This window comes from Nicotiana tabacum, chromosome 19 (genome assembly GCF_000715075.1).
Source record: "Nicotiana tabacum cultivar K326 chromosome 19, ASM71507v2, whole genome shotgun sequence".
Taxonomy (NCBI): Eukaryota; Viridiplantae; Streptophyta; class Magnoliopsida; order Solanales; family Solanaceae; genus Nicotiana; species Nicotiana tabacum.
In genome coordinates, this window is record NC_134098.1 from 142406337 (window position 1) to 142467284 (window position 60948).

Sequence of the window (60948 nt, forward strand, 5' to 3'; positions counted from 1 at the left end):
TAAAAATTAGTTTTGAGAAAAACTTAGCTTTTATAGTGAATGAATGTTATATATAGATCTGTTATAGAGAGGTTTGATAGAAAAAACGACATTTATGAAGTGATTTATCTTTCAACTAAGTAATCTCGTTAAATAAAAGGTCACGTAAGAGAAAGTACATTTACAAGTCGTCGTCCAGCAGCTTTTTTTTTCTTCTTCTTTGAGAATATTGCAATTGTCAAACACGAAGAAACCTAAATTCCTCACAATTATACCAACACTTGCAGATTAATCAAGCTATGACGAATAAACTTTGCTTTAGCTATGGAGTTTATCACATCTATCTTCCTTTTCCTTGTCCTATTTTCTGAAGAAGCTAATAAGACGATGGCTCCGTGTAACGACCTGACTTGTCGTTTTAAAAATTTACGCCCCGTTCAATGACTTAAGGTCTCGAGCAGTTTCGCAATATGTATTATGACCTACGGGTGTGGTCGAGTTTGATTTACTAAAGATTCAGAATTAAATTAAACGAACAATCCTTAATTTGAAGCTTAAATAGAAAGAGTTGACCGGAGAGTTGACTTTTGAGAAAACGACTCCGGAATAGAATTTTGATGATGTCAATAGCTCTGTAGGTTATTTTGGACTTAGCGACGTGTCGGAAATATTATTTGGAGGTCTGTAGTGGAATTAAGCTTGAAATGCCGAAAGTTAAATTTTTGGGAAGTTTGACCGGGGGTTGACTTTTTGATATCGAGGTCGGAATCCGATTCTGGAAATTTGAATAGGTCTGTTATGTCATTTATGACTTGTGTGCAAAAATTGAAGTCATTCCGGATTGATTTGATATGTTTCGGCACAAGATATAGAATTTGAAAGTTCAAAGTTCATAAATTTTGATTTGAGGTGCGATTCGTCGTTTTGATATTGTTTGATATGATTTGAGGCCTCGAGTAGGTCCATGTTATGTTATGAAATTTTTTGGTATGTTTGGACGGGGTCCTGAGGGCCTCGGGTGAGGTTCGGATGCTTAACGGATCGAATTTGGATTTGGAGGAGGAGCTGAAGCAGCTGGGTTGCTGGTGTGATCGCACCTGCACGAAAAAGGACTCGCGGATGCGAGAAATGAGTCGCGAAAGCGGAAAATTCATGGGCTGGCCAGGCACCGCGGGTGCAAAAAATTTGCCGCGGGTGCGAAACCTTTACCGCAAGTGCGAAGCCGCAGGTGCGAAGAAATCACCGCGGATGCGAAAACCCCTAGGCAATACAAAATCAGAGAGGTTCCGAGTTTTTGCCATTTTTGGGCATTTCAAGCTCGGGTTGGGTGATTTTTGAGCAAGGTCTTCACGGGAAAACTTGAGGTAAGTCCCTTGTGATCATTTCTACTCCATAATATTGAATTATCATCGAATAATCCGATTAGATTACATGTTTTTGAGGTGTAAATCGGGGGTTTGAACTTAGGGATTTGAAAACAAAAAATTTAGATTTGGAGGTCGAGTTGTTATTGGAATTCGATAAAATTGGTATGGTTGAACTCGTATCGGAATGGGTATTCGGATTTCATGAAAGTTTTGTCAGGTTCCGAGGGGCGGGCCCCCGCGTTGACTTTTGTTGACTTTTTAGAATAAAATTTTATGTCTACTCATTATTATCCGAAATTGTTTCCGATGAATTTTAATGAAGTTATACAAATAATTTGGATAGATTTGAGCTGTCCGGAGGTCAATTCAAGCAAGAAGGCTATTTTGGAATATCGTCCTAACTTCAAAAAGGTAAGTGTCTTGCTTAACCTCGAGTGGGAGAATTACCCCTTAGACATTGAGTCTTATGTGCCATTTGTGAAATGTGAAAAGCTGTGTACGCGAGGTGACGAGTACGTACTCGGGATTATACGTGCAAAAATTCATTGAATTAAAGTCTTAGGCATTTTTGTGTAGTAAATTGGGAAATTATGGAAAATTATTAAATCGTATGTTTGTCATGCCTAAATCCTTATTGTTGAATTTGTTTTTATATGATAATTTGATGTGATTGTTACTTGAAATATTTATGAAATTTCGTGAGTATTGTTGGTTTAATATTTCTTGGAAATTAATTCCAATATGAATTTTCCTCTGCAAATAATTAATTAAATGAGCTTAAGAAGAGATGTTTATATAATTATTGAAAATTTGAATTTAATGAAGAATTTGTTTTATGTTGAGTAATTTCTATCTCCATTGATCGTTTTTGGGTGTTATATACATTGTGTGGAGCCTTGGATTATTTGTTGTGAAATTAATTGATTTTGTCATATCTTTGGAATTTGGTTGTGGCCATTGGGCAAATTGTGATATGAATTGATTTTATTATGTTGTTGTGATAATTTTCCATGTAAATTGTTGTGTTGTGTGAGTTGTTATTTTGGGGAGATAAGGGTGGCATTTCACCGTTGATATTATGTGATTATAAGGGTGGCATTTTGCTGTTGTGTTTGTTAGAATATTGTCTGGGCGGAGCGATAAGGGTGGCTATAGAAGCGTTAAGGGTGGCAATAATAGCGATAAGGGTGGCTATTGGTATTGTCTGGGCGGAGAGATAAGGGTGGCTATAGGAGCGATAAGGGTGGAAATAGGAGCGATAAGGGTGACTATTGTCAGGGACGATATGTGATGATGTAGGGTTGTGGTGTTGACAATTTTCATATGATGTTGTGATTTTCTTGTATTTATTTTTATACCTTGTGCAACTTGTCTTGTTGTTAGTAAATTAATAATAATCTGATTTATGTTGAAATTGGGAGTCTGTGGCTATTTTCAGGCGGTTTATAAAATAAAATGTGGGCACAAGGTGCCGTGAATTGTGATATGAAATGGGGATATTGGCACGTGAATTGTTCCTTACCGTTTTGATATAAAACGTCGGCACGAGGTGCTATGATAAAATGATAATGATATTTGGCACTGAATTGTCTGTGCAGTTGTGACATGAAATGAGGACACGAGGTGTCGGGCAGATATGATGATTTAATTATAGGCACGAGGTGCCGTTGAAATATGAAAATGGGCTGAGACCCGTATTTACGAAAAATATGAAAATGGACTGAGACCCGTATTTTGATGATTTTGAAATGAGGTATCACATGGTGACTTTTTAATTGAAAGAATTATATTCAAAATATTTATTTGGAAAGATTTTTATTTAGAAAGTATTATATAAAAGAATTATATTTTGAAAGATATTTATTTGAGGAAATTGTATTTGAAAAGATTTATTGAAAGAATTATATTTGAAAAATAATTATTTGAGAAAAATTGTATTTGAAAGTGAGTTATCTGGAAGAACTATGTGAAAGACATTTATTTGAAGGGCTTGATTTAATTGGGTGTAATTGTGTTTATGAATTATTGAGTGATATTAATAGTATTCTTGTTCTCTGTTGTGCATATCACTGGTTGTTTTATCCTGCCTTTATGATTTTTTATTTTCTATTATTTTGTATATTATATTGCACAGGTTATTAGACTAGTGAGTGTCTTGACTGTACCTCGTCTCTACTCCATTGAGGTTAGTCTTGATACTTACTGGGCACTGTTGTGGTGTGCTCACTCTACACTTCTGTACATTTTTGTGCAGAGCCAGGTATTGAAGATAACGGACTTGAGCAGAGTTAAAGCGGGATCGTAAGGATTCAAGGTAGAGCTGCTTCGTTGTCGCAGTCCCTTGGAGTCTTTTTATTTCATTGTATTGTTAATTTGTAATCAAATAGTATTGTATATTCGGTCCTCGTGATCATTCTATGTCTTCAATTAGAGTTCGTGACTCAGTACTACCAGTCTTGGAGGTTGTATATTGTAATTATTTCCACTGTTAGTTTTGATTATTTATTTAATTCAAAAAAATGGCTTCAAAAAAATGCAATGGAAATCGGCTTACCTAGTCTTAGAGACTAGGTGCCATCACGACTCCTGTGGTGGGATTTTGGGTCGTGACAAGTTGGTATCAGAGCTCTAGGTTCATAGGTTCTACGAGTCACGAACGAGTCTAGTAGAGTCTTGCGGATCGGTACGGAGACGTCTGTACTTATCTTTGAGAGGTTACAAAACTGTTAGGAAATTTCCATTTCTTTCATTCTTATCGTGCGGAATTTGTTGAATTTGGAATTTGAACCTTTGTATCTCCATTCTCTCACATATGGTGAGGACACGTGCTACTGGGTTAGCTGAGCAGGTATCCGTACATACTGTTAGGGCTGCAAAAGGCCGGGGCCGAGGTAGAGGTCGAGGAAGGGCACATGCTGCGACTAGAGCACCTGTCAGAACAACAGTTGAGGAGCCACTAGTAGCTCCAGTTGGGGGACAGGTACCAGAAGCACTTGTTGTTACCCCTGGACTTTAGGAGACCTTAGCACAGTTCATGAGTATGTTTGGTACATTAACTCAGGCGGGATTGATCTCTGCTGCACCAAATATTTCGCAGATTGGGGGAGTAGATCAGACTCCTACCATAATTCCATAGCAGCAGGTTCACGTTGGTCAGGTTCCGGGTGCAATACCGGTATAACCTGTTATTCCGGTTCAGCCTGAGGTCAGGCCCGAGTCATCAGAAGAAGAACAAAAGAGACTTGAAAGGTTTAAGAGGTATAGTCCACCTACTTTCAGTGGCACAACTATAGAGGATGCCCAAGAATTTCAAGAAAATTGTCACCGTATTCTCCGCACCACCTTTACTACATTTCAACTGTCAGGCGCAACGTATCGGTGGTGGCAAATCTATGAAGAAGGTAGACCATCTGATGCAACACCACCAACTTGGGCTCAATTTTCAGAAATGTTCTTGAAAGAGTTTGTTCCCCAGACTCTCAGAGATGCGTGGCGCACAGAGTTTGAACGATTGCGTCAGGGCACTATAACAGTGTCAGAATATGCTATCAGGTTCAATGAGTTAGCTCGTCATGCACCGATCTTGGTTCCTACAATCAGAGAACGGGTCCGTAGATTCATTGAGGGGCTCGATTATGATATTAAAATATGCATGGCTCGAGAATTGCAAACTGATACTCTATTTCAACTAGTGTGGAGATTGCAAGGAAGATTGAGGGTGTTTTAGGAGAGGAAAGGAAGTCTAAGGAGGCCAAAAGGTCTCGAAGATCTGGAGGGTTCAGTGGGTTTTACTCTTCAGCTAGAACCCATTATAGCGGAGGCTCGAGCAGTCAGTCAGGTCAGTCCACACATCAGATTACTCGGGGTGCTCCAATTTATAGTGCACCACCGACACGAGATTCTTACAGTGGTTATTCCAGTTATCCGGCACAGACTCACTACGAGCAGCCGCGACCTCAGAGGGGTTGTTATGAGTGTGGTGATTCTAGGCATATCATGAGAGATTGTCCCAGACTTGGGAGTGGTGGATTTCATCAGAACACTCCAGCTACAAGCTTTATTCCAGTTGATACTCCACGTGCACAGTCAGCTAGAGGTGGAGGACATGCGGGTAGTGGGCGCCTAAGAGGTGTAGACCCGACCCACTGATATAATCACTATGATTTGGCTGGGGCCAATATACAAGATGGTGTCGTTGAAGGTACGATCCTGATTTTTATTATAAAAGGATATTTTTCTTAATATGATTTAGTTCTGAATAATGAGGTGAGTCCTCCTATTATGCTCCACTTATGGTGAGCTTCGAAAAATTGTGACCCACTTATATGTTTATCCATGTTGGGAGATTTAAAGATGTGAGTCCGTGTCTGTTATTTTATTTCTGTACACTATTGAGGGCTATAAGTCCAAAAATAATTTTTATTATTCATTACAGTGGGTTTAATGATTTTCAGAATAATTGATTCCAATTTTTATGAATTATACGCCCTACCGGTATGAGAGTTCATTATATGTTGTGAAAATTATTTATGAAATGTATTGAAAGGAAGAAATAAAGGAAATTGAAAATTTCAGTTGGCATAATGTGCAACATAATTGTAATTCGGATTTGATGACGAGATCTTCGCATTTTTACATGATGTGAAATATTTATACCGGCCTGCAAGCCGCGATGGAAGTTATATAAGGACGAGGTCCTTGTGGTGAAATGTTTATGAGTTTAATATTCTCCCTTGTGAAATTTAATTTGTGCAATAATATTAATAGGGAGACATACCGGTTAGGCTTATTTGATAATGCTTGTATATTTTCTGTTCATATTCAGCCATTTTCATGCTGTAAATATTGAGTTTTAGCCTATGAGGTGAGTGCCCATGTGGCGTTAAATGTGACTCATTAATCCGAGTAAGTAATCATGAGGTCTTCATGCCTCACATTCCGTTGTTAGTGTTGTGAAAATTCAAAATGAGGTGGTGGTTAATATGAGATTAATTGATGATGCTGGAATTAATTATGAACAACTTTTAAGACCAGAGATGTGGTGATAAGCATACATATGATGTGCTTCATGTCCTGATATCATTATGGTAATGCAGTGCTTGTGATGTCGAGATTAATGTTATTGATATATACCCTGTGGTATTTTGTTGGGTTGTGGATATGTTGTTAGGAGTTGTTTGGGTGTTACTCTGGCAGGTGGATAGGCCCAATTACAGGGGAGACTCTGCCGAAATTTTCTGAAAAAAATAATTTGGGAGTTAGAAAAATTTGGGGGATTGAGATGTGTGAAAGAAGAGATAAGTTATGTTGTGTGTTTGAGGGCGAATGATCCTAAGCGGGGAAGAATGAAATACCCCATAAAATTTGATGTGTGCATAGGCATGAGTTGCTGTAGCTAGTTGAGACTAATACCATGCGTCAAAGTGAAAAACAAGTATTTTGAAAATGAATGGAGAGTTAGGGACTTTTGCTCTAAAGCTTATAAGAATGGAGAAAAGAAATAATCTCAATTGAGATGGTGTTGTCGGACCCGTGTTAAATTGCGGGAATATAAAATCACTCACTAGTACGAGTGCAAGAATATACTCAGTAATTTAAAGTCCTTAGAAAGATTCTTAGCATGTTCGAGGACGAACGCTTGTTTAAGAGGTGAAGAATGTAACAACCCGACTTGTCGTTTTAAGAATTTATGCCCTGTTCAATGACTTAAGGTCTCGAGAAGCTTCGCAATATGTATTATGGCATACGGGTGTGGTCGATTTTGATTTACTAAAGATTCGAAATTAAATTAAACGAACAATCCTTAATTTGAAGCTTAAATGGAAAGAGTTGACCGGAGAATTGACTTTTGAGAAAACGACTCCGAAATGGAATTTTGATGATGTTAATAGTTCCGTATGGTGATTTTGGACTTAACAGCGTGTCGGAAAAATTATTTGGAGGTCTGTAGTGGAATTAAGCTTGAAATATCGAAAGTTAAATTTTTGGGAAGTTTGACCGGGGGTTGACATTTTGATATCGAGATCGGAATCCGATTATGGAAATTTGAATAGGTCTGTTATGTCATTTATGACTTGTGTGCAAAATTTGAAGTCATTCCGGATTGATTTGATATGTTTCGGCACAAGATATAGAATTTGAAAGTTCAAAGTTCATAAATTTTGATTTGAGGTGCGATTCGTCGTTTTGATGTTGTTTGATATGATTTGAGGCCTCGAGTAGATCCATGTTATGTTATGGAATTTGTTGTATGTTCGGACGGGGTCCCGAGGGTCTCAGGTGAGTTTCGGATGCTTAACGGATCGAATTTGGATTTGGAGGAGGAGCTAAAGCAGCTGGGTTGCTGGTGTGATCGCACCTGCGCGAAAAAGGACCGCAGGTGCGAGCTCGCGGATGCGAGAAATGAGTCGCGGAAAATTCATAGGCTGGCCAGGCACCGCGGGTGCGAATACTTTGTCGCGGATGCGAAAATTTTGCCGCGGATGCGAAAGCTGCGGGTGCGAAACCTTTACCGCAAGTGCGAAGCCGCAGGTGCGAAGAAATTACCGTGGATGCGAAAACCCCTGGGCAATACAAAAACAGAGGGGTTCCAAGCTTTAGCCATTTTTGGGCATTTCAAGCTCGGGTTGGGCGATTTTTGAGCAAGGTCTTCACGGGAAAACTTGAGGTAAGTCCCTTGTGATCATTTCTACTCCATAATATTAAATTATCATCGAATAATCAGATTAGATTACATGGTTTTGAGGTATAAATCGGAGGTTTGAACTTAGGGATTTGAAAACGAAAATTTTAGATTTGGAGGTCGAGTTGTTATTGGAATTCGATAAAATTGGTATGGTTGAACTCGTATCGGAATGGGTGTTCGGATTTCATGAAAGTTTTGTCAGGTTCCGAGGGGCGGGCCCCGCGTCGACTTTTGTTGACTCTTTGAAATAAAATTTTATGTCTACGCATTATTATCCGGAATTGTTTCCGATTAATTTTAATGAAGTTATACAAATAATTTGGGTAGATTTGAGCTGTCCGAAGGTCAATTCAAGCAAGAAGGCTATTTTGGAATATCGGCTTAACTTCAAAAAGTTAAGTGTCTTGCTTAACCTCGAGTGGGGGAATTACCCCTTAGGCATTGAGTCTTATGTGCCATTTGTGAATTGTGAAAAGCCGTGTACGCGAGGTGACTAGTACGTACTCGGGATTATACGTGCAAAAATTCATTGAATTAAAGTCTTAGGCATTTTTGTGTAGTAAATTAGGAAATTATGAAAAATTATTAAATCATCTATTTGCCATGCCTAAATCCTTATTGTTGAATTTGTTTTTATATGATAATTTGATGTGATTGTTATTTGAAATATTTATGAACTTTCGTGAGTATTGTTGGTTTAATATTTCTTGAAAATTAATTCCAATATGAATTTTCCTCTACAAATAATTAATTAAATGAGCTTAAGAAGAGGTGTTTATATAATTATTAAAAATTTGAATTTAATGAAGACTTTGCTTTATGTTGAGTAATTTCTATCTCCATTGATTATTTTTGGGTGTTATATACATTGTGTGGAGCCTTGGGCTATTTGTTGTGAAATTAATTGATTTTGTCATATCTTTGAAATTTGGTTGTGGCCATTGGACAAATTGTGATAAGAATAGATTTTATTATGTTGCTGTGATAATTTTTCGTGTAAATTGGTTGTTATTTTGGGGCCATAAGGGTGGCATTTCACCGTTGATATTATGTGGTTATAAGAGTAGCATTTCACTGTTGTGTTTGTTAGAATATTGTCTGGGCGGAGCGATAAGGGTGGCTATAGGAGTGATAAGGTTGGCAATAGGAGCGATAAGGGTGGCTATTGGTATTGTCTGGGCGGAGCGATAAGGGTGCCTATAGGAGCGATAAGGGTGACTATTGTCAGGGACGATATGTGATGATGTGGGGTTGTGGTGTTGACAATTTTCATGTGATGTTGTGATTTTCTTGTGTTTATTTTTATACCTTGTGCAACTTGTCTTGTTGTTAGTAAATTAATAATAATTTGATTTATGTTGAAATTGGGAGCCTGTGGCTATTGCCAGGCGGTTTATAAAATAAAATGTGGGCACAAGGTGCCGTGAATTATGATATGAAATGGGGATATTGGCATGTGAATTGTCCGTACAGTTTTGATATAAAATGTCGGCACGAGGTGCTGTGATAAAATGATAATGATATTTGGCACGTGAATTATCCGTGCAGTTTGACATGAAACGAGGACACGAGGTGTCGGGCAGATATGATGATTTAATTATGGGCACGAGGTGCCGTTGAAATATAAAAATGGGCTGAGACCCGTATTTACGAAAAATATGAAAATGGGCTGAGACCCGTATTTTGATGATTTTGAAATGAGGTATCACATGGTGACTTTTTAATTGAAAGAATTATATTCAAAATATTTATTTGGAAGGATTTTTACTTAGAAAGTATTATATAAAAGAATTGTATTTTGAAAGATATTTATTTGAGGAAATTGTATTTGAAAAGATTTATTGAAAGAATTATATTTGAAAAATAATTATTTGAGAAAATTATATTTGAAAGAGAGTTATCTGGAAGAACTATGTGAAAGACATTTATTTGAAGGGCTTGATTTAATTGGGTGTAATTGTGTTTATTAATTGTTGAGTGATATTAATGATATTCTTGTTGTCTGTTGTGCATATCACTGGTTGTTTTATCCTGCCTTTATTCCATTGAGGTTAGTCTTGATACTTACTGGGCACCGCTGTGGTGTGCTCACTCTACACTTCTGCACATTTTTGTGCAGAGCCAGGTATTGAAAATAACGGACTTGAGCAGAGTTAAAGCGGGATCGTAAGGATTCAAGGTAGAGCTGCTTGGTTGTCGCAGTCCCTTGGAGTCTTTTCATTTCATTGTACTGTTAATTTGTAATCAAACAGTATTGTATATTCGGTCCTCGTGATCATTCTATGTCTTCAATTAGAGTTCGTGACTCAGTACTACCAGTCTTGGGAGGTTGTATATTATAATTATTTTCGCTGTTAGTTTTGATTATTTATTTAATTCAAAAAAAATGGCTTCAAAAAAATGCAATGGAAATCGGCTTACCTAGTTTTAGAGACTAGGTGCCATCACGACTCCTGTGGTGGGATTTTGGGTCGTGACACTCCGGTGAGCGCATACGACACCTCGCTGTAACCCTAGCCGGCTTAGTTATGTTCGAGCCAATTAAGTGCGGAAAATTGAGCCGTGCTTTCGAGCCGCGAATCTCAAAAGCAGCTTGGTCATAAGCTAATGCTGCATCCTCCGGACTCTCATACGTTCCTAGCCACAGTCTCGCGCCTCTCCTATTCGGATCTCTTATGTCCGCCGTAAATGTCCCCTATTGCCGCCGCCTCACTCCTATGTAGCGCCTCCAATCTTGCGGCACATTTTTCTCACGCGCCTCCATAGGCCCCTTTCTTTCCTCCTCGGACTCGGACTTTTCACAGTTTTCATCACAAAGGGAGGTGTTAAAGCTGTTTTCTACTGAACTTGAGCTAGGGCTATTAGACAATGCCGCGTCATTTGAAAAATTCTCAAAAAAAATTGGATCATTCAAAAGGTTCTGCTTGATAGATTCAAGGAAATCAAGGTCAGAGAAAGATAAGGTTTCATCAGCTGGATTCATTTTCTTTTCCCTATAATATTTGGATGACTAGTTTAATTTGTTGCACTTTCACTAACAAAATGAATGGAATGTTTGAAACCCTACTGCTACTTATACATTTTCAGTTTTTTTTTTCTTGATATGTTGGTAGGAACTTCCACGAAGATTACATTTCAAACACCCGCATATTGTGCTTTTAACATTCATTATTGTAAAATTTCAAGAGAAATAAATAATGTGAACTGATAATCTATTATATGTAATGAATATTATATTTCCTTCTTGAAAAGTGAGTAAACAACTATATTGTATACGGTCGAAATAGATTTCGGCCTTTCTACGTTCGATCGAGTTCGAACGTTAAAAAGTCAGAATGAGATTTGGGAGTGAGCTCTGAGGTCGGTACTAACAAACCTCGAGCCCGAAGGTCACTCGAGGAGGCGGCTCGATAATCCTATCGAGCATGTGACCTAATCGATCCGCAAGGCACTGCTTCGAGGTCGGAAATGCGCGACGCCCATCTCGAAGGTCGAACTCGATCCAATACCGTAGGGCCCGACCAAGTTACGAGTTCGAGCTAGTATCGAGCTCACAGACAAGAGCCGTTGCAACCGCACCAAGAGAGAGAATCTTGGCAGGAATCAAGGAAGAGACAAGTCATCATGGGCCATCCACTATATGTTTTATTTTATTATTTTTTGTAATGATCCTCTTCTATAAAAGGGGGAATCCTTGTAAGCTATGGACCCCGAAAAAAGAAGATCACTTCTTATATTGATAGTTATCCCCTTGTGCTTGTTTTACTTATTCATTCTTTTTGCTTATTATTTTCATCCTCACAGTCAACAATACACATATTTCCATTTCTCTACACGATTTATATTGAATTGTATCGCATATCCTTAGAACCATACACAAATCTAACGTTATCCGATTTTTCCGGTAAACAGTTTGGTGCCCACCGTGGGGCTAAGGGTAACAGTGATCATTTGATATAAATCTAAAGTACACGCCAGTTTGCAACTTCAAATCAGCAATGGCTTCACCTATCGACCATGAAGCCGACCTTTAAGATGAAACCAACAACTTGGCACCCGGGGCTAGAAGGCCACTCGATGATGGCACTGAGGCTCGAATCGAAGCACCCAAAATTCGAGCCGAAGTACCATTGGATGTCAATTCACAAATAGCTATAGGGGCGAATCAGCGTTCTGAACCGGAAAGAAGCATTCAGTGTGGTACTCGATCCGTAGCTCGAGACACCCATAACGTGGACGAGATCGGAGTCAGCTTACGGATGATCTTTGAGATGTTACAAGCCCAGCAAATAGCGATAGCTCAGTTGCAGAGCCAAACTCAGGTACAAAGCAAGCCGGAGCCCAATCCGCTTCGAGAAGTAACCCACATAACGGAACTAGCCATAGAGAAGTCAAATGAGCAAGAATCGGGGACTACTCCCGAAATTACTAAATTGCTCGAGGAACTCACAAAACGAGTCGAAGCCAACGATAAAAAAATAGAAACATATAATTCCAGGGTCAACCAGATCCCGGGAGCTCCACCAATGATAAAAGGTCTAGATTCAAAAAAATTCATTCAAAAGCCTTTTCCCTCGAATGTAGCCCCAAAACCAATCCCCAAAAAATTTCGTATGCCCGAAATACCCAAATATAACGGAACGACCGACCCCAACGAGCACGTCACTTCTTACACGTGTGCCATTAAGGGCAATGATTTGGAAGACGATGAGATCGAATCTGTATTATTGAAAAAATTCGGTGAAACCCTATCAAAGGGGACAATGATATGGTATCATAATTTACCATCTAACTCCATTGATTCTTTTGCTATGCCTGCACATTGCTTCGTAAAAGCACATGCCGGAGCCATAAAGGTCGAAACCAGAAAGTCGGACCTGTTCAAGGTAATACAAAAGGATAACGAGATTCTAAGGGAGTTCGTAGCTCGTTTTCAAATGGAACGAATGGATCTGCCACCAGTCACAGACGATTGGGTTGTTCAAGCTTTCACTCAAGGTCTAAATGAGCGGAGCTCGAGGGCTTCACGGCGGCTGAAGCAAAATATGATTGAGTACCCAGCTATTACTTGGACCGATGTGCACAATCGATATCAATCCAAAATAAGAGTCGAAGATGACCAGTTGACTTCTAGGTTCATTACGAAAAAGCAAAAGTCAATAAGAGATCGATACCAGCCATATAGCGGAAACGATACTACTGCTGAGTATCTGAGGCCTCTTTAAAATCAACCTCGTACACAGGGGGCTTTATCATTGAACGCATCTGTGATGATTATCAAGTTCGGTGCAAAGGAAGTTACTTCGTTATTTCATGACAAACAGTGTCTCAACGCGAAACGTCGTAAGGGCCAAATGGTCAAAACGAACCATGCTTATATAGTTGACCCGAGCCTTGACGCAAAACATGAACCCATGTATAATGACTTGCAAAGAAAGCTCTCTTCTTTACCGATATTCTATGTTCAAGATTTATTATGCAAACATGATCGAGTTTGAATCATTCGCTCGACTGCCAAGCCTACGGGCTACCTTTATTTCGAGTTCAAGCAATCACTCACTCGACCATTAAGCCTACGGGCTACTTTGACTATTACGCCTACGGGCTACATTGCATCGAGTTCGAATCATTCGCTCGACTGCCAAATCTACGGGCTACTTTGACTATTATGCCTACAGGCTACATTGTATCGAGTTCGAATCATTCGCTCAACTGCCAAGCCTACGGGCTACCTTTATTTCGAGTTTGAGCAATCACTCACTTGACCATTAAGCCTACGGGCTACTTCGACTATTACACCTACGGGCTACATTGTTCGAGCAATCACTCACTCGACCATTAAGCCTACGGGCTACTTTGACTATTACGCCTACGGGCTATATTGCATCGAGTTCGAATCATTCGCTCGACTGCCAAGCCTACGGGCTACCTTTATTTCGAGTTCGAGCAATCACTCACTCGACCATTAAGCCTACGGGCTACTTCGACTATTACGCCTACGGGCTACATTGCATCGATTTCGAATCATTCGTTCGACTGCCAAGCCTACGGGCTACCTTTATTTCGAGTTCGAGCATTCACTCACTCGACCATTAAGCCTACGAGCTACTTTAACTATTATGCCTACGGGCTACATCGCATCGAGATCAAATCATTTGCTTGACTGTCAAGCCTACGAGCTACATTTATTTCGAGTTCGAGCAATCACTCACTCGACCATTAAGCCTACGGGCTACTTTGACTATTACGCCTACCGGCTACATCACATCGAGTTTGAATCATTCGCTCGACTGCCAAGCCTACGGGCTATCTTTATTTCGAGTTCAAGCAATCACTCACTCGACCATTAAGCCTACGGGCTACTTTGACTATTACGCCTACGGACTACATTGCATCGAGTTCAAATCATTCGCTCGACTGCCAAGCCTACATGCTACCTTTATTTCGAGTTCGAGCAATCAGTCACTCAACCATTAAGCCTACGGGCTACATTGCATCGAGTTTGAATCATTCGCTCGACTGCCAAGCCTACGGTCTACCTTTATTTCGAGTTCGAGCAATCACTCACTCGACCATTAAGCCTACGGGCTACTTGACTATTATGCCTACAGGCTACACTGCATCGAGTTTGAATTATTCACTCGACTGCTAAGCCTACGGGCTACCTTTATTTCGAGTTCGAGCAATCACTCGCTCGACTATTACGCCTATGGGCTACATTATTTCGAGCAAAACTACTCATTTCTTCGAATTAAAACAAACACTTGACTATTTAAGCTGAAGGACGCTCGAGCCCGATAAAGCAAAGGGGACTACCCACGAGGCCCGAAGGCAACAGAGAATTAAATTCAAACTATCTATTTAGTTTGAAAGGCCATTTCTCTTTAAAAAGAAGAAAGATTTGTATTTACAATTTTTTTGTACAGAGGCGGCTACTCTTCCGAAAGGAAGTTCTTTATACAAAAATCGTAAGCAGTATCACAAGAACGCAGCGATCGACCTAAGGCCCTAAATGACCTAATCTTCATCGGAGGCCGTATTCTCGGCATCGTCCTCGTCTTCAGACTCCCCCGAGTCATCAGAGTCCTCCTCAGGAAAGGCCAACCTCCGAGCTCTGTTCTCCTCCCCCCTAGCGACTTCAATCTCGGCCCCAATATCGAAGCCCTGAGCTTTGACCCCTTCGAGAGCCTCTCTCCAAGCCTGCCACTTTGCATGTTCGACCATGCCCACTGATTTGGCTTGATTAACTTCGACATCGATCCTGAACTGAGCCACTTTGGCATCGGCTCATCTGTTGGCCTCGACCACTTCAGATCTGGCCACTTCGAGTTCTTTGGCAAAATCTGCTTTATCTAAAGTGGCCAAATCCAACCGATGCTGAAGCTCTTTCATCTTTTCGATCAACCCCAAAGCATTTTCTTTCGCAGATCAAAATTGGGCATCGGACAGCTCCAACTGAGCTTCGATGGCTTCCTTTTTTCGAGGCAAGGTTATCCATACACCTTTTAAATTCTTCTGCCTCGGCCAGCAGCACATCTACCTGTGAATTAAACCGTCCGACCTGCTCGATCCTCTGCCGAACCTACAGAATCGGATCGTTAGTAGTTATCTCTTTTTCATCTTCACTATCATGGAATATTCAGAATACTTGTTCAGCCATCTCCTCATGCTCCTCCCTAATTCGGAGAAAAGCCTCGTGATGTAACATCGAAGCCTGCAAACAAAAGGAGAAACATTAGAATTACCTAAAACTCTGTGTAAAAGAAGCAGCGAAAACGCCATCAGAAGTTACCCGATTCAAAGCATGTTGGGCCTCGTTGAAAAGACAGGCGGGCCCTACCGTATTCATCACTGATTGATCTTCTCCGGTCACCAAGCACCGAAGGTAACTGGCAATTCCCAAAAGGGAAGAAAAAATTCGGGTATCCTCGATAAAGTCGGGGACTATAAAGACGCATAAGATGATCGAGCATTACATACGTCATGGTCGGGATCGATAAAAATATTAGTGTATATCTGATCGAGCTTGTGATGACCCAAAATGTCATCTTTAAATTTAATGATTAATTATGTGATCTAAGAACTATTTACCATTACTCGACTTGAGTGTGCAGTCCGTAAAAATATTTCGGAAAGTTTTCAGGTGAAAAATGAATTAAAATGTGAATTAGAGCTTTAAAACTCAACTGAGTTGACTTTGGTCAACAGTTTGAGCAAACAGACTCGGATCAGTGTTTTGACAATTTTGGTAGGTCTGTATCATGATTTGAGACTTAGGTGTATGCCCGGAATCAAATTCCGAGGTCCCTAGCCCGAGATATGAAATTTTGATGAAAAATTTAAAGTTTAAGTTTAAATAGTGACCGGATGTCGAATTATGTGCAAATGACCCCGGAATAGAATTTTGATGATTCCAACAGCTCCGTATGGTGATTTTGGACTTAGAAGCGTGATCGAAATTTTATTTGGAAGTCCGTAGTGGAATTAGGCTTGAAATGCCGAAAGTTGAATTTTTGAGAAGTTTAACCGAGGGGTTGACTTTTTGATATCGGGGTCGAAATCCGATTCTGAAAATTTTCATAAATCCATTATGTCATTTATGACTTGTGTAAAAAATTTGAGGTCAATCGGAATTGATTTGATATGTTTCGGCGCAAAATATAGAAGTTGGAAGATTTGAAAACTCATAATTCGATTCGATGCGCGATTCGTAATTTCGGCGTTGTTTGGCATGGTTTGAAGCCTCAACTAAGTTCATATTGTATTTTGGGACATGTTGGTATATTTGGTTAAGGTCCCGAGGGCCTCGGGTGGATTTCGGAAGGTTAACGGAATGGATTTCGGACAAAAAGGAACTGCTGGAATATTTCTGCTGCAGAAGCTATTTTTGGACAGCAACCGGTGCAATCGCAGAGCTGACTTTGGAAGCTTATATCTCGAAATCTATAAGGAATCTGAACATTTTCGAAACATAAAAGTTGTAGCCCTTTGATTCTAGTTTCCAGAATGATAAACCATTTATCATTCTGCTGCACAGGGCTGACTTTGGGAGCTTATATCTCGCAATCTATAAGAAGTTGGGAGATGAGAAAAACATGAAAGTTGTAGTACATTGTATCTAGTTTGCAGAACTTTAAACCGTTTGGAAGTTGGAGTTGAGTACAAGAAGTTATGATTGATACACTACAGGCTGTCGAGGAAGAGTTTGATGTTTTCAACATAAGCATGTAATGATCCAAAAGTTCATTTTTAGTTCTAGAGATCGAAATTCGATTTCGAGACTTTTGACATTTTGATAATGAATTATAGGAGTGATCTGAAAAGTTTGGTCTAATTTCATCAAGTCGCGATTGAGTTTTAAGCGCGAAATATGAGTTAATTGTTTAACGAGCAAAATTGGTATCACATTGAGCAAATGAGCTCCAAATTGAGTTTCGATTGAACGAATGGGTTCGTAGTTTTATTTGTGACTAATAGGAACAAGAATCGTCGAATTCCGAGTTCGTATGATGGAGTTAGAGCATTTTTAGTGAAATAAAACTGTTGGTATAAATAGTCCTGGTGTGCACCTTTAGCGACCAGATGTGACACTTTTAGTGACGGGATTGGACTTTTAGCGACCGGGATAGTGTTTTTGGGGTAGAAACTTAAGGACCAAAAATGGTCATTTCCTTCATTTCGTTTTGGAGTTTTGGAGCACGGTTCTTGGGCGATTTTGAGGATTTCTTCAAGACTTCAACTTGGGTAAGTGTCCTATATCCAAATGTGATTATATTTCATAAATCCATGGTTATATTCATCATTTATTTCGGATTTAAATGGAAGAAATCAAGATTTTTGCAAAATCTTCCAAAAATGAAAATTTAAGATTTGGAGGTCGAGTTGTTATTGGATTTTGGTAAAATTGGTATGGGTGGACTCGTAATTGAATGGGTTGTCGGATTTTATAAGTTTCGCCGGATTCCGAGATGTCGGGCCCATGAGCAAATTTTGAGCTAATTTCGAATTTTAATGAAAATGTAATATTTTCTTATGAAAGTGATTACTATAATTTATGTTGACCGTATCGAATTAATTATGACTAGATACGAGTCGATCGGAGTCGGAAAATCGAGAAAAAAGCATAATACTTGGTTAAATTGGAGCAAATCGAGGTAAGTGACTTGTCTAACCTTGTGTGGGGGAAATTTCCCCTACGATTGGTATTGATGTGATTATTGAAATATGTTGAAAGTCGTGTGCACGAGGTGACGAGTGTGTACACGGGCTAAATTGCGAAAGATTATATTTTTAAATTGTGTAGATCACTGTTGCGCATTTATTAAATTATTTTATCTTGTTATATTCTTCATCATTGATCTGAGATATATACTTCAAATTTGTTTGATCTTTTCTTACTAATTGTTTTACCTGTTTAGTTGAAACTTGGTTTCTTTTATTCTGTGCATTATTTGAAGGTTGATTTTCTTTAAATTAAATATTATTAATATGAAGTATTTGACATTTTTAAACTTGATATTGAAGCAACGTAGTAAAGATTTTGAAATATTATTTTCCTAAATTATTTATTCCTGAATATTTTTAGACTCATTGTGAGGGATCCGTGAGCTCTTTATTGTGGAAAACTATTATTGATGATTTATTTTGGCATGAGCCGTGAGCTCTTTATTGTGGAAAAATATTGTTGTTGAATTATTTTGGCAAGTTAAATTATTTGAGCACTTGAGGTGCAAATTGTGATATATTGTGATATTGATACGCATGCGGTGGTATAAGGTCTGGGTGTTGAAATGCATGCGGTGAGATAAGGGTGGCTTGATACGCGTGGCTAGTAGGGGAACTACTAGAAGTCATGCGGTGTGATAAGGGTGGCTAAAACGCGGGGTGCTATTTCGGAAAAAAATATTTTCTTTAAATAAATTATGAAGGCTCCCGCGGTGATATAAAAAAATGAGATATTGTGAATTTATTTATGATTTGGGACTACGAGGCGGTACCTCGTGAGTGCCCTTGTTGATATTGATTTATGGCCATAGTTGCTTTCGATTAATTGTTGTGATTTTCAGAAAGTTGAAGGAAATTCTGTTTTGATTCCACGAGATATTATTTGTAATTATTTAATGTCATTAAATGTGACATACTATTTGATTCATTTCCAATGTTATTTTATTTTACTACATTGATAAACATTTTACCATGCCATTATTATATTCCAGTAGGGCCTCACCTGACCTCGTCACTACTCTACCGAGGTTAGGCTTGGCACTTACTGGGTACCGCTGTGGTGTACTCATACTACGCTTCTGCACATCTTTTTGTGCAGATCCAGGTACATTTTACCAGCCTAGACGTCAGTGAATTACCTGCGCATGGAGACTTCGAGGTATATCTGCCAGCGTCCGCAGACTCCGGAGTCCCCTTCTATCATTTTATGTTGCTTCCTTATATTTTATTTAGATCTTGACATATAGAGACATTGAGAATAAATTCTTAGAAGCTTGTGACTTATTTCTACTGGGTTTTGGGAGTTGAAATTGTTTGAATTGTAGTTTATTTATTTCAGATATTTATTATTATTCCGCATTGATAGGCTTACCTAGTCTTAGAGACTAGGTGCCATCACGACATCCTACGGAGGAAATTTGGGGTCGTGACAGAGCTGTTGGGAAATCATATCGTTTCTCACCATATCCTTTTTCAAGAAACGAGGGGACTATCTGTATACGGTAAAAATAGATTTCGGCCTTCCTACGTTAGATCGAGTTCGAATGTTAAAAAGTCGGAATGAGATTTTGGGAGTGAGCTCTGAGGTCGGTACTAACGAACCTCGAGCCCGAAGGTCACTCGAGGAGGCGGCTCGATAATCCTATCGAGCCCGTGACCGAATCGATCCGCAAGGCACTGCTTCGAGGTCGGAAATGTGCGACGCCCATCTCGAAGGCCGAACTCGATCCAAGATCGAAGGGCCCGACCAAGTAACGAGTTCGAGCTAGTATCGAGCTCACAGACATGAGCCGTTGCAACCGCACCAAGAGAGAGAATCTTGGCAGGAATCAAGGAAGAGACAAGTCATCATGGGCCATCCACTATATGTTTTATTTTATTATTTTTTGTAATGACCCTCTTCTATAAAAGGAGGAATCCTTGTAAGCTATGGACCCCGAAAAAAGAAGATCACTTCTTATATTGATAGTTATCCCCTTGTGCTTGTTTTACTTATTTATTCTTTTCGCTTATTATTTTCATCCTCACAGTCAACAATACACATATTTCCATTTCTCTACGCGATTTACATCGAATTGTATCGCATATTTTTAGAACCATACACAAATCTAACGTTATCCGATTTTTCCGGTAAAATTTGAAGAGAAATAAATAATGTGAGTTGATAATCTATTATATGTAATGAATATTATATTTCCTTCTTGAAAAGTGAGTAAACAACTATATTAATATCGTACATCATGTATGACGAGATCACGTTCATTTCCAAAACCTTCGGATTATTTATTTAAAATCACTGGAATATAATCTTTGCACGTATATAAAGGAAAGGTTTTATTTGATAAACAAGTTTGTATTCTTATGGTGACAATATGAGCTATCAAATGTCAGAAAGCATTCTCTATTCTAATTTCGGTTGGTTGAGGTAACAAATTAAATTATTAAAGTGTTGCAGGTTGATAGTGTTAATTCACCTGCAAATAGTTTGATAAAGAACAAGATTATGGGTGTACCAATAGCTTTTCTGAATTTAAAAACTTGTTTAATAATTCATATCACTATATTGATTGTTGGAGAATTCCAATAAAGAATGAGTACAAAAATACTAGACGAATGTGCAATTGTGCATCAATCGGCCTTTCCCAACTTAAATGGCCATTTTTTTCTTTTTAAATTTTCTTTTCTTCATTGAATTTACTCTGGGACCAATCTTGCTAGTTCCTGAAAACAAAAAAATAAAATTTTAATCGATGGGCATACTTCCCAGTCCCCACAATTTCATCACCATCTCCATCTAACATGAAGACGCCAATTTTTCCTTTTTTAGTGTTAACTTTCTTCATTTGTTAAAAGTACGATAAGATGGCTACTTGTTTTCTTTATCAAATTTGTCCCAACAATTGCTCATGAATGCTTTAAATAAAATTTCTTACTATAACTGCTATTAGAAGAAGGAGAAAAGAAAACCACCACTGCACACGTCACTGAAAAAGTATAACGGAAAGGGAAGAAAAATAGTGCAGACAAGATTAATTAGTTAACCTAAGAAAAAAAAAAGCGGGACGCCGTAAAGACCACCATAAGACTTTGTTGACATCTTAACTACTTTCGTTTTAGCTCAAAATTAAAAAAATTGTCTTAGAAAAAATTACTATCACTTTAGGAATTCAAAATTAAACTTGTTAATTGTTTTAGATTATACCCTTAATATTAATAAGAATGCATGGTATTTAAAAAAAAAAATCTAACTACTTTCATTATATAGGAATAATTTAATAAACTATACCTTGTATTTATTGTTTTGCTTAATTGATGTGAAAACAGCTTAAAGGAATTTTGACCTATCTATATTACATTATAAACTTATTTACCCTTCTCGGGAGATTGTAACTTAATTTTATATATATATTATATAAAGTAATGTATTATACTATAATCTTTTTCATTTTCAAGTAATCGACTAATCTAGTCTTAGAAATTAGGTGTCATCTTGATGCATGAGGCGGGTTTTTGGGTCGTAAAACTCAACAAATTGATCGAATGATTGGCTAATTATTTGAGGAAATTAAAACATAATGTTTAATTTAACATTATGAGTCAGTTAAAATAGCTGACTCATGTTTCATGTTGCCAATTTAAATTAAATAACATCAATATTTCATGTTTAATTGCTTAAACTTTTATATGAGTCAGTTTACATATGCCAATATGGTCATACTTCGATGCATTTCACGAGATTCCATAACTTGGGATATGAGTGAAAAGCAAGATCTCTCGCAAATTAATGTCACCGACACAAAAATGATTCATATTTAGATTTTCAACTGAAGATCACGAGAGATTAAGATTTAAGGTGTCAAAGTTAGCCCATAAAAAAATGATCCACTCAAATTTGAAGTTATAACTTACGATCTATTGTTTTGTCTGTTTTGATTCATACATATGTTCAATTAACCTTTAAGTGTTTTAAAATAAAAATAACCAGGTTTTATGCTGAAGCTAACAAAACAGACCTTGAACGACGATAAATTAAATAACAAAAGAAAAATATAGCAAAAGAGACACAAATATTTAATGTTGTTCGGCCAATTGACCTACATCCACAGGCGGAGATAAGCAATACACTATATAAAAGAGAGTACAAAATATCGAGAAAAAAACCACTAAGAGGCACACACAAGAGACAGACTAATACTTGTCTAAAATTTCTTCAAATAAATAAGACTCTAATACCCCTTATGGACTACATTGTGGATGCTATTAAATGAGAAGGAAGGATTATCAATTTATAGATGTTAAAAATCTTTTCCTCCAAGAAAAAAACTTGCCAAATATGAAAGAATTATATTTTTCTTTACGTAAATTGTAAAATTAATTATGGTAAATAGGTTGTCTTTCATTCGAAAGATAGAAAAACTAAATATAATAAGAAAATTAGAACAAACGTCTAATAGAACGGATACATAACTTATTGATTTGTTAATTTAATCCGTTTTAACCCGCTTAAATTCAGGAAAATTCGTCCATTTGACACTCGTGAAAGATTTAACTGGATTATCCAGACAAACTTGTAACTTACGGACCTCTGATTTGGGTGAATAGATGATTATATTTAGTTTATATATCCAAAGTAGTATCTTTTTTTTCTCTCGCTCTTTAAGTTTTCTCATGACCCATGGACGGACACCGTGGTCAGGATGGTCCTCCTAGCCATTACAAGAATTTCCCATGTGGAAATTAGGACATAGCTTCTCGATAATAATTAAAATATTATAATAGAGTACGTAAATTTTAAAAATTCTGAAAATGGTCGCTTAAAAAAAAGTAATAGCATGTGTTGCATTTTTTTTGCTCCAATGGAGTTGGATTGAGATCTATGACTTTGAATTGAATATACTTTTCCACGCATGCCTTGAAAATATTGAATGTGAACACCTCATTAATTATTATATTACTATGAAAAAGACATCCCCATGTGTACATGGAGTATACAATTTATTGCTGACTGTTCCAGGATTAAAGAAGTCAAGTGAATGAGGTTCTTTTATAATTAAGCAGGTATTTAGCGCGGTTATTCCTGCTTAATTAAATTAAAAGAGAGTCTCATCACTTGGGTGAAAATAGCTACAAATTGTTAGTAAAATAGTTTATAACGCCGTCCTCCTTAACTAAAGCAGAACCTACATACAAATACTGCAAAAATATTTTGGAACACCTAAAAGTGATTCATCAAATTGTTTCGTATAGATCGAGACTTGTAGCTTGATTCTTTACTCATTCCATACTATTTTTGGAACACCTAACAGTGATTCATCAAATCGTTTCGTATCGATCGAGACTTGTAGCTTGATTCTTTACTCATTGCATACCGGGAAGAATTGCAGGAAATCGTTCGATAACACTTCTTTCTATTTCTTTCTCAATGATATCCAACAATCTAGACAATTTCCGTGAAACTCTTCCATTTCATAGAAGTGAATTCTTATTCTTACGAAGCAAATAGCATTTTCCATTGATTTGTCCCCTCGACTGGACCTATTCTGATTTTGAATTATCTGTTGCTACACTGTTCCCAAGGACTAGCAAAATTAAAATAGCGAAATTCGATTTTACAGTAAAAAGAAAATAATATTATTCAAGATATTCTTACATGATCGACTAAAAATGAAGGAATTTAAACATTATATTTCAGATTCAATCTAAAATGAGAACCAATTATAAGATCTCTAGATTTTTGAAATATCTTGATTGGATGCACGGCCGTTTGTAGCGACCCGGCCGATCGTTTTGAGAGTATTTGCCCCGAGCCCCTATTTATTATTCCTTCTATTTCATTTTTGGATTTTGTGACTTACCAGGAGAATTTGTTTTTGGCTTCGGAGTAAAATGAGACACATAGTCCTTAAAATGGAAGTTTAAGTAGTAGGAATTGATTGTAGGTTGATTTGTGTGAAGATGACTCCGGAATAGAGTTTCGACAGTTCCAATAGCTTCGCAGGGTGATTTTGGACTTAGGAGCGGGTTCGAATGTTGAATTGGAGGTCCGTAGGTCATTTTAGCGCCAATTGGCTAAAGTTGGAAAATTGGATGATTTTTGGAAAGTTTGACCGGGAGTGGACTTTTTGATATCGGGGTCGGATTTTGATTTCGGAAGTTAGAGTAGGTCCGTAATGTCAATTATGACTTGTGTGCAAAATTTGAGGTAAATCAGACTTGATTTGATAGGTTTCAGCGTCGAATGTAGACATTTAAAGTTCTAAAGTTTATTAGGCTTCAATCGAAGTGCAATTTGTATTTTTAGCATTGTTTGATATGATTTAAAGGCTAGACTAAGTTTGTATGGTGTTTTAGGACTTGTTGGTATGCTTGGTTGAGGTCCTGGGGGTCTCGGGTTGATTTCAGATGGTTAACGTTGAGAGATTGCTGAAGACTAGGCTCTGATGGTGTAACCGCACCTACGGAGCCTAATCTCGGTAGAGTTGTGACGAGGTCAGGTCAGGCCCCTACTGGAATAAAAAGGAAACAAGACAGGAGATATAACAATATATTAAAAAGACGGGAATTTAAACAATGAGAAGTTACAGAAAAGTAACAACACAACGAATAGAGGTAAACAACAAGGGTGCTCCCGAGATACCGTCTCGTAGTCCCAAATATAAATGCACAACATGGGGAGCTCTCGAGGTACCACCTCATAGTCCCAAAAGTAAATATGCAATAGGGGCACTCCCGAGGTACCGCCTCGTAGTCCTAAAAGAAAATACACTACACATAACATATGGAACGACGAGTTTACAGCAAGGACTCATATAGTTAAAGACTGAATACAAGATCAAGGAAGCAGGTAATTCAACTAAGCATGTTGCACAAATTGCAAGTAAGAGTTAAGACATGTAGGCATGCTATATTAGGCTAAACATGATGACTACACATGCTAGAGTAACTCAGTTAAGGAATTAAAAGAAAACTACTCATCAAGAACCGGATTCTTCAATATTTAATCCGAGTACGCACTCGTCACCTCGCGTACACGGCCTTCACGTATTGTAAATATCATAATAGTACCAAAACCTAAGGGGAGTTTCTCCCACACAAGGTTAGACAAGTCACTTACCTTAAATCTCGCTTAATTAGTCGATAAGAATGTCTTTCCCTCGACTTTCTGACTCCGAACGACCCAAATCTAGCCAAAAGCAATTACATACTATAAATACAACTACAAGAAACTAATTTAAATAATAAATCTACGACTTAGCAAAGAATTAAAAAATTGCTCCAAAATGTTAACCCGGGCCCACGTCTCGGAATCGGGTAGACGTCACAAAATATGAATACCCATTCGATATCGAATCCAACCATACCAAATTTACCAAAATACGATACCGAATCGCCACTCAAATCCCCAAATTTAACTCTCCAAATCCCTAGCCTACACATTATTTGTGCAGATCCATGTTCTTCCTACCAGACCAGATAGCAGTGAGTTGGGCCGTACGTGGAGACTTTAAGGTATATCTGCCAACGTCCGCTGACCTCAGAGTCCCCCTCTATCCTTAATATGTTGCTTCTTTATTTTACTAGACTATTATGTGTAGAGACACTTAATATTTTCTCTTTAGAGCTTGTGACTTATTTCTATCGAGTTTTGCGACTTGTAATTATTTGAATCGCAGTTTTTATTTATATTTCATGTGTTGAGGGTTGAGTTCAGTTTATATTCGGTTATTCCGCAAATTATTAGGCTTACCTAGTCTTAGAGACTAGGTGCCATCATGATATCCTACGGAAGGAAATTAGGGTCGTGACAAGTTAGTATCAGAGCACTAGATTCATTGGTGTTATGAGTCACAAGTAGGCTTAGTAGAGTCTGACGGATCAGTACAGAGACGTCTGTACTTATCTTCGGGAGGCTTTGAAACTGTTAGAAAAAGCTTCACTTCTTTGATTCCTTATCGTGCGACATTTTGACTTCAGATTCTAAATTTTTGGCTTTCTATTCTCTCACAGATGGTGACGACACGTACCACTGGATCAAATGACCAAACACCTCGCGCCCCCTGCTAGAACCACGAGAGTCTGGGGCCAGGGTAGAGGCCGAGGACGTCCACGTGGTACAGCCAGAGCAATCGCACGAGCTGATGCAGAGGAGCCATTAGTAGCTCCAGTTCAGTTGGAGGACACACACCCGAGACGTTTGTTACTGCACCAGCCCTCCAGGAGACTCTCGCCCAGTTTTCTGAGCATGTTCAGCACCTTCGCTCATGCAGGATTAATACCACTTTCTCCTACCACATCTTAGGCCGGGGGAGGAGCACAGACTCCCGCCGCCCATACCCCAGAGCAGCAGGTCCAGGTCGCCCAGGTTCCTGTGGTCATACCAATGCAGCCGGTAGTTCCAGTTCAGCCCGAGGTTAGGGCAACCGTTTCTGAGGGGGAGCAGTTTAGGCTCGAGAGGTACAAGAAGTAACTCCCTCCTACTTTCAGTGTCTTGGCGCCAGAGGATGCCCAGGGTTTTCTTGAGGAGTTCCATCGTATCCTCTGTACTATGGGTGTTTTGGAGTCTAGTTGGGTTTCTTTCACTACGTTCCATCTTAGAGGAACGACCTATCAGTGGTGACGAGCATATGAGTTGGGTAGTCCGGCCGAAGCAGCTTCACTCACTTGGACTCAATTCTTAGATATGTTCTAGAAGGAGTATGTTCCCTAGAGTCTCAGAGATACATGGCACACAGAGTTTGAGCAGTTACGCTAAGGTTCTATGACCGTGTCGGAGTGTGCGGTCCGAATCAGTGATTTGGACAGGCATGCACCATCCTTGGTTGCTACAGTTTGGGAGTGAGTTTGTCGATTTATTGAGGGGCTCAACCCCAATATCAGATTTAGCATGGCCTAGAGTTGGAGATTGATATCGCATACCAGCAGGTGGTGGGGATCGCCAGGAGATTATAGGGTATGTTGATTATGGAGAGAGAGGAGAGGGTGGCCAAGAGGTCTCGAGATTCTGGCACATATAGTGGTACTCGTCCCCCAGCTGCTGCTTGTCAGGGTAGGGGCTATGTGGGTCGCCCTATTCTTTCAGCACTTCCAGCCACCTGCGGTGCTCCGACCGTTTCTAGGCCCCAGGCTCCTTATTATGCATTGCCATTGTCTAGTGAACCTCTTGCATGGGGTGCTTTCAGCGGTCAGTCCAACCGATCACGCCCGATCCAGTCACAATAGCCACGTCCTTCGAGATCTTATTTTGAGTGTGGTGACACTCGTCATGTGGTGAGGGATTGCCCCAAAATCAGGAAGGGTACACCTCCACAGACACTCAGGCACCGCGTGCTCCACCGGGTTCAGGCTATGGTTACAACACCAGCTACCATCCCACTTGCACATCCAACTAGATGCGGAGGTCGGACAGGTAGAGGTCACCCTAGAGGGGAGGCCAGGCCAAATATTATGCCCTTCCTTCTATGACGGAGGTGGTTGCATCCGATTCTGTCATCACATGTATTGTTCTGGTCTGTCATAGAGATGCATCAGTCTTATTTGATCCATGATCCATTTATTCCTATGTGTCATCATATTTAGCCCCTTATTTGGGTGTATCCCGTGATTCTCTGAGTTCTCCTGTCTATGTGTCTACACCCGTGTGTGATTTCATTGTTCTTGACCGTGTGTATCGGTCGTGTTTGATTGTTCTTAGTGATTTTGAGACCAAAGCTGATTTATTATTGCTCAGTATGGTGGATCTCAATGTTATTTTGGGCATGGACTAGTTGTCGACCTATCACGCTATCCTTGATTATCATGCCAAGACAGTGGCGTTGGCTATGACAGGTCTACCATGGCTAGAGTAGAGAGGTACCTTAGATCATGTTCGTAGAAGGGTTGTCTCATTTCTTAAGGCTCGGCAAATGGTTGAGAAAGGGTGTGATGCATATCTGGAATAAGTGAGGGATGTTACTGTTGATACTCCTACCGTCGAGTCAGCTCCGGTAGTGAGGGACTATTCAGGTGTTTTCCCGCTAGATCTTTCGGGCATGCCACCCAACAAGGATATCGACTTTGGTATTGATTTATTACCGGGAACTCAACCCATTTTTATTCTACCTTATTGTATGGCCATAGCAGAGTTGAATAAATTAAAGGAACAATTGCAAGAGTTGCTCGATAAGGGTTTCATTCGGCCTAGTATGTCGCCTTGGGGTGCTCCTGTCTTGTTTGTAAATAAGAAGGATGGTTCTATGCAAATGCGTATTGATTATCGCCAGTTGAACAAGGTTACAATGAAGAACAAGTATCCATTGCCATGTATTTATGACCAATTTGACCAGCTTCAGGGTGTCAGAGTGTTCTCTAAGATCGACTTGCCTTCAGGCTATCATCAATTGAAGATTTGGGAGCAAGATATCTTGAATACTTCTTTGAGGACTCTCTATGGTCATTACGAGTTGCTTGTGATGTCTTTTGGGTTGACCAATGCCCCAGCAGCGTTCAGGCACTTGATGAACAGTGCATTTCAACCCCATCTTGATTCTTTCATCATTGTATTTTTTGATGACATTCTGGTGTACTCCCGGAGTCGGGAGGATCATGAGCAGCACCCGAGGACCGTGTTTCAGACTTTGAGGAAAAAGAAGTTATATGCAAAAATTTTGAAGTGAGGGGATCAAAGTAGATCTGAAGAAGATTGAAGCGGTGCAGAGTTGACCTAGACCGTCCTCAGCTACGGAGATCCGGAGTTTTCTTGGCTTGGCGGGGTATTACCGTTGATTTGTAGAGGGTTTCTCATTTATTACTGCACTTATGACTAGATTGAACCAGAAGGGTGCTCCGTTCAGGTGGACCAAGGATTGTGAGGAGAGCTTTCAAACGCTCAAGACTGATTTGACTACAACCCAGTATTAGTGTTGCCTACTGGATCGCGGTCCTACACAGTATACTGTGATGCGTCGTGTATTGGTCTAGGCACAATGTTGATGCAGGAGGTTAGGGTGATTTCCTACGCGTCTAGATAACTAAAGGTGCATGAGAAGAACTATTTTGTCTACGACCTCGAATTAGCAGCTATTGTTCATGCCTTGAAGACCTGGCGACATTATTAGTATGGTGTCCCTTGTAAGGTCTACATTGATCACAGGAGTCTACAACATCTGTTTAAACAGAAGGATCTTAACTTGCGGTAGTAGAGATGGTTGGAGGTGCTTAAGGATTATGACATCACCATTCTTTATCATCCCGAAAAGGCCAATATGGTAGCCGATGCCTTGAGTCGTAAGGCGGGGAGTTTGGGCAGTTTAGCATATCTACCAGTAGCGGAGAGGCTTTTAGCCTTAGATGTTGAGGCCTTGGCCAACCGGTTTGTCAGATTGGATATTTTCGAGCCGAGTCGAGTTTTGGCTTGTGTGATTTCTCACTCTTCTCTTTATAATCGTATCAGAGAGCGTCGGTATGATGACCCCCATGTGCTTGTCCTTAAGGACATGGTTCAGTACGGCGATGCCAAGGAGGTCACCATTGGATATGACTGTGTATTACGGATGCAGGGCAGGCTATGTGTGCCTAATGTAGATGGATTACGTGAGTTGATTCTCCAAGAGGCTCACAGTTCATGGTACTCTATTCATCCAGGTGACACGAAGATGTATCGGGACCTGAGGCAACACTAAATCTGAAGACGGATGAAGAAGGACATAGTGCAATATGTAGCTCGGTGCCTAAATTTTCAGCAGGTGAAGTATAAACATCAGCGACCGGGTGGATTGCTTCAGAAGTTAAATATTCTAGAGGGGAAATGAGAGCGGATCACTATGGATTTCGTTGTTGGGCTCCCATAGACTCAGAGGAAGTTTGATGCAGTTTGGATGATTGTGGATAGATTGACCAAGTTAGCTCATTTCATTCATGTGTTTACTACTTACTCTTCAGAGCAGCTGGCTCAGGTTTATATTTGCGAGATTGTCAGGCTTCATGGTGTACCAGTATCTATCATCTCTGACCGGGGTACACAGTTTACATCGCATTTCTGGAGAGTCGTATATCATGAGTTGGGTACTCGGGTAGATTTGAGCATAGCATTTCACCCTCAGACGGACGTACAACCGGAGTGCACTATTAAGATAGTGGAGGATATTCTTCGTACCTACGTGATAGAATTTGGGGGGGTGTTTGGGATCTGTTCTTGCCACTTGTGGAGTTTCCCTGCAACAACAGTTATCAGTCGAGCATTCAAATGGCACCGTATAAGGCTCTTTATGGTAGATGGTGCCAATATCCAGTGGGTTGGTTTGAGTCGGGCGAGGCTAGGTTATTAGGTACAGACTTGGTTTAGGATGCTTTGGAAAAGGTTAAATTGATTCAGGATCAACTTCGTACAGCCTAATCCAGGTAGAAGAGTTATACGGATTGGAAGGTTCGCGACATTGCATTCATGGTTGGGGAGCAGGTCTTGCTCTGGATTTCGCCCATGAAGGGTGTTTTGAAGTTCGAGAGGAAGGGCAAGTTGAGCCCTAGATATATCGAGCCTTTTGAGATTCTTGAGAGGGTTGGAGAGGTGGCTTACCGACTTGCACAACCACCTAGTCTCGTTGTAGTTTATCCAGTATTCCCTGTTTCCATGCTCCGGAAGTATCACGTCGATTCGTTTCATGTGTTAGACTTCAGCTCAGTCTAATTGGACAAGGATCTATCTTATGTTGAGGAGTGGGTGACCATCTTGGACATGCAGGTCCGAAAGTTGAGGTCAAAGAACATCGCATCAGTGAAGGTGTAGTGGAGGGGTCATCCTATCGAGGAGGCGACTTGGGAGTCCGAGCATGATATGCGTAGACGATATCCTCATCTTTTCCCCTCTTCAGGTATGCCCCTATACTCGTTCGAGGATGAACGTTTATTTTAAGAGGGGGAGGATGTATTGACCCGGCCGGTCATTTTGAGAGTATTAGCCCCGCATCCCTATTTATTGCTCCTTCTATTTCATTTTTGGGTTGTTTGACTTACCGGGAGAATAATTTTTTGGCTTCGGAGTAAAATGGGACACATAGTCCTTAAAATAGAAGTTTAAGTCGTAGGAATTGACTATAGGTTGATTAGTGTAAAGACGAATCTGGAATGGAGTTTTGACGGTTCCAATATCTCCTTAGTGTGATTTTGGACTTAGGAGCGTATTCGAATGTTGAATTGGAGGTCCGTAGGTCATTTTAGCGTCAATTGGTGAAACATGGAAAATTGGATGATTTTTGGAAAGTTTGACCGGGAATGAACTTTTTGATATCGGGGTCGGATTTCGATTCCGGAAGTTGGAGTAGGTCCGTAATGGCAATTATAACGTGTGTGAAAAATTTGAGGTCAATCGGACTTGATTTGATAGGTTTCGGCATCGAATGTAGAAGTTTGAAGTTCTAAAGTACATTAGGCTTGAATCGATATGCAATTCGTATTTTTAGCGTTGTTTGATGTGATTTAAATGCTTGACTAAGTTCATATGGTGTTTTAGGACTTGTTGGTATGTTTGGTTGAGGTCCTGGGGGCCTCGAGTTGATTTGGGATGGTTAACGGATCGATTTGAAGTTGAGAAATTGTTGAAGACTGGGCTATGCAGGTGTAACTGCACCTGCGGAGCTTTGATCGCAGGTGGAGCCCGATGGTGCGGACTGGAATGCACAGGTGCGAGATTTGGAGGGGGTGTGTAGGTGGCCGCTTGTGCTAGGGAATTTTTGCACCTGCATGACCGCAAATGCGGTAGGGGGACTGCAGAAGCAGAATTGGGTAAGGGAGCTGGGACCACAGAAGCAGCTTGGAGGCTCGTAGAAGCGAGCCCGCAGAAGCGGAGTGAGGGGATGCAAGAGCGGAAAAAGCCGCAGATACGGGCGAGTGGTCGCTTCAGCAATGTTGCGGAAGCAGTGAAGTTTCCGCAGAAGCAGAAGTGGTGGCAGAACACTTAAATACAAGGGTTCACGATTATGCTTCATTTTAAACATTTTGAGCTCGGGTTTTGGCGATTCTTAAGAGGACTTTCGAGAGGTACCTTGAGGTAAGTCTCTTGTGCTCATTTTTTTTTTATCAATAACCTTATTTCCCTATTGATTTCCCCACCTAGTTTTTGTGTATTTAAGGTGGAATTTAGGAGTTTGAGGCTAGGGATTTAGAGAGTTTAATTTGGGGATTAGAGTGACGATTTGGTGTCTGATTTCGGTAAATTTGGTATGGTTGGATTCGATATCGAATAGGTATTCGTATTTTGTGACTTTTACCTGATTCCGAGACGTGAGATCGGGTCGACGTTTTAGGGCGATTTTTCTATACTTTGCTAAGTCGTAGATTTATTATTTAAATTTGTTTCTTGTAGTTGTATTTATAGTATGTAATTACTTTTGGATAGATTTGGGTCATTCGGAGTCGGAAAGTCGAGGGAAAGGCATTCTTATCGACTGATTGAGCGAGATTTGAGGTAAATAACTTGTCTAACCTTGTGTGGGTGAAACTACCGTTAGGTTTTGGTGCTGTTATGATATTTGCAATACGTGAAGGCCGTGTACGCGAGGTGACGAGTGAGTACTCAGGTTAAATGTTGAAGAATCCGGTTCTTGTGAGTAGTTTTCTTTTAATTCCTTAACTGGGTTACTCCAGCCTGTGTAGTCATCATGTTTAGCCTAATGTAGCATGCTTACATGTCTTAACTCTTACATTCAATTTGTGCAACATGCTTAGTTGAATTACCTGCTTCCTTGATCTTGTATTCACTCTTTAACTATATGAGACCTTGCTGTAAACTCGTTGTTCCATATGTTATGTGTAGTGTATTTACTTTTAGGACTATGGGGTGGTACCTCGGGAGTGCCCCTATTGTATATTTACTCTTGGGACTACGAGGTGGTACCTCGGGAGCTCCCCTTGTTGTGCATTTACATTTGGGTCTCGAGACGGTACCTCGGGAGCGCCCCTATCGTTTACCTCTATTCGTTATGTTGTTACTTTTATATAACTTCTCATTGTTTAAATTCCCCGTCATTTCATTATATTGTTATATCTCCTGTCTTGTTTCCTTTTTATTCCAGTAGGCCCCTGACCTGACCTTATCACTACTCTACCGAGGTTAGTCTTGGCAGTTACTAGGTACCCCTGTGGTGTACTCATACTACACTTCTGCACATTATTTTGTACAGATCCAGGTTCTTCCTACCAAGCCAGATACCAGTGAGCTACACCGTACGTGGAGACTTCAAGGTATATCTGCCAGCGTCCGTATACCTCGGAGTCCCCCTCTATCCTTAATATGTTGCTTTCTTTATTTTACTAGAATCTGATGTATATAGACACTTAACATTTTCTCTTAGAGCTTGTGATTTATTTCTACCGGGTTTTGGGACTTGTAATTATTTGAATCACAGTTCTTATTTATATCTCATGTGCTGAGGGTTGAGTTTAGTTTATATTCAGTTATTCCGCAAATTGTTAGGCTTACCTAGTCTTAGAGATTAGGTGCAATCACGACATCCTACGGAGGTAAATTGGGGTCATGATAAGTTGGTATCAGAGCACTAGGTTCATAGGTGTTATGAGTCACAAGCAGGCTTAGTAGAGTCTCACGGATCTGTACGGTATCGTCTGTACTTATCTTCAGGACGCTATGGAACTGTTAGGAAAAGATTCATTTCTTTGATTCCTTATAGTGCGAGATTTTGACTTCGAATTCTAAATTTTTATCTTTTTATTCTCTCACAGATGGTGAGGACACGTACTGCTGGATCAAATGACCAGATCCCTCGTGCCCCCTGATAGAGCCACGAGAGGTTGGGGCTGGGGTAGAGGATGAGGACATCCACGTGGTGCAGCCAGAGCGCTCGCACTCGCTGCTACAGAGGAGCCACAAGTAGCTCCAATTGGAGGGTAGGCACCTGAGACGCCTATTACTGCACCAGTCCTCCAGGAGACTCTCGCCCAGTTTTTGAGCATGTTCAGCACCTTGGCTCAAGAAGGATTGATACCACTTGCTCCTTCCACATCTCAGGCTGGGGATGGAGCACAGACTCCCATTGTCCGTACCCCAGAGTAGCGGGACTAGGTCGACCAGGTTCCTGAGGTCATACCGATGCAGCTGGTAGTTCCAGTTCAGCCCGAGGTTAGGGCAACAGTTTTTGAGGGGGAGCAACTTAGGCTCGAGTGGTTCAAGAAGTAACACCCTCCACCCTCCTACTTTCAGTGGCTTGGCATCAGAGGATACCCAGGGTTTTCTTGAGGAGTGTCGTTGTATCCTCCGTACTATGGGTGTTGCAGAGTCTAGTGGGGTTTCTTTCACTATGTTCCAGCTTAGAGGAGCGACCTATCAGTGGTGGCGAGTATATGAGTTAGGTAGTCCGGCCGAGGCAGCTTCACTCACTTGGATTCAGTTCTGAGATAAGTTCTTGAGGAAGTATGTTCCCTATAGTCTCATAGATGCATGACGCATAGAGTTTGAGTCATTGCTCCAGAGTTCTATCACTGTGTCGGAGTATGAGGTCCAGCTCAATGATTTGGAAAGGCATGCACCAGCCTTGGTTATTATAGTTCAGGAGCGAGTTCTTCGATTTATTAAGGGGCTCAAGCCCAGTATCAGATTTAGCATGGCCCGAGATTTGGATATGGACATCGCATACCAGCAGGTGGTGGGGATCGCTAGGAGATTGGAGGGTATATTGATTAGGGAGAGAGAGGAGAGGAGGCCAAGAGGTCTTGAGAGTCTGGCACATATAGTGGTACTAGTTCCCCAGCTGCAGCTCATCAGGGTAAGGGCTATGTGGGTCACCCTATTCATTAAGCACTTTCAGCCACCAGCGGTGCTCCGGCCACTCCTAGGCCACAGGTGATAAGCGCAAAACCGGTGTATAAAACTTAGGCTCGCTAGTGGAATATAGTATAGAAAAATAATGTATCCACAGGGATTAGATTTTGATTAGTGTTTTCGTAGCTTCTAGTTTAATTTCTATCCACGACGATCGACAATTAGATTTGTGCGATTTAAAACTAAAATTTACTAAAAGTCTAAACTATTGACTAATGGCAATCACAACAATGAATAAGGAAGACATCAATGGGAGAAAATAGGGATTGACTGAATAGGTGCAAGATAAATTTGTGGGATTTAAATCTAGTTAATCACTTCTAATGTTCAAGTGAGTCTCTCGAATTCACTCAATTATTAGTTCAACCATTTAGTAGAAACTCCTCTCTCTATTAAGTTTCAACCTCGCAATATGAACCAATTTAATCTCAATGAAGATATGCAAGAATTCGTAGTGGATTGACCTTTAGGAGATCCTCTCTCGATTATCCTCCTAACTAGGGTTAAACAATAATTCAATTAGCCTCTTTCGATTACTAAGAAGAATTAGTGAATTGAACTAACACGATAACGCAACTATGTCACAAGTTATGGATCTCTCGATTACATGAACATGTGAAAATAGATGCAACAATTAAAACAACCAAAACCTCAATACATACAAACTAGAGTTAATAATCCACAAACAAATATCAATACACCAAATCCATCAGTCCCTAAAGAAAACTACTCTATAGATATGGAGTAATTCATCACAAATAAGTTTAAGTTAAAGGAAAGCATAAACAATCCAAACTCTTGTCTTGAGTGAGGATTGAATCATGAAACCCTTATGCTCTTGCTTCCCCCACTTCTTCTTAGCCTCCTTAGGTCTTAGATGTGTCAAAAGTCCCAAAAATACAGTTTCTCCATGTATATATACCAAGTAGGGTCAGACCCAAACGAACACACCTTCTCCTACGCGAAATAGGACTCTTTCCAGAGTTGGACGTGCGCGGCCACGCACCTGGGAGTGTGCTCGCGCATATGGCCATGAACGTTGGATGGTCTTATGCCTCACATGTGCGCACAGTGCGCGCTCACGCATCTGGGTGACGTCCTGCTCGATTTTTCGTTTCTCTCTTTGAATGCACTAGTGTCCGTTGATCCCTGAACTCGATCCCAACTTAATCCTTAGGATTTTTCTAAGACTTCATAGCTCCAAAATAGCATGAATTCATGCCACAATATCGAAATAGCTTGGAATCACTCCTACAAGGCATAAAACATATAATTAGTGCAAAACACTAGCGATTAAGGCTCAAACTCAATTAAAGTGCAGTAAATTATAGTAAGCAACTAAAACACGCAATTATATCCTACCATAAACACCCAACACTTAAACCATTTCTCGTCCTCGAGCAATCAAACTACACTTTATATAGACACTACCTCATCACACAACTCTCATAACTCATCATACCAAGAATATTTAAAATAGATTAAGCACAATAGTGTAACATCCTAGTCTCAACATTTGACTCGCAAGTACCACATATTATTTACAACTCACTCACTTACTCTAACCTAGAGGTCAACGACATTACTTTTATTTCATGAATCAATTGCCCTCACATAACAATAGAGGGTAGTTCCACACAACATAGAAATTAAGAACAATTAGGAACTCAAGATAGAAAGAACTCGCTCACTCTCAGAAACAACATTCATATGCCACAAAATATGTATCATAGGCTTGCCCGTAGTGTACTACTCTACTAATTCGAGCTCATTCAGTCAAGGATCAAGTAGGACTTTATTTGGTTGTAATGTAGGTTGCGGAATGGGTAGGATACATTTATATATAAGAGTGTCTACACCTCCTTAAGTACTTTAATACATACATTTCATTCAAAACCCCACACTTATGTCAAACCAAGACTCCACCTTCACATCCACATATATTAACTCCCAACTTCTTTAAGCACTATTACATCAAGAGTTCCTACCTATCAATGAATAATTTTCACAACAATACAACTATATTGCTTTTCGTTTTCAATTTAAGTGGCTCTTACTTTTTCAAAACAGTGCACCTGTCTCCTTAATTCATTAGTTCCACTCAAAAGCCAAACCAATCACCCCACACTTTAACTTTTACACAGTTCATAACAATGTCAAGTGCTCATGAGAAGTAAATGGTTCAAATAGATGGTCAATTCAAACAAAAGGGTAAGTCTTGTAATGTGGTTTCCAAAGAAACAGGACTACAGGCTCAACGGGGTTAACTATGATACATAACAATCTGGTGGGTAATAACATATAACTATCTCAACAAAGAAATGCCTATATCACTTCCAAGACTGAATAAAACTACTATTTCGCTTTGCAAACACACGGGGAATATTCTAGACATCAAATGCAATGCACCGAATACACCAAAATCTCTCACACACATGGCATATAACTCACTCAAGATTGGATTATCAAGACACTCTAGTCAAAATAGTTAAGCAAAGTTAAAAACATACAATTTAAGGTACCTCTACGAGAGTGAAAAACAAAGCCTAAGCATCACAACCAGAGCACTCACTATTCTCAAGGTATAACATAGTCAAGAAATATTGCTTCCAATTCAAATCATAGCACAAAGTTTTCTACTCCTAACAAAAATAAAAACTAACTACACCCGGTTCAAACAAAACCCCTGGAAAAGAACCGCGGCACAAAGAAAAACCAAGGGTAATACACTAACTAAAAAAATCTTTTTGTCTTTTTCTTTCAACTTTATCCCTCAAGAAACCTGTCGAATGATATCCATCATTGGAAAAAATCGAAAATTTTAATTTTTTTTTATGGTTTTCCAAAAAACAATTTCCATCAAACTTTTATAACTAAGCAAAAAGAAATACATATACATACAACATACAAATATCCTCCACCCCACACTTTAAGTTGTGGCATGTACCCATGACACACAATTAAAAGGCATGAGGTAGAGGAAACCTCCCTGAATCTCTAGTCGGGGTCTGAGTCAAAGTCGGGCACCATTCTTCGTTCCCGAACTAGTGCACACATCCACGCAGATAGCTTCTTCCCAGCCTTCTTAGGGTACTCCCCACACTTGTATTTCTCAATCACTGGGACTTCTCTTTTGAGCTCTTCACCTTCCACTCAACAATTGCAGTTAACTTTTCCTTTCTCACCCCCATCTCTACATTCATCTCAAAATTCACCGTCTCCTCACTCATTCTAAGTATGAGCTTTCTATCATGTATGTCTAATATTGCTCTGCCCGTTGCTAAGAATGGTCTTCCTAAGATAAGGTGGACCTCTTTGTTCTCCTCCATCTTCACCACAATGAAATCTACATGAAATACAAACTTATCTACCCGAACTAAGACATCTTCCACTATCTCCTTGGGTATTATAGTTCTTTGGTCTGCCAGCTGCAAAGATTTTAGCACAGACCTTATCTCTCCAAGCTCATTATCCAGCTTCTTGTAAATAGACAAAGGCATTAAATTAATTGAGGCACCAGAATCCCATAAAGATTTATCAAAATTAAGAGTGCCTAACGAGCAAGGTATAGTAAAACTCCCTAGATCTCCACACGTTTGTGGGAGTTTGTTTTGCAAGATTGTGCTGCAATGCTCTGTGAGCTTGACCACTGAGGTGTCTTCTATCTTCCTCTTCTTTGTAAGGATCTCCTTCAAGAATTTGGCATAAGCTGGCATTTGTGAGAGAACTTCTGTGAATGGTAAATTTACATTAACCTGTCTCAGCATATCTAAAAATCTCTCAAACTACTTGTCCAGCTTTTCTCTATATAACTTTTGGGGAAAGGGTAGAGCAGGCATATGCTCGCTCTCATTAGATTCCTGCCTTCTTGAAGTCTCATCCTTCTTCTTTTTCTCAACTCTTTTCTTGCCTTTATTCTTCTTATCAACTTCATTTTCAGCTGCTTTTCAACTTCTTTTTCAGGTAAACTCTCTTGTTGGACAGGGTCGGGATCTTTCAACACTTGCCCGCTTCTCAAGGTCACAACATTCACCGTTTCCTTGGGATTTCTTCAGTGTCAGCTGGTAGAGTACCTGGGATTTTCTCAGACAATACAGTTGCAATTTGTCCCACTTTCTTCTCCAAGTTTTGAAAACCAGTACCAAGTTCTTTGATAGATAAACCATGACCATCTAATCTCTCATCTGTCTTGACATTGAAGGACTTCATTAGATCTTCTAGCCCAGGCTGAGTGGAATATTGAGGCTGGAATTGCAGCCTCGGCTAATTCACAAAACCAGGAGCTCCTTGAAATCTGGGATTGTTTTGTTGCCATGCGTTTGTCGTACCCCCAAGTGAACTCCATGAAAAATCAAAGTGCTTATGACCCATTGCATTGAAGTTATAATTCCCGATAGCATTATCTTCCTCGATTGAGGCTTGGCACTCATGAGTAGGGTTCCCTCTTACACATATATCACACGCTGCATATGGCTCACTGTGTATTGAAGCTAAGGTCAACTCCCTTATTTCCTTGGCCATGGCATCAAGTTGTACCTGCATAGATGTGTTAGCATCGACTTGGTGAACAACAGTTGATCTTCTTCTTTCAGAAATCTCAGAGGGCTACTGATTTGCGTCTTCAGATAACTTATTTAGAATTGTGACTATATCCTCTAAAGTCTTCTTCATCAACGAACCTCCAGTTGCATTGCTCAATGTTCTCCGAGCGGCGGGTGTCAATCCATACCAAAAGTCCTAGAGTTGCATCTAGAGTTCAATTCCGCTATGTTGACACTTTCGCACTATCTCCTTAAACCTCTCCCAAGCTTCAAACATAGTTTTAGTCTCGTTCTGGAAGAAGTTATGGATTTCTCTTCTAAACTTGCTCGTCTTAGCTGATGAGAAATATTTGTCAAGAAATGTTCTGGTCATCTCATCCCATGTTCTAATCGATCCATTAGGCAAGCTTCGAAGCCAGTGCTTTGTATCTTCTTTGAGTGTGAAAGGGAATGCCCTTAAGTATACTGCATTTTGTGACACACCGTTGTATTGAAAGGTGTTCATAATCTGGTGAAGTCCATCAGATGATTGTTTGGATCTTCGTTTATCTTTCAAGTGAAGACACGGCTATTTTGAAGAGTTTGAAGCAACCCTTGCTTTAACTCAAAATTGTTAGCTGCAATTGGAGACAGTTTTACACTTGATAAGTCTTGGTTGTAGATCGATATAGAATAATCACCTAATGGTCTCCCAGCACCGGGAGCTATATTTCTGAATTGGTCTACACCCAAAGGTAGATTCTGAGCAATTCTCCGAGCCCTCTCCTCTTCATTGACAAGTTGTGCATTTTGAAGAGTTGTCTCTTCAGCATCTCATACAGCTTTTTCTCTTTGCTGGGCTGCCTCTCTTGCAGCCAAATCAACATTATCATTATCTCCCACCATAACTTCCTTGGTTGAGGATTGTCCAACCTTCTCTGTATTCTCGGGGAGATTTCTTTCCTTCCTCAACTGTCGCAGTTATTTCTCGATTTCTAGTTCATATGGGATCACTTCCTTCCAAGAGGATCGAGTCATGCACCAATTTAACCTGCAGTCTGCACACAATCAAGTAACACTAAACGAAAAAAGAAAAAAATAAAAGAATTTTTTTTTCTGAATTAACACTACAAACTATTTCAAACACTATTAATTGCCAATCCCCGGCACAAACTGATGTATAAAACATAGGCTCGCTGGTCGAATATAGTATAGAAAAATATTGTATCCACAAGGATTTGATTTAAACAGTATTTTTGTAGCTTCTAGTTTAATTACTATCCACGACGATCGACAATTAGATTTGTGTGATTTAAATTTTTTTTTTACTAAAAGTATAAACTATTGAGTAATGACAATCACAACAATGAGTAAAGAAGATATCAAATGGAAGAAAATAGGGATTGATTGGATAGGTGCAAGATAAATGTCTGGATTTAACTCTAGTTAATTCACTTCTAATGTTCAAGTGAGTCTCTCGAATTCACTCAAATATTAGTTCAACCGTTTAGTAGAAACTCCTCTCTCGATTAAGTCTCAACCTCACAATATGAACCAATTTAAGCTCAGTGAAGATATGCAAGAATTTGTAGTGGATTGGTCTTTAGGAGAACCTCTCTCGATTATCCTCCTAACTAGGGTTAAACAATAATTCAATTAGCCTCTTTCGATTACTAAGAAACCTAATAAACTCAACCAACAAGATAACACAACTATGTCACAAGTTATGCCTCTCTCGATTGCATGAACATGTGAAAATAGATGCAATAATTAAAATACCCAAAACGATTCAATACATACAAATTACAGTTAATAATCCACAAGCAAATATCAATACACAAAATCCATCAATCCCTAAAGAGAACTACTCCATAGATATGGAGTAATTCATCACAAATAAGTTTAAGTTAAAGGAAAGAATAATCGATCCAAACTCTTGTCTTGAGTGAGGATTGAATCATGCAATCCTTGTGCTCTTGCTTCCCCCACTTCTTCTTAGCTTCATTAGGTCTTAGATGTGTCAAAAGCCCCAAACATATCGTTTCTCCATGTATATATACCAAGTAGGGTCGGGCCCAAATGAACACACCTTCTCCTACGCATAATAGGACTCTTTCCAGAGTTGAACGTGCACGGCAGCGCACCTGGGAGTGTGCTCGTGCATATGGCTGCGCACTTTGGATGGTCTTCTGCCTCACATGTGCGCCCAGTTCGCGCTCGCACACCTGGGTGACGTCCTTCTCGATTTTTCGATTTTCTCATTAAGTGCACTAGTGTCTGTTGATCCCCGAACTCGATCCCAACTTAATCCTTGGGTTTTTATCAGACTTCAAAGCTCCAAAATAGCATGAAATTATGCCACAATATCTACACAACTTGGAATCACTCCTACAAGACATAAAACACATAATTAGTGCAAAACACTAGCAATTAAGGCTTAAAGTCAATTAAAGTGAAGTAAATTAGAGTGCGATGAGAAACTAAAACATGCAATTATAACCTACCATCAATAGGCTCCTTATTATACACCGCCATTGTCTAGTGCACCTCCTGCATGGGGTGCTTTCAGCGGTCAGTCCAACCAATCAGCCCCGAGCTAGTCACAGTAGCCATGTCCTCCGAGATCTTTTTTTGAGTGTAGTAACACTCGTTATGTGGTGAGGGATTGCCCCAGACTCAGGAGGGGTGCACCTTCGCAGACCACTCATGCATCGCGTGCTCCACCGAGTCCTCAGGCTATAGTTACAACACTAGCTACCACCCCACCTGCACAGCCATCTAGAGGTGGAGGTCGGACAGGTAGAGGTTGCCCTAGAAGAGGAGGCCAGGCCAGATATTATGCCCTTCCGTCTAGGTCAGAGGCAGTTTCATCTGATTCTGTCATCACATGTATTGTTCCGGTCTGTCATAGAGATGCATTAGTCTTATTTGATCTAGACTCCACTTATTCCTATGTGTCATCTTATTTTGCCTCATATTTGGGTATATCCCGCGATTCTCTAAGTTCTCCTGTCTATGTGTCTACACCCGTGGGTGATTCCATTTGTTGTTGACCGTGTGTATCGGTCAAGTTTGATGGTTATTAGTGGTTTTGAGACTAGAGCCGATTTATTATTGCTCAGTATGGTAGATTTTGATATTATTTTGGGCATGGACTGGTTGTCGCCCTATCACGCTATTCTTGATTGTCACGCCAAGATGGTGATGTTGGACATGTCTACCGCGACTAGAATGGAGAGGTACCTTAGATCATGTTCCTAGTAGGGTATCTCATTTCTTAAGGCTCAGCGAATGGTTGAGAAGGGGTGTGATGCTTATCTGGAATATGTGAGGGATTTTAGTGTTCATGCTCCTACAATCGAGTCAGTTCCGGTAGTGAGGTACTATTCAGATATTTTCCCGGCAGATCTTCCAAGCATGCTTCACGACAAGGATATCGACTTTGGCATTAATTTGTTACTGGGCACTAAGCCTATTTCTATTCCACCTTATCGTATGGCCCTACCAGAGTTGAAAGAATTAAATGAACAATTGCAAGAGTTTATTGATAAGGGCTTTATTTGGCTTAGTGTGTCGCCTTGGGGTGCTCCTGTCTTGTTTGTAAAGAAGAAGGATGGTTCTATGCGAATGTATATTGATTATCGCCAGTTGAACAAGGTTACAGTGAAGAACGGGTATCCATTGCCACGTATTGATGACCTATTTGATCAGCTTCAGGGTACCAAAGTGTTCTCTAAGATCGACTTGCGTTCAAGCTATCATCAGTTAAAGATTCGGGAGCCAAATATCCCGAAGACTACTTTTAGGACTCGATATGGTCATTACGAGTTCCTTGTGATGTCTTTTGGGCTGACCAACACCCCATCAGCGTTCATGTACTTGATGAACAGTATGTTTCAGCCCTATCTTGACTCTTTTGTCATTGTGTTTATTGATGACATTCTGGTGTACTCTCGAAGTCGGGAGGATCATGAGAAGCATATGAGGACCGTGCTTCAAACTTTGAGGGAAAAAAAGTTATATGAAAAATGTTTGAAGTGTGAATTCTAACTAAAGTCAGTGGCCTTTTGGGTCATGTAGTATCGAGTGAGGGGATCAAGGTAGATCCAAAAAAGATTGAAGCAGTGCAGAGTTGGCCCAGGTCGTCCTCAGCTATGGAGATCCGGAGTTTTCTTGGCTTGGTAGGTTATTACCATCGATTTGTAGAGGGTTTCTCGTATATTGATGCACCTTTGACTAGATTGACCCAGAAGGGTGCTCCATTTAGGTGGACCAAGGATTGTGAAGAGAGCTTTCAAAAGCTCAAGATTGCTTTGACTACAACCCCAATGTTAGTGTTGCCTACTTAATCGGGGTCCTATACGGTGTATTGTGATACGTCGCGCATTGGTCTCGGTGCAACGTTGATGCAGGACGGTAGGGTGATTGCCTGCACATCTAGACAACTGAAGGTGCATGAGAAGAACTATCATGTCCATGACCTCGACTTAGCATCTATTGTTCATGCCTTGAAGGTCTAGCGTCATTATTTGTATGGTGTCCCTTGTGAGGTCTACACCGATCACCGGAGTCTACAACATCTATTTAAATAGAAGGATCTTAACTTGCGACAGTGGAGATAGTTGGAGCCTCTTAAGGACTATGACATCACAATTTTTTATCATCCCAAAAAGGCCAATATGGTGGTCGATGCCTTGAGTCGCAAGGCGGGGAGTTTGGGCAGTTTAGTATATTTACCAGTAGGAGAGAGGCCTTTAGCCTTGAATGTGCAGGCCTTGGCCAACCAGTTTGTCATATTGGATGTTTCTGAGCCGAGGTGAGTTTTGGCTTGTATGGTTTCGCAATCTTCTCTTTATTATCGTATCAGAGAGCGTCAGTATGATGACCCCTATCTGTTTGTCCTTAATGACGCGGTTCAGTATGGCAATGCCAAGGAGGTCACAATTGAAGATGTCGGTGTATTATAGATGTAAGGCAAGCTATGTATGCCCAATATAGATGGATTACGTGAGTTGATTCTCCCGGAGGCTCACAGTTAGTGGTACTCCAGTTATCCAGGTGCCGCGAAGATGTATCAGGACCTGAGGCAGCACTATTAGTGGAGGCGGATGAAGAAGGACATAGTGGAACATGTAGCTCGGTGCCTAAATTGTCAGCAGGTGAAGTATGAGCATCAACGACTGGATGGATTGCTTCAGTAGTTAGAGATTTCAGAGTGGAAATGAGAGTGGATCACTATGGATTTTGTTGTTGGGATCCCACAGACTCAGAGGAAGTTCGATGCAGTTTGGGTGATTATGGATAGATTGACCAAGTCATCTCATTTCATTCCTGTGGTTACTACTTACTCTTCGTAGCAGCTAGCTCAGGTTTACATTCGCGAGATTGTCAGGCTTCATGGTGTACCGGTATCTATCATCTCTGACCGGGGTACGCAGTTTACATCGCGGTTCTGGAGAGCCGTACAGTATGAGTTTGGTACTCGGGTGGAGTTGAGCACAACATTTCACCCTCAGACGGACGTACAACCCAAGTATACTATTCAGATATTGGAGGACATTCTTCGTACCTACGTGATAGAATTTGGGGGTGTTTTGGATCTATTCTTGCCACTTGCAGAGTTTGCCTATAACAACAGTTATCAGTCAAGCATTCAGATGGCACCGTATGAGGCTCTATATGGTAGACGGTGTCGATCTCCAGTGGGCTGGTTCGAGCCGGGTGAGGCTAGGTTATTGGGTACAGACCTGGTTCAGGATACTTTGGAAAAGGTTAAATTGATTCAGGATCAACTTCGTACAGCCTAGTCCAGGTAGAAAGTTTATACGGATCGGAAGGTTAGTGACATTGCATTCATGGTTGAGGAGCGGATCTTGCTCCGGATTATGCCCATGAAGGGTGTTATGAGGTTCGGGAGGAAGGCAAGTTGAGCCCTAGATATATCGGGCCTTTTGAGATTCTTGAGAGGGTTGGAGAGGTGGCTTACAGACTTGCACAATCACCTAGTCTCGCTGCAGTTCATCCAGTATTCTATGTTTCCATGCTCCGGAAGTATCACGTCGATCCGTCTCATGTGTTAGACTTCAGCTCAGTCTAGTTAGACAAGGATCTATCTTATGTTGAGGAGCCGGTGGCCATCTTGGACAGGCAGGTCCGAAAGTTGAGGTCAAAGAACATCGCGTCAGTGAAGGTGTAGTGGAGGGGTCATCAGGTCGAGGAGACGACTTGGGAGACCGAGCTTGATATGCGTAGACGATATCCTCATCTTGTCCCCACTTCAGGTATGTCCCTATACTCGTTAGAGGACGAATATTTATTTTAAGAGGGGGAGGATGTAACGACCCGGCTGCTCGTTTTGAGAGTATTAGCCCCAAACCCCTATTTATTTCTCCCTCTATTTCATTTTTGGGTTTTGTGACTTACGAGGAGAATTTATTTTTGGCTTCGGAGTAAAATGGGAATCATAGTCCTTAAAATGGAAGTTTAAGTCGTAGAAATTAATTGTAGGTTTATTTGTGTAAACACGAATCTGGAATGGAGTTTCGAAGGTCCCAATAGCTCCGGAGGGTGAATTTGGACTTAGGAGCGTGTTCGGATGTTGAATTGGAGGTCCATAGGTCATTTTAGCGTCAACTGGTGAAAGTTGGAAAATTGGATAATTTTTTGAAAGTTTGACCGGGAGTGGACTTTTTGATATCGGGGTCGGATTTCGATTCCGAAAGTTGGAGTAGGTCCGTAATGGCAATTATGACTTGTGTGCAAAATTTGAGGTCAATCGGACTTGATTTGATAGGTTTCGGCGTCGAATGTAGAAGTTTAAATTTACTAAAGTTTATTAGGCTTGAATCGATGTGCAATTCATATTTTTAGCGTTATTTGATGTGATTTAAAGACTTGACTAAGTTCGTATGGTGTTTTAGGACTTGTTGGTATGTTTGGTTGAGGTCCCGGAGGCCTCGGGTTGATTTCGTATGGTTAACGGATCGAGTTAAAGTTGAGAAATTGATGAAGACTAGGCTCTGCTGGTGTAACCGCACCTGTAGAGCTTTGATCGTAGGTGCGAGCCCGTAGGTGCAGACTGGAATGCGCAGGTGTGAGTTTTGGATTGGGTATGCAGTTGGCCGCAGGTGCGAGGGAATTGCCGCACATGCGTGACCGCAGAAGCAGAATTGGAAAAACGAGCTAGGATAGCATAAGCGGCATGGAGGTTCGAAGAAGCGAGTCCGCCGAAGCGGAGTGAGGGGACGCAAGAGTGGAAGAAGCCGCAGATGCGGGCGATTGGTCGCTTCTGCGACGCAGCAGAAGCGGTTAAGTTTCCGCAAAAGTGGAAGTGCTAGCAGAACACTTAAATACAAGGGTTTGCGATTATGCTTCATTTTAAACATTTTGATGAGCTCGGGTTTTGGCGATTCTTGAGAGGCGTTTCGAGGGTTTTCTTGAGGTAAGTCTCGTGTGCTCATTTTTTATCAATAACCTTGTTTCTCCATTGATTTTTCCACCAAGTTTGTTTGTATTTAAGGTGGAATTTGGGAGTTTGCGGCTAGGAATTTGGAGAGTTTAATTTGGGGATTTGAGTGGCGATTTGGTGTCGGATTTTGATAAATTTAGTATGGTTGGATTCGTTATCGAATGAGTGTTCGTATTTTGTGACTTTTATCCGATTCCGAGACGTGGGCCCGGGTTGGCATTTTGGTGTAATTTTTCGATTCTTTGCTAAGTCGTAGATTTATTATTTAAATTAGTTTCTTGTAGTTGTATTTATAGTATGTAATTTCTTTTTGCTAGATTTGAGTCGTTCAGAGTCGGAAAGTCGAAGGAAAGGCATTATTATCGACTGATTGAGCGAGATTTGAGGTAAGTGACTTGTCTAACCTTGTGTGGGAAAAATTGCCTTTAGATTTTGGTACTGTTATATTTGCAATACGTGAAGGTCGTGTATGCGAGGTGACAAGTGCGTACTTGGGTTAAATGTTGAAGAATCTGGTTCTTGCTGAGTAGTTTTCTTTTAATTCCTTAACTAAGTTACTCTAGCATGTGTAGTCATCATGTTTAGCCTAATGTAGCATGCCTACGTATCTTAACTCTTACTTGCAATTTTTGCAACATGCTTAGTTGAATTACCTGCTTCTTTGATTTTGTATTCATGAGTCTTTAACTATATGAGTCCTTGTTGTAAACTTGTTGTTCCATATGTTATGTGTAGTGTATTTACTTTTGAGACTACAAGGCGGTACCTCGGGAGTGCCCCTGCGGTACCTCGGGAGCTCCCCCTATTGTGCATTTACATTTGGGACTACGAGACGGTATCTCGAGAGCGCCCCGGTTGTTTACCTTTATTCGTTGTTTTGTTACTTTTCTGTAACTTCTCATTGTTTAAATTCCTCGTCATTTCATTATATTGTTATATCTACTGTCTTGTTTCTTTTTTATTCTAGTAGGGCCCTAACCTGACCTCATCACTACTTTACCGAGGTTAGTCTTGGCAGTTAATGGGTACCGTTGTGGTGTACTCATACTATACTTCTACACTTTTTTTGTGCAGATCCAAGTTCTTCCTACCAAACTAGATACCAGTGAGCTGGACCGTACGTGGAGACTTCAAGGTATATCTGCCAGCGTCCGCAGACCTCGGAGTCCCCCTGTATCCTTAATATGTTGCTTTCTTTATTTTACTAGACTCTGATGTATATATACACTCAATATTTTCTCTTTAGAGATTGTGACTTATTTCTACCGGATTTTGGGAGTTGTAATTATTTGAATCGCAGTTCTTTTTAAAATTTCGCAGTTCTTTTTTATATTTCATGTGTTGTGGGTTGAATTTCCTAGTGGGCTTAGTTTTTTTTTTTAAATTTTTTTTTCTTCAATTTTTTTCTTTATCAGTTTACTCCGTGGAAAGGAATATCTCTACCAATTTGGATGGAGCTGCTAGTTTTTTTTTTTTTTTGCTGCTAATTATTTTGCTTGGAAGGCATAGCTCCCGATTTCAGGAGCTTTAGGTGATTATTCTAAATTCTAATACAAAAAAATAGAATACCCTTAATTAATTCCTTCCAAATACAGTTATAGCAGCATTTGTAGGTTCCAGCTATGACGAATAAATTTTGCTTTGGCTATGGAATTTATCAAATCTATTTTCCTTTTTCTTGTCCCCTTTTCTGATGATGAGGTGCATGAAGAAGACGATGGCTCGGGTGAGCGCGTACGGCTACGTCTCGCTGTAACTCTAGCCGGCTTAGGCATGTTTGATCCAATTAAGTGAGGAAAATTGAGCCGAGCTCTCGAGCTGCGGATTTTGAAAGCGGCTTGATCGTAAGCCAATGCTGCGTCCTCTGGGGTCTCGTAAGTTCCTAGCCATAATCTCGCGCCTCTTCTCTCCGGGTCCCTTATCTCCGCCGAAAACGTCCCCCACGGCCGCCGTTTAACTCCTATGTACCGTCTCCAATCTTGTGTCGTGGTTTTCTCACGCGCCACCACATGCCCCTTTGTTTCCTCCTCGGACTCGGACTTTTCTTCAAGTTGGAGATTTGGTATTGTTTCCTCAAAGTTTTCATCCCAAAGAGAGGTATCCAAGCTATTTTCTGCCGAAGGGAAGCTGCCAAAACTTGAGCTAGGACTATTAGGCAATGCGTTACTTGAACTCATCGGCGAAAGAATTTCAGAAAAATCGGAATCATAATTCAGAAGATGGTTTTCTATTGATTGAAGGAAATCAAGCTCAGAGAAAGAGAAGGTTGCATTATTGGGATTCATTTACTTTTCTATAGATATTTGGATGAGTAGTTTCTTTCACTTTCACTTACTAGGGTTTATTAATTCTGGATGAATAGAATTGTTGATATCCTACGTCTATTTATATGCTTGGCCTATGATTGGAGCTCTAGTCCCTACCTTTATTTTTTGTAAGGAATTTCTGTGAACTCCATTTTAAGCACATTTATGTTATGCATTTTAGATTTTATTATCCTAATATTTGACGAGGAATAAAATAATATACTTATCTTCAATTTCAAGAAATGATATATTCCTCCTTGAAAAAATGTAAGATGTTTTCCCATCACGTAAAGTCAAGTTCATTTCTTAAAATTTCAGAATTACTTGAGATCAGTTAATTTATAACGGAAATATTTTTTTCATGGGCAAGCTTAGCATATGTATACTTCTTGGTTTTTACTTTTGGTTTTACTGATTGCATTTGCTGTCAAATGTAAGAAACATTTGTATTCTATTTTAAGAAAGAAAGGTCCATTAGATTTTCAAAAAGGTGAAAATATATTAAAAATAGCACGCAATATTAGACAGGAAATATAAATTAAATGGGGTATGGCTACAGCCTACAGGTTGCTTCTCTCTTTTTCTGCTCATCTTTTGTTTAAGATGCAATTAATGCTTAAATACAATATTACTTTGTTGACAAGGTGGACATAATCTTATAGATCTTTGTTGCACATGGCTTGCGAGAAGCTCTCCAAAGGGTGAGGGGAGAACATTATCAACAGATAAAGAATTGAACTGTATCCCATGTGTGCTTGGTACAATATGTTACCTATTTTTATAACCAATCAAACGCTTGCAAATGATCCAGAAAATGCTTTTACGATGCAAAGCACAATCTGCAGAATACATTTTTTTGAGGAAAATGTTTTTCACCCAACAAAATACACAAGGAAAATGATGTTTTTGCACTATATATATTATTCTATTATCTGACTTATTTTACTTCCGAATGTAGATGAATTGCAATTGATTTCTCCTTCTTTTCTTTTTTTTTTGGTAATTAAAGGAATTGATCTCTCAGGCGGGATTGATCTCTGTTACACCAAACATTCCGCAGATTGGGGGAGTAGCTCAGACTCCTACCACAACTCCAGAGCAGCAGGTTCATGTTGGAAAGGTTCCAGGTGTAGTACCGGTACAACTTGTTATTCTGGTTCGGCCTGAGGTCAGGCTCGAGACATCAGAAGAAGCACAAAAAAGACTTGAAAGGTTTAAGAAATATAATCCACCCACTTTCAGTGGTACAGTTACAGAGGATGCCCAAGGATTTATGGAAAATTGTCACCGTATTCTCCGCACCATGGGTATTGTGGAAGTGAGCGGAGTTTCCTTTACTACATTTCAACTGTCAGGCGAAGCGTATCGATGGTGGCAAATCTATGAAGAAGGTAGACCAGCCGATGCCACACCGCCAACTTGGGCTCAATTTTCAAAAATATTCTTGAAAGAGCTTGTTCCCCAGACTCTCAAAGATGCGTGGCGCACATAGTTTGAACGTTTGCGTCAGGGCACTATGACAGTATTAGAATATGCTATCAGGTTCAGTGAGTTAGCCCGTCATGCACCTATCTTGGTTCCTACAATCAGGGAACGGGTCCGCAGATTCATTGAGGGGCTTGATTATGATACTAAAATATGCATGGCTCGAGAATTGCAAACTGATACTCTATTTCAACAAGTAGTGGAGATTGCAAGGAAGATTGAGGGTGTTTTAGGCGAGGAAAGGGAGTCTAAGGAGGCCAAAAGGTCTCGAAGATCTGGAGGGTTCAGTGGATTTTACTCTTCAGATAGGACCCATTATAGAGGAGGCTCGAGCAGTCGGTCAGCTCAGTCCGCACATCAGATTACTCGGAGTGCTCCAGTTTACAGTGCACTACCGACATGAGATTCTTATAGTGGTTATTCCAGTTATCCGACACAGACTCAGTACGAGCAGTCGCGACCTCAAAGGGGGTGTTATGAGTGTGGTGATACTAGGCATATCATGAGAGATTGTCCCAGACTTGGGAGGGGTGGATTTCATCATCTCCATCTACAAGCTTTATTCCAGTTGATACTCCATTTTAAGCACATTTATGTTATGCATTTTAGATTTTATTATCCTAATATTTGACGAGGAATAAAATAATATACTTATCTTCAATTTCAAGAAATGATATATTCCTCCTTGAAAAAATATAAGATGTTTTCCCATCACGTAAAGTCAAGTTCATTTCTTAAAATTAATTCAGAATTACTTGAGATCAGTTAATTTATAACGGAAATATATTTTTCGTGGGCAAGCTTAGCATATATACTTCTTTGTTTTTACTTTGGTTTAACTGATTGCATTTGCTGTCAAATGTAAGAAACATTTATATTCTATTTTAAGAAAGAAAGGTCCATTAGATTTTCAAAAAGGTGAAAATATATTAAAAATAGCACGCAATATTAGACAGGAAATATAAATTAAATGGGGTATGGCTACAGCCTACAGGTTGCTTCTCTCTTTTTCTGCTCATCTTTTGTTTAAGATGCAATTAATGCTTAAATACAATATTACTTTGTTGACAAGGTGGACATAATCTTATAGATCTTTGTTGCACATGGCTTGCGAGAAGCTCTCCAAAGGGTGAGGGGAGAACATTATCAACAGATAAAGAATTGAACTGTATCCCATGTGTGTTTGGTACAATATGTTAACTATTTTTATAACCAATCCAACGCTTGCAAATGATCCAGAAAATGCTTTTATGATGCAAAGCACAATCCGCAGAATACATTTTTTTGAGGAAAATGTTTTTCACCCAACAAAATACACAAGGAAAATGATGTTTTTGCACTATATATATTATTCTATTATCTGACTTATTTTAGTTCCGAATGTAGATGAATTGCAATTGATTTCTCCTTTTTATTTGAAGAATTAGCATCATAATTTGCAGCAGGGTTGATAATTCACCTGCATGTCTGTTACTTAAAGACAAGCTGTATCGACCTTAATTATAGGGGACTTTTAGTTTTTTCGTATATTATAAAGTACTTGTTCTGCCACTTGTTAACGATTAGTTTGTTTCTCTGTTAGTTTTATTATGATTGTTAAATAATACATATCTGATAATTTTTTTAAAAAGTACAAAAGAACCTTGATGATTATATACTCGTTTCAAGTAATAATTGTTTTATACTTGATGATTCAATGTTGGAAATTGTAAAGTTATTTTAGCAATATATATAATTTTGTCAGAACACAGCATGTGCAATAAAGCAAAACAATTCCATGATTAATTATAATAAGTTTTAAAATTGCAGAAGTGAAGTGGAAGCCTACACTTTCATGGGAACATGTGGAAGCCCCAAACTATGAAGTGTTAGACAGAGTATTCCTAACAAGTAACAACTAATCAGAACTAAACAAAATTACAGCAGTGTAAATCCTCCCGATCGAGAGATACATCATTGAATGAGATACTCCATAATTTTCTTAAAATGCAAATTAGAGCAAATATATTTTAATTAAACCTTTTGACTTTTGAAATAGAGGAAAGGTTTCTAATTAACAACCAATGCTTTAAGGGATCAGCTTGAAGAAATGTTTTAATTCACACTACAACAAATTTGGCCTAAGACTACACTAATTTTAGACAACGCTCGGAAAGCATTGCCAATAATATCTATGGGAACGCTTTATAAGTGTAAGCCTTTATTTTGATCTTTTGGCCACGGAAGTTTAAGCTAAGTTTCTAAAGTGTACTTTCTAAACGTGAAGAAAATGCGTTTTAAGTATTGCCAAATCATAAAATATTTGGCAATACTTATTCACTTATATACCACGCTTTTAAAGCATGCTATCTTTTTAATCACAAAAACAACACTTAATAAGTGTGCTAAAAAATAAAGGAAAAAATTTCATCAAAAATTTCCCTCCATTATTTCTTTCAGTGAAAATTTTCACTATTTTGAAAGGGCATAAGAAAGAACCGTCGAAATCTCCACCCTCTCTATAGACCCGTCAAAATCTCCATCTCCACCACTAAGTCGCTCGGTTCTACCGGTACCAAATCCAGCACCCCTGAAATTTTCTTCTCCATTGACCCAATACCTGCGTCTAAGAAAGAGAAATTTTCAGGATTCAAAAGGTATAATCTGTTAATTAGAAATTATTTTATTTCTTTACATGTTCCTCTACAGCTTAAATCCCTTTGATACTTCTGGGTTTTAACCAAAATTTATCTTTATTAGGCTTTGTGGCTTCGATTGTTCTTTGTATTAGGGTTTTCAACTGGTAAATCAACTAATTATTTCATGAGTGGGATTTTTTTTAATTCACATTCCCCTAATTGAATCCCAATTCACGTCACCTAGAAGATTGAAGTACATTACCCTTCCCTGTAATTTTAAGCTTCCTCAAGAAGCAAAAGGGAATTTCTTGCATTTTCTTCTTGGGTTGTGTTATTAAAGGTCACCTGGTACAGAAAGGTTAATGGGTTTCTCTTATTTGCCATTTTTTTCTCAATTGGGTTTCTTAAAGTTTCTATCTTTTGACGTTCTTGATTCAAATTTGCATCCATGATAATTTGCTTTGCTTATTGCTCCATTGTTTATACAGAAAGTGAGTTTCTTTCTCTTGTTATGTATTTTCCTCAATTTGGTTTCTTAATATTAATCTCAATTTGTATCAACTGATCATTTGTTTTACTTATGGCTGCGTTGTTTATGCAATCTTCTCTTTTTCCATTAGTTACAGAAAGTGAGTTATAGAATTTTTCTAAATTGAGTTTCTTAAAGTTTGTACCTGTGATGACCCAAAATATCATCTTTAAATTTAATAATTAATTATGTGTTCTAAGACCTCAAAAATACTATTTATCATTCCTCGACTTGCGTGCGTAATCCGTAAAGATTTCTGAAAAGCTTTTATGTAAAAAATGGATTAAAATGTGAATTAGAGCTTTAAAACTCAATTGAGTTGACTTTGGTCAACATTTTGAGCAAACGGACTTGGATCAGTGTTTTGACAGTTTCGATAGGTCCGTATCATAACTTGGGACTCGGGCATAAGCCCGTAATCAAATTCCGAGGTCCCTAGCCTGAGATATGGAATTTTGATGAAAAATTTAAAAGTTTAAGTTCAAATAGTGACCGGATGTCTAATTATGTGCAAACGACCCCGAAATAGAATTTTGATAATTCCAACAGCTCCGTATGTTGATTTTGGACTTAGGAGCGTGATCGAAATTTTATTTGGAAGTCCGTAGTGAAATTAGGCTTGAAATGGCAAAAATAAGAATTTAAAGTTTGAAAGTTTGACCGCGGAGTTGACTTTTTGATATCGGGGTCGGAATCGAGTTCTGAAAATCTTCACAGCTCCGTTATGTCATGTATGACTTGTGTGCAAAAGTTGAAAAGTTGAACCAATACCAACTTTTTTAACAAATTGGAGCTGGAGCAGAGGCGATTTTGACAGATTTTCAAGGAAAGACATTTGGGGTAAGTGATTCCAACTCGGATTTGGTCTATATACACAAATATATCATTGTTTTCACCATTTAATTAGTGTTTTGAGATTGAAATTTGAAAAAAATTTAGAAATCTCATAGAAGCGAATTTTTGAGATTTCGGTATCGATTCGGAGTCGGATTTGAGTGAAACTGGTATGGTTGGACACATAATTGAATGGGTTGTCGGATTTCATAGCTTTTGCCGGATTCCGAGATATTGTCCCCACAGACGAATATTTAATTAATTTCGGGATTTTTATTTAAAATATAGTATTTTCTTATAGAATTGATTCCTATAATTTTTAGTGATTATATCGAATTATTTTGGCTAGATTCGAGCTGGACAGGGTTGGATAATCATGGAAAAGGCCTTCTAGTAGGTTAAATTGGAGCAAAACGAGGTAAGTCTCTTATCTAATCTGGGTACACGTTGTTTACGTACTCATACTACACTTGCTGCACTTTTTGTGCAGGATCTGAGACAGGTACTAGTGGAGGACCTATCATCACATATCCACGTCATCCCGAGGCATAGTGATGAGCTGCCTTTCTGAGCTGTTCTGCAGCTACCAGTGTCTCTTCTTATATTTACATTCTATCTATTTCATTTCAGACAGTATTTGGAGTTTTGTATCATCTACTATATGCTTATGCACTTGTGATACCAGGTCTTGGCACACACGTTGGTAGAGTTTGGGGTTTCTTGGTTTTAAATTTTATCAATGTATGCTTAATTTATTAGTTGGCTTGCCTAGCTGTAGTGTTGGGCGCCATCACGACCTACAGGTGAAATTGGGTCGTGACAACATGGTATCAGAGCACTAGGTTCACGTAGGTCTCACAAGTTATGAGCAGACCTAATAGAGTCTTGCGGATCGGTACGGAGACGTCTGTACTTATCTTCGAGAGGCTATAGGGTGTTAGGAAATTACCTTTCTTCATATTCCATCGTGCAATTGATGTAGTTCTAAATATCCTTCTCTTATTCTCTCTCAGATGGTGAGAACGCGCTCGAATGAGGTTCCAGGCCAGGGAAGAGCTATTCCCCCAGTTGCTAGAGGTCGACGCAGAGGCCGAGGCCGAGGGAGGGCTCCAGCCCGTGGTAGAGGGCGAGGACATCCCAGGACTATTCCAATTATGCCGCCAGTGGTTCCAGCAGAGAATCCCATTATTAAGGAGTAGGGTGAGGTGCCTGTGGTAGAGCCAGCTCCGGTGGACTTCACATCTGCACCAGGATTTCAGGATGTCATGGGTCGTATGCTACGATTCATGGACAATATGACTCAGGCCGGTTTATTTCCGGTAGACCCAGCCACATCAGTGACTGATTATGAGGCGAGGTTTTCTGAATTATCTCTCCATGCACTTATGATACTCCCTACTGAGGCGGAGAGAGTGCGAAGGTTTGTAGCTGGTTTACATACTGGTATTCAGGCCACTATGGCTCGAGAGGTTGAGATGGGTACTTCTTATGAGCGAGTTGTGGGGATAGCAGGAGGATTGAGGGTGTACGCCAGCGGAGCCGAGAGCAGATTATGAGAGATAAGCGGTTCAGGTACTTTGGAGAGTTCAGAGGTGCTCCGTCTGGGGGCAGAGGTCAGTTCGTGAGGGGGCAATCCAGCAGACCCCCATATCTAACACCACCACCTCCTCGAGGTGCTCCAGTGCGACCTTATCTCAGTGCTATCCCAGAGAGTTCTTACCGCCCACCATCTATTCAGGGTCCTCCCAGTGGGTATTCACGTCCCCAGGGCCAGACACTTAGTCAGCAACCCATCACACCGAAGAGTTGTTACGAGTGCAGGGATCATAGTCACATGTAGAGGTTTTGCCCCAGGCTTAGGGGTAGACCAGTACAACAGGGTCAGCAGCCTATGATTACTGGACCAGCTGCTCCACTAGTAGTTCGACCACCCAGAGGTGGAGGACAGGTGGGTAGGGGCCGTCCTAGAGGTGGAGGTCAGCCAGGCGGAGGCCAGCCAGTTGGCGCTCCAGCTCGATTCTATGCTTTTTCGGCTACACTAGATGCAGAGGCCTCAGATTCCGTGATTACAGGTATTATTTTTGTTTGTGGCAAAGATGCCTCAGTATTATTTGATCCGGGATCTACGTATTCATATGTGTCATCTCTATTTGCTCTATTCCTGGGTGTTTCTCGTGAGTCCTTGCGTACTCCTGTTTATGTGTCCACTCCTGTGGGCGATTCTGTTGTTGTGAACTGGATCTACCGGTCCTGTATTATTACATTCTACAATTATGAAACTAGAGCAGATCTCCTATTGCTTGAGATGACCGATTTTGAAATTATTCTGGGCATGGACTGGTTATCTCCATATCATGCTATTCTAGATTGTCATGCCAAGACTGTTACCTTGGCTATTCCAGCATTGCCTAAGCTGGAGTGGAAGGGTTCGTCTGTTAGTTCATTTAATCGAGTTCTTTCTTTTATAAAGGCTCAACACACGGTTGAGAAGGGTTGTTTGGCTTATCTAGCCTATGTTTGGGATACTACTGCAGAGACTCCGGCTATTGATTCAGTGCCTGCAGTTCGGGAGTTCTCCGATGTATTTCCGTCAGATCTTCCAAGTATGCTACCTGATCGTGATATTGATTTCTGTATTGACTTGGCTTCAGATACCCAGCCTTTACCTATTCCACCGTATCGCATGGCTCCAAAGGAATTGAAAGAATTGAAAGAACAACTTTAAGAGTTACTAGCCAAAGGGTTCGTCAGACCGAGTGTATCGCCCCAAGGTGCACCAGTATTATTTGTGAAGAAGAAGGTTGGAACAATGCAGATGTGTATTGATTATCGCCAATTGAACAAAGTCACTATTAAGAACAAGTACCCGTTGCCACGTATTGATGATCTATTTGACCAGTTGCAGGGTGCTAGGGTATTCTCTAAGATCGACTTGAGGTCAGGGTACCATCAGTTGAAGATTCAGGATTCGGATGTTCCGAAGACTGCTTTTCGGACTAGATATGGTCATTATGAGTTTCTGGTGATGTCCTTCGGTTTATCTAATGCCCCAGCATCATTTATGGATCTGATGAACATGGTATTCATGCCATATATTGATTTGTTTGTCATTGTCTTCATTGATGACATATTGATCTACTCACGCAGTATGGAGGAACATGAGCAGCATATGAGAGTAGTGCTTCAGACATTACGGGAACAAAAACTATAAGCTAAGTTCTCTAAATGTGAGTTTTGGCTAGAGTCTGTAGCATTTTTGGGACATATTGTATCGGGCGAAGGTATTAAAGTTGATCCCAAAAAGATTGAGGCAATTCAGAATTAGCATCGTCCCACTTCGGCGACTGAGATCAGGAGTTTTCTAGGTTTAGCAGGTTATTATCGTCGATTCGTGGAAGGTGTTTCATCTATTGTAGCACCTTTGACCAAATTAACCCAGAAGGGTATTCAGTTCTGATGGTCCGATGATTGCGAGTCAAGCTTTCAGAAGCTCAAGATAGCACTGACTACAGCACCCGTGTTAGTGTTACCATATGGTTCGGAATATATACAGTGTATTGTGACGCGTCACGCATTGGCTTGGGTTGTGTATTGATGTAGGAAAGGCAAGTTATTGCATATGCTTCACGTCAGCTGAAGCCCCACGAGAAGAATTATCCAGTACATGATTTGGAGTTAGCTGCGATTGTTCACGCTCTAAAGATTTGGAGGCATTATCTTTATGGGGTGTCTTGTGAAGTTTACACTGATCATCGCAGTTTGTAGCATTTGTTCAAGCAGAGGGATCTAAATTTGAGGCAGCGCAGATGGCTGGAGTTACTAAAAGATTATGATATTACTATCTTGTATCATCCGGGCAAAGCAAATGTGGTTGCAAATTCCTTTAGCAGGAAAGCAGAGAGTATGGGTAGTTTGGTTTTCATTTCAGGAGAGGAAAGGCCATTAGCCTCAGATATTCAGTCCTTGGCTAACAAACTTGTGAGGCTGGATATTTCATAGCCCAACCGAGTTCTTGCATGTGTGGTGGCCCAATCTTCACTATTTGAGCAGATCAAGGCTCGCTATTATGATGACCCATACTTGATGGTTCTTCGTGAAATGGTACTACGAGGTGGTGCCAAGGAAGTTACTATTAGAGCGGATGGTGTTCTGTGACTCCAGGATCGTCTATGTGTTCCTAATGTGGATGGACCGAGGAAAAAGATCCTGGATGAGGCACACAGTTCTCGGTATTCTATTCATCCAGGTGCTACTAAGATGTATCGTGACTTGAGGCAACATTATTGGTGGCGACGAATGAAAAAGGACATAGTTGAGTATGTATCTAGGTGTCTAAATTGCCAGTAAGTTAATTATGAGCACCAGAGGCCAGGTGGCCTACTTCAACAGATGACTATACCAGAGTGGAAATGGGAACGAATTACTATGGACTTTGTAGTTGGGTTGTCGCGGACCTTGAGGAAATTTGATGCAGTTTTGGTGATTGTTGACAGGTTGACCAAGTCGGCACATTTTATTCCTGTTGTGACTACGTATACTTCAGAAAGGTTGGGCCCAGATTTATATTTCGGATATAGTTCGGTTGCACGGTGTGCCAATTTCTATCATATGAGATAGAGGCCCCCAATTTTCTTCACATTTCTGGAGAGCAGTACAGAGTGAGTTGGGGACCCGTGTAGAGTTCAGCATAACATTTCATCCGCGACCGACGGGCAGTCAGAGCGGACAATTCAGATTTTGGAGGATATGCTTAGGTCATGTGTGATCGACTTTGGAGGTCAGTGGGATCGTTTCCTGCCTTTGGCCGAGTTTGCTTATAATAACAGTTACCAATCCAGCATCGAAATGGCTCCATTTGAGGCTTTATATGGTCGGCATTGTCGTTCACCTATTGGATGGTTTGAGCCAAGTGAGGCTAAGTTATATGGTACTGATTTGGTAAGGGATGCCTTAGAAAAGGTAAAGTTGATTCAGGAGCGACTTCGTACAGCACAGTCCAGACAAAAGAGTTACGTGGATCAGAAAGCGCGTGATGTATCATTTATGGTAGGTGAAAACGTTCTCTTGAAGTTTCGCCGATGAAGGGAATTATGATATTCGGGAAGAAGGGCAAGTTGAGCCCAAGGTTTATAGGCCCATTTGAGGTGTTAAAACGAGTTGGGGAGGTTGCTTATGAGCTTGCATTGCCTCCCAGCCTATCGGGAGTTCATCCGGTCTTTCATGTATCTATGCTCTGGAAGTATCATTCCGACCTATCACATGTGTTAGAATTCAGCACAGTTCAGCTAGATAATAGCTTGGGTTATGAAGAGGAGACAATTGCCATTGTTGATAAACAGGTTCGCCAGTTGAGATCCAAGAGGATTTCTGCAGTAAAAGTCCAGTGGAGAGGCCAAAATGTCATCTTTAAATTTAATAATTAATTATGTGTTCTAAGACCTCAAAAAATCGATTAAAATGTGAATTAGAGCTTTAAAACTCAATTGAGTTGACTTTGGTCAACATTTGGAGCAAACAGACTCGGATCAGTGTTTTGATAGTTCCGGTAGGTCCGTATCGTGATTTGGGACTCGGGCGTATTCCCGGAATCAAATTCCGAGGTCCCTAGCCCGAGATATGGAATTTTGATGAACAATTTAAAAGTTTAAGTTCAAATAGTGAACGGATATCTAATTATGTGCAAACGACCCTGGAATAGAATTTTGATGATTCCAACAGCTCCGTATATTAATTTTGGACTTAGGAGCATGATCGAAATTTTATTTGGAAGTCCGTAGTGAAATTAGGCTTGAAATGACAAAAATAGGAATTTAAAGTTTGGAAGTTTGACCGGGGAGTTGACTTTTTGATATCGGGGTCAGAATCCAGTTCTGAAAATCTTCACAGCTCCGTCATGTCATGTATGACTTGTGTGCAAAATTTGAGGTCAATCGGACTTGATTTGATAGGTTCCGGCATCGAATGTAGAAGTTGAAAAATTCTTAGTTTCTTTAAGCTTGAATTGGGGTATAATTCGTGGTTTTAGCATTGTTTGATGTGATTTAGAGGTTCGACTAAGTTCGTATGATGTTTTAGGATTTGTTGGTATATTTGGTTGAGGTCCCGAGGGCCTCGGGTGAGTTTCGG

General features: G+C 40.0%; 2 protein-coding genes and 1 pseudogene across 2 annotated transcripts; all 3 read right to left on the reverse strand.

Moving 5' to 3' along the window:
- Positions 1-248: 248 nt before the first annotated feature.
- On the reverse strand, positions 249-11014 carry LOC107792861 (uncharacterized; annotated as a pseudogene).
- Positions 11015-38178: 27164 nt separating this feature from the next.
- LOC142173757 (uncharacterized) lies at positions 38179-38562 on the reverse strand. Its single transcript, XM_075239405.1, has one exon. The coding sequence runs from the start codon at positions 38560-38562 to the stop codon at positions 38179-38181; it is 384 nt and encodes a 127-aa protein (XP_075095506.1).
- Positions 38563-48645: 10083 nt separating this feature from the next.
- On the reverse strand, positions 48646-49335 carry LOC107789639 (ethylene-responsive transcription factor 2-like). Its single transcript, NM_001325475.1, has one exon. It carries the CDS (start codon positions 49333-49335, stop codon positions 48646-48648), a length of 690 nt encoding a protein of 229 aa, NP_001312404.1.
- Positions 49336-60948: the final 11613 nt, after the last annotated feature.

Coding starts and splice junctions, on each gene's coding strand:
- LOC107789639 (NM_001325475.1), bottom strand. CDS start 49,335: ATGAATCCCAATAATGCAACCTTCTCTTTCTCTGAGCTTGATTTCCTT.
- LOC142173757 (XM_075239405.1), bottom strand. CDS start 38,562: ATGCCTTTGTCTATTTACAAGAAGCTGGATAATGAGCTTGGAGAGATA.